Source organism: Sycon ciliatum, chromosome 3 (assembly GCF_964019385.1).
Source record: "Sycon ciliatum chromosome 3, ocSycCili1.1, whole genome shotgun sequence".
NCBI classification, from domain to species: Eukaryota; Metazoa; Porifera; class Calcarea; order Leucosolenida; family Sycettidae; genus Sycon; species Sycon ciliatum.
Window position 1 is genome coordinate 13,802,426 of NC_088645.1, and position 60,668 is coordinate 13,863,093.

The 60,668-nt window shown below is 45.6% G+C and overlaps 2 protein-coding genes and 1 long non-coding RNA gene across 3 annotated transcripts; all 3 read left to right on the forward strand.

Moving 5' to 3' along the window:
* Positions 1-4,094: 4,094 nt before the first annotated feature.
* LOC135812874 (uncharacterized) lies at positions 4,095-5,213 on the forward strand. The gene is made up of 2 exons (XM_065326092.1): positions 4,095-4,218; positions 4,270-5,213. The coding sequence occupies exons 1-2, from the start codon at positions 4,095-4,097 to the stop codon at positions 5,211-5,213; spliced, it is 1,068 nt and encodes a 355-aa protein (XP_065182164.1).
* Positions 5,214-21,857: 16,644 nt separating this feature from the next.
* Positions 21,858-23,653, forward strand: LOC135812492 (uncharacterized). Its single transcript, XR_010552821.1, has 3 exons — positions 21,858-22,086; positions 22,383-22,414; positions 23,567-23,653. It is a non-coding gene; the product is annotated as an uncharacterized LOC135812492 (long non-coding RNA).
* Positions 23,654-36,659: 13,006 nt separating this feature from the next.
* On the forward strand, positions 36,660-37,867 carry LOC135811489 (uncharacterized). Its single transcript, XM_065324727.1, has 3 exons — positions 36,660-36,798; positions 37,063-37,353; positions 37,501-37,867. The coding sequence occupies exons 1-3, from the start codon at positions 36,681-36,683 to the stop codon at positions 37,824-37,826; spliced, it is 735 nt and encodes a 244-aa protein (XP_065180799.1). The 5' UTR covers positions 36,660-36,680; the 3' UTR covers positions 37,827-37,867.
* Positions 37,868-60,668: the final 22,801 nt, after the last annotated feature.

Below are 60,668 nucleotides of genomic sequence, written 5' to 3' on the forward strand. Positions count from 1 at the left end.
CGCGTGGGGCCCCACGCAAGCATTTGCAACCGCGACGCGCGTACGGCATGCCGTATAAGCCACCTAGTACCTATCAGCCTTGGGTGCAAGCTCACCCAAGGCCACCCTCGCAAGGCAGGAACAAGTACTGTAAAAGCAGAAATTTTCGGTGGTGTAATATTTTCGGTATTCTCCAAAATCGGCGGTTCGGTGGAGGGAAATTTTCGGTAAACCCGCGTTCCAGGTAAGTGTACTAGTACTATACCGACATTTTCGGTGCGTTTTATTTTCGGTGAAAATTTCGGCACCGAAGTTACCGAAAATAAAACACCACCGAAAATTTCTACTTTTAAAGGTAAAGACACCAGTTGTTTGTTGTGCCTGCCCGCCGCAGAAATTGTTTGAAATTGTCTCCTTCTAAGCTTTCGCTCTCAGCGATAGTCTTTACACCCACCATGGCTTTCTCGGATTCACAAATGGAGTCTATCCAGCAGATCATGGCAGCCAGCGTGGCGGCAGCCCTCAGTGGCAACGCACCGGAGAACGTCACGGAGCACCAAGAAGACGGTATGTGTGCTGATCAATTAATGCACCATACGAACATGGGTTACCCCTCCTGCATTTCGCACGTCGCGTTGGAGACAGTGGATCGGATCAGACGAGTCGAGTATATAGATCTGGCAATACTGCTCCCGCCCAAATCTATTTCTACCGGGGAGCCAGCCCCTAAGAGGTTCCGCATAGACGAGGAAGGGGCACTTTCGGTGACAAGCGCACCGAAAGGGAAAATTGAGAACCTTGCCACGTGGACCGAGGCATGGTCTATTTTTAGCCTGATCACCATCCGCGATCAACCTCGCTGCGCCGCTGCACTGATGCAGCACCAAATACGCATGGTACAGGCAGCCGAGAAGTACCGCTTCTCGGCAGTCGTGGACTTTGACACGCGGGCACGCCAGGCCCTGTCAAAGGACCCAAGCCGATCCCTGGCGGAGCTCGACACGGAGCTTTTCGCGACGTGTTTCACGGGTCAGGCCCTCCCCAATTGCAGCATTTGCTAGAAGGTGGGGCACTTGGCCGGAGCGTGCACCTCGGCCTTTCGCGGCAAGCAGGCGAAAGAGAGTGCAAGCACTAAATCAACCGAAATCTGCCGCCGCTACAATCACGGCGCCTGCAGCGGCCCATGTCGCTTTCGACACGCCTGCCTCTTCTGCTCAGGCTCGCACGCCGTGTCAGCCTGTCCAGCCAAGAAATAAGAACAAACAGCAATCAGCCCCGGCACCACTTTCTTGCATTCACCCACCCCCTAACACCCCTATGAACATTGCTGCATTACACCCCAACACCCCTATCAATATTGATGCATTACACACTGAATTGCTGGCGCACCCTAATCCTGCATTTGTTCATTCTCTAATTAGCAATTTACGTGCCGGCTGTCGTATTGGGTTCACCGGACCCCGTGATGTGTCCGTACGCAGCCCGAACTTGTCTTCAGCGGCAGCACACCCCGAGGTCGTCGACCAGTACCTGGCCACAGAATGCAGTCCCGGCCACACCGCTGGCCCCTTCAACGCGCCGCCATTCGTCCATCTGCGCACCTCTGGCGTAGATGTGGTCCCCAAGAAGTCGGGCGGCCACCGGCTCATCATGCACCTGTCCGCCCCCGATGGGAACAGCGTCAATTCGTTCATTGACAAGCAGGCCTATCGTTTCCCCCTAATTACGATTGACACGATAGCAGACCACGTGCGCAGGACGGGCCCCGGAGCCCTCCCTTCAAAGGTGGACCTGAAGCACGCTTTCCGACTCTGCCCCGTGCACCCTGACGACTGGCCGCTCCTCGGCATGTTATGGAAGGGCAACTACTATTTCGACACTGTCCTGCCATTTGGCCTACGCTCCGCTCCCGGTCTGTTTAACTGCCTGGCTACCGCCCTAGAATGGATCCTCCGTAATAACTACAGTATCCCTGCCCTGGAGCACTATTTGGATGACTTCGTATCATTGTCTCCAGCAGCAGAGTCTGTCACGTCCTCTGCGGCCGCGACCCACAAAGCCACTATTCTGCAGGTCTTCGCAAAACTTGGTGTCCCAACAGCAGACGGCCCGGACAAAGTTGTTGGCCCCGCCACCTGCCTCACAGTGCTTGGCATCGACATTGATTCAGCGGCAGGGGAGCTGCGGCTCCCAGCCGAGAAGCTCCGTACATTGCGGCAACTCCTAGCAGCCTGGGCCATCCGGCCATCAGCGTCCAAACACGAACTCCAGTCCCTCGTTGGCCACCTGGCGTTTGCCGCCAAGGTCGTGCCAGCCGGTCGTACGTTCACTCGCCGCCTCATCGACCTGTGTTCCTCAGTCACCAGCCCTGCCGCGGCCGTTCGCCTCACCAGCGAGGCTCTTGCCGACATCAAATGGTGGCAGGAGTTCCTCCCACTATGGAACGGAAAGGCCTTCCTACGCGACCCCGTATGGTCAAAGTCCCCGGACCTGGAATTGTTCACCGACGCGTCTGGCAGCGGTTTCGGCGGCTTTTACCAGGGTCGTTGGTTCGCGGGCACATGGTCAGCGGCGCAGCAGGCCCCACCATACATGTCCATAATGTGGAGAGAGATGTGGCCCATCGCCATTGCCTGCCAACTCTGGGGCCCCCACTGGGCACAGAAGAAGATCCTCCTGCACTGCGATAATTCAGCAGTGTGCACTGCCTGGGAGTCCGGCACATGCCGACACGCCGGGGTCATGGCACTGATACGCAGCACCATGCAACTCACCGCTCGCCACAACTTCTGCCTGCTCGTCCGTCACATCGCCGGCGTCGACAACAGCATCGCAGACGCACTCTCCCGGGCCCAGTTCCAGCGCTTCCGCTGTCTGGTTCCCGACGCGGAGACTGCCCCATCGTCACTCGCCAGTGCCCAATCCGACAACAGATAGTCGCATCCGTCTGCAGCTGGCCAGGCGCCCCAGCCGCCAATTCAAGCTCCCAGCAATCCCAGCTACCACTGCGCAGGCTCGCCGTACGGTCGTAGTCCCCCCAGCCCAGCATCTGGCATCTCTGCTCCTTTTCTTGTTGTTTTGTTTCCCCTACCCTACTAACCCACCTACAATTTCCGCTGGCAATGATCCATGCCCTCGCCGAGGCGAACCCTTCTTGGTCTATCTTACCACTCTGTGTGCTTAATGGGCTAATCCGGCCCCTTAGAACCCCCCTTTTTCTTTTTGGGAGGAAGGGGGGGGGGGGGGCGACACCCGGCAGGCCCCGAGCCGGCGACCGCTGTACTCGGGGGCGCTCCATATGTACGCTATACCGTAGTATACGTGTGGCCCGCATGGCGCAAACAAAATATGGGCCAGGCACCGTGTTGCCATGCTACCGAGGCAAATTGTAGAGGGCGGTAAGCCTACCTAGCAGGTGTAGGTTTGCCTGTATACTAGGGGCACGGCTCCGTGAACTTGACCTACTCGCTGTCTTGTGCTCTGCGTGTATATCCAGGCTCGCAAGCCGCGCGCATAACATCCCGCCGGATGTCCACCTCCCGCCGGAGGATCGCCTACAGACACCACCGCCGCAAGCAACGGCTCCGCGAGCCAACGCTTCGCCGCCCGCTGTCTTTTAGTGTTGTTCTGTGTGCCTATCCAGGGTCGCTAGCCCCGCTCGGATTACATCCCGCCGAACACATAACTCCCGCCGGAGAATTGCTTACAGACACTGCCGCTGCAAGCTGCGGCTCTGCCGAACCAAGGCTGCGCCGCCCGCTGTCTGTTGTTCTGTGTGTCTGTCCAGGGTCGCCAGCCCCGCTTGCATAACATCCCGCCGGATGTCCACCTCCCGCCGGAGGATCGTTTACCGCCACAAGCCACGGCTACGCAAGCCAACGCTTACGTGCCACCCCCATGCGTCCACCCGCAAAGCTAAGTACCTATGGGTTAGGCCAATAGCAGAGGCTCCCACCCCGCGGGGCTGGGGGAGGGGGCTCTCGGGTCGTATTTGCATTAGCCCCACAGCATGGGGGCGAACCTCGGCCAAACCAGTACCGGAACGCCCCGCCGAGGTCAGGGGGGAGATCTTCCACTAGCATAACCCACGGGTCCCCTGCTTACAATCCGCAGCCATGCCGCTGGGCCAGTGCGTTCCGGGAAGCGGGCCGCTGTTCGGCGACCCGGCGCAGCACGCATACACCGCAGCTTGGCCGCCGTGCCACCCTGCCTGTTTAGGGAACATGCTCGTGTGCGGAGGTATGCGTGTGTGCGTTTGTGTTGCATGCGCCTGTGCCTGTGTCCTCCTAGGCTCGCTAGCCACCGCTCTCTCAGCGCGAGCAGAGCACCTGATTGCCAACTCAGTAGCCACTGGCACACAGCGCACGTACGCCCCAGGCTGGCGTGCATTCTTGGAGTTCATGGGTCGCATGCGCCGCGACGCACATCACCCAGATCAGAACGACGTCCTGCTGTTCGCTGCCGCAATGTCTCACTCAGTCAGCGCCAGCACTCTGAGAGTCTACCTGGCCGCGATCAAATACCACCTCCTCCGCATGGGAGGCCCGGTCGGGGTTACATCCTCTAACCGCGTCACAGCCCTGCTCAAGGGCTTGGAGAGGGAGAGAGCGTCACTTCCCAGGCATCCGTCAGCACGCCCTCAGCGCCAAGCGATCACCGTCCACCAGTTGAAGGCTCTCCGCCAGTTCTTGGATCGGACCTTGTACTCCCCGGCAGACAGACTAATGCTATGGGCTGCTCTGACGACAGCCTTCCACGGCCTGCTGCGTGTGAGTGAGTACACGTCGCCGTCACCACACGGTCCCGGCGGCCTCAAGACACTGAGGTGCGAACACCTCCGCCTAGCCCAGCAGGAGGCCTCTCTGCAGCTCCAGAGGACGAAGACGTCTCAATTAACAACAGGCGGGGAGGTAGCGCTGCATCGCTACGCTGACCCCGCACTATGTCCCGTCCGAGCCCTGCAGGCTTACGTTCGGTCCAGCAAATGGAGCAATGACAAGCAACCCCTATTCAAGTTTCAGGATGGTCGCCAGCTCACGCCGAACGACATCAATGCTGTCCCACTTAAAGTGCTAGGTCCAAGCATCAGCAGCCATTCCTTACGCGCCGGGGGAGCCACACACATGGCGGATCGAGGCGCACCGGAGTATGCCCTGATGGCTGCAGGCCGCTGGTCCAGCGGGGCATATCGCACGTACATTCGCAGGCCCGCAGGCATGCCACAGCACTACTAGAGCCTGCGTGTCGCAAGCAACTCGGTACCTTTATTGGAGGCACGGGTGCTGCCAATGGGCGCCGCATAGTGCACGCACATCGGCACCATTGAACTTTTCAAGTGTACTAAGATTTAGTGTTCCGCTGCCATAGCAACCTAGTAGTACACGTAGCCGTTCCGACAGCGCAGGACCCCGCGGGTCGCTTCTGCTGTCCTTGCCTCTCTGATGCGTGATATATGTACATCATTTATAATCATGACCTCATACTGAGTACATGTACGTCATACTTGATTACCGATCACAGGCTCATGATTATTCATGCTGGAATAAACGCTTTCGACACCCCACAAACTCGTCTCTCTTGTGTGGCATGAGGGTTAAATGTTGGTTTGCGTTGCGCAAACCGTAGTTAACCTACATGTCACAGAGCCGCATCTCCTGCATGGAGATGCCGTCTGCGGACACGCCAAAACCGGCTAAGTCTCATACGAGCTCCGCTAAAGTCGTACGCACTGCCGGGCTCCCGCGTGGGGCCCCACGCAAGCATTTGCAACCGCGACGCGCGTACGGCATGCCGTATAAGCCACCTATCAGCCTTGGGTGCAAGCTCACCCAAGGCCACCCTCGCAAGGCAGGAACAAGTAAAGACATTCACCAGTTGTTTGTTGTGCCTGCCCGCCGCAGAAATTGTTTCCCACCAGGGAGTCGTAAAATACCGGTATTTTACGACTCCCTGTTTCCCACCCTCCCGCACCATTTAAAAGGCAGGAGGCACGGGTGCTGCCAATGGGCGCCGCATAGTGCACGCACATCGGCACCATTGAACTATTCATGTGTACTAAGATTTAGTGTTCCGCTGCCATAGCAACCTAGTAGTACATGTAGCCGTTCCGACGGCGCAGGACCCCGCGGGTCGCTTCTGCTGTCCTTGCCTTTCTGATGCGTGATATGTGTACATCATTTATATTATAATCATGACCTCATACTGAGTACATGTACGTCATACTTGATTACCGATCACAGGCTCATGATTATTCATGCTGGAATAAACGCTTGCGACACCCCACAGGCTCGTCTCTCTTGTGTGGCATGAGGGTTAATTCCAATTTTATGCGATTCGTATGCAATTTGCCTCGAATTATGCGATTATTCGATTTTGGTAGGAATTATGCGAAAAAATATGCTAGCGTAATCTGTCAAGGCCTAGGAATACTCATGTAACATTTTGTTGTACTTATGGCCACTTGCAAGTACGATAAAGGCACAAATTTCCGAACTTTGAGGCGTCATAAGTACAACAAAGTGAATAAGTATCCCGGCATCCCAAAGCATAATATGAGGATTTTTGCGAGCATAATGCGAGAATCCATGAAAGCATAATTCCATGATTTCGCGAGCATAATCCGCTGGAGCCTAACCCAGGACACTTGCTTACCGGTTTGTTACCCCATGCAATGTACCCAGGACACTTGCCGGTATGTTACCTCCATGCAATGTACCCAGAACACTTGCTTACCGGTATGTTACCCCTCCCATGCAATGTACCCAAGACACTTGCTTACCGGTATGTTACCCCCATGCAATGTACCCAGGACACTTGCTTACCGGTATATTACCCCTATGCAATGTACCCAGGACACTTGCTTACCGGTATGTTACCCCATGAAATGTACCCAGTCAAAGTTACTCTCATCAACAGACTGAACAAACAGTGTCACAACACTGTGTTGCTATCCAAATACATAAAGTCGCAAAATGACATGATTTTGGGATGTGCCACAATTCCCGTATTGGTAGTTCAGCCCCCACCCTACAGAAGTCACTGACGTCTCTGGTTGAACAGCAAGGTGACGAGATGATTATTCTTGTCAGTTGTGTGTGCACTGTCTACCTGTACAACATCTCGTCACCTTTGGTGGACTGTCAGTCATAACTCGTAGTTTATTGGCCCTTGCCCATTCTTTTGTTATATCCTGGTTTCCGATTCACTGTGGTTTTCTGTATTTCCCAGACGCTGGAACGCCTGTGCAGGTGGTCTCGCCATCAGCATTCAAAAACAAGATAAACGAACACTAAATAGAACGTGAGTGACGGGTATACATGTAGAGGTGTGAGACTGAACAAGAATACATTTCAAAAGGCATACCTGTTCCACAAACAACTAACAGATCGGTACCCAGCCAGCAGAGACATTCCGGCAAAAGCTCTTAATTGCAAGTGATCAGATAAAGATAGCAATACTGCTTGTATCTATGATAATGTTTGAAGGGTAGGTTTAACCAACATGCATGCATCAGCAGATAGTTCATAACGCGCATATCTAACATTAATAATATCCACCAGGAAGGCAAGAGCAAGAACCAACACCCGTAGCCACCGCCACTTCACGCATATCTGCAAATAAAAGCTTGGTGAAAGAAGATCCTATTGGGACACATTTCGCATAAGATGCAACTCCAGCAAAGAAACTGTCGTCGTAGGAGCTTCGGTTTGCTATTTCCTTTTCACTGCAAATGTGAGGAGCAACTGTGTAGCAATACTCGAGTTTGACTGTAGGTGGTGAAATGATCATTGCTCCTACAGCATTCGAAAGTTCATCTATAGGGAAAACTTTGGAAAATTTTCTACAAAGATCGAAAGGATCCGATGCACGACGGTGACGCCTCCTGCTCAGACGGTCTCTCAAACTTTGTATCCCCAATTCCAACCTTCGCGCGAGTTCCTCAGTCTTGGAAGCGTTGCGTTGCGATCCATGGCCATATACACCTTGCATAGAATGATCCTTAGCGACGGCCTTGAGTTTGTGGTTGTCGGCGTAGACAATGACTGCACAGCAGAATGCCATCAATATGATGGCAGACACGGGCACCTTCATCTCGTAAACCACGGTGACTATAGCATACAAGAACAAAAAGACATAAGATAGGGTTGAAGTATTGTACCTGTCACATAACGCCTCGGATTGTGTAGGCAGGACAAGAAAATCCGATAATTCAGTGAAGTGGTGTAAATTGAATTTAAATACAAGCTCACACAATCACCAAATCCATACGTGGGCAATTTCCACGCTCTTGGGAAGCCTGGTCTTGAGAAAGGGAACTCAATGAGCCACCACTCGCCGCCATGGAATACACTGACCCAGCGCTCCAAGCCAGGTAAAGCGCACCAGCGCTGGGCCAACGATCAACATCGATCTCCATCCACCATTTCACTCCTGTTGAGGGTAACGAACTCAAAAAATCGTAGAGACTCCCGGGAACCTACTGATACGCCAATGATGGTGCAACTACTTTTTGTAGACTTGAGAGGGCACTGAGTAGTTGCATACAAAGTTCAAAGTTGTACAGTTACCTGTGACTTGTATTCCTGCAGAGCGCAGGCCTCAGGGCCAACAATGTACACATTGAAGTATAATTTGTATGCAACTTGTGTGCGATGCCCTACCAAGTCTAGTGGCGCGTTATTTGGCATAGGCTGTGTTTACATGAGAAATTTCAACCCGGGTCGAGTTCAGCCCTGGTTGAAAGTCTGTACGATAGACAAAAGAGGTGAGCGTTTACATGAAGACAGTTGATCCGGGTCCAATACTGATATGCCGCCAAAAGTCCACTTCTACAGTTCCGTATAGTCACGTGAATCCTTTCGCGCGAAATTTGCATGTACAGTACTGTTCAAACCTGGCGCGAGATACGCACAGAAGTACGTTTGTACGATTTTCTTGACCCGGGTTGATTTCAACCCTCCCCCCTTTTTTTTTTTTTTTTTACGGGCAAAATAACACATTTTGTGAAGAATCAACACATATATAAAAACGAATCAGCATATACAGTATTTACAGAGTCTGTCACTCAGTAGGATCACTGCACTGTGCAGGTTCACTGGATGCGTGCCTCCGCCGCCACTAGCACAGCAGGGGACTCAGGCATGGCAGGAGCAAACATGCTCCTTGAGCCACGCAGGCACATAGCACCACAACGCACCAGGGCAAACCCAAGGCGGCAGCGCAGCAAGGAGATAACCTGCCCGTATGGCTCCTTACTCTTCTCAGCCAGGAGAGAGGCGATCCGCGTGAAAAGAGCATTGGCATGCTTGCCATAGCCACCAGAGGCAGAGAGCACAACGGGCACGAAGGAGGCATGCTCAACTTCACGTACTCGCTCCTCGTACTTCCGGCGCTTTTCCTGTTCATGGCGTCTGTAGCTAGCAGCGAGGGAGGTGGCACGATTCGAAGACGCAAAAGGGTTGAACACCCGTACATCAATAAAGATGCGCTCGAATCGGCCACCCCACACACCACTAGCCGCAACGTCCAGCCGAGCTTGCTCCTCCGTGACAGCTGTGCGATGGCGGAAGGCCTCTCCGGTGACGGGCTGGAGGTGGGGTTCCACTGTCACGTTGTGAGCGACCTGCCTCAGAGCTCTGGCGGTGATGTCCCTCACCTCGTTGTGTCGCAGCGTCGGGAAGCCACCAAACGGGCACGACAGGGCGTGACTCACATTCAGCGGCTTACTGCACACGCAGAGGCTTGGGAGCCGAGGAGGTGTCCAGCCGTACCGGAGGCACAGGCCATCCCGGAAATCTCCCTTGCTGAGTGTGAAACCATGGCGGCTGAGGGGGCGGCAGGTCAGCCAGCTGGATGCACCCTTTTCTGAGGCCAGGTCGAGAACAGGGGCCAGCTCCCGGTGATCCGAGCGAAGAGCGTCAGCCATAGACTTGAACGCGCTCCGCTTCTCGGCCCGAACCGTCGCCTTGACCGTCCGGAGCTGAGTCAGAGAGTCGCCAAGAGACGACTCCTGCTCCAGCAGGCGAGACACGAGGCTAGCCGTGATCCTTCGGGATGAGGTGTACTGTTCAGCCACTGAACAAGGGTCTGCCATATCCAGTCCCCCAAGCCGGCAAGGCAGAGAGAGTAGGGAGCGAACAGTTGTCCCAGGTGGAGCCTGACCCGTGATGGCCGGGATGAGCCGACCGCTGATTGCGTGTTCCAGCGGTTCAAGCAAGGATGGCGGGATGGAGGAGGTCCGGCAGAGGAAGGACCACTTGTTTTGCAGGCCCTGTGTGAAGGCGGAGTAGGCGGCCTGTGGCTGCGATGCAGCGATGGTCGTGAGCTGCGCAACTTCCTCACACCAGGTGGCGACCTTGGACTGGACAAATTGTTCTATAAACTCATCCGTGCCCAAAGGTGCACCAAGGTGGCGGCAACCATCACACGTGACCTGCACACCGGTCCCCTCGAACATCTCGATAGCAGCTGCGTACCTGGAGGGCTTGACCAGGAGGAGTGACTTCTGGGCATTGCAGTGGTAGCCATACCCAGGACCGTGGCTGACGAGATTGTCCCACCATTGGCGAACAGGCGTTAGCTTGCCACCGGCTGCAGCATCGTCCGCATACCAGCCCTGTTTCGCACCAGGCACTGCAACTTTTTTGATGAGCGGGAGGACTCCAAGCGCATATACGGGCATGGCCAGAGGGTCACCCTGAGTGGTACCCTCGCACGATAGCAAGCACTCTCCATCAACGAATAGGCGGGATGGTTGGCGGTAGGTGTTGATTACAACCCTCTCCTTGGGGGGAGGGTTGAAATCAACCCGGGGCGAAATTTCGACCCGGGTCAAGCCCAATGCGTCATGTAAACGCGCCATTCATTTTGTGCACATGGCGGGTTGAAATCTGACCCGGGTCGAACTCAACCCGGGTTCAAACGCTTCCTGTAAACACAGCCATATAGTCTATTTGAACCTGATTAGCCTTGCCAACAGGTGACGTAAACAGGGACAATCTCTGAGCGCAGATTTCCCGGAACCAACAGTTCGTGTGCTATAACTCCGGAACCGCTTTTACTGTCCGTTTGGTTCAAGGCGACAGCCGAGAGTTTGTCAACCTACGTTATTGCATTATACATGTAATGATCTGCTTTGATAGTAGTGACTGCTAATAATTGCCGGGGTTTGACTTTGGATTTTTCTTCAATCATTTTTCCGATCACATTATCATGGATTTTCAACGAGAGAGCTTGGAAGCTCAGGGCCCTACGCTATGCTTTTTTGCCTTGATGACCTAGACAAAAAAAAGCAAAGGGATGTTATAAATTCTTTAAAAAATTCCTTTTTTTTTAAGACATAACCTGGGATTCGAACCCGCACTATCGCGCGCCCTGCATGCATCCCCCGATACACTTCGCATACATACTAATTCTTCCAAGTTTCACATTGTGATCTTGCATTTGAAAGTCCTATTTGAATATGCATTGTGGCCAGCCGTCTTTGATGGCACGGTACGGTAGGGGATAGGTACGGGACAGGTACGATCGAGGGTAATACGACACCGACTCCCGTACCGTACCGTACCATCAAACACAGCTGGCCACACACAGCTGCCTGAAATATTTAGAAAAGCGATCCTGTCAGCTTTTCTATTATTGTGTTCACATGGCAAGAAAAACGACATCGCTATGCTACGTAAGTTTCTACGTAAGGTGCTCGGTATTTCACTTAGGCTACGTAAGTCTCTACGTAAGGTGCTCGGTATTAGATCTACCAACGGGTGGTAGCCGCGTGCTGTGCACGTGCACGGCAGACATTGTGTTGCAGTGCAGTCCGTGTTCGGATGTGCATGCGCGAGGAACTTCCTCCTTTGGAACTGCTTCTTGTATGAGCTGTTTCGGATATTTCGTCTCCTGGCCTGGCTTATTTCGTTTCGTCGCTGCTGAGACTTCCTTTCGCGGAATATTACTCAATGACAGGTGACTTGACCAGTTCCCTTTGATTCTTTTGCTTGTGTTGACTCTTTCATTTACGAAAAGTGTGCTCATTTTGGGCGGAATGCAATAAATATTGGAAAAGCTGACAGGATCTCTTTTCTAATTTAGCTTTTCCGCTGCCGAGGCCTCCTTTTACGGAATACTCGATGACAGGTGATCTCTGAGTTGACCGGTTTCCTTCGATTCATTTGCTTATGCTCACCCTTTCATTTACGGAGACAGGTGCTGATTTTATTCGGATTTAGATCCATTTTTATCTCTTTGCCCTTGTCTACAGTGTGCGAAGAACGAGAGTTCACCTTCTTGACGGTAAGGCTTATGTTAGATGTGTTGTCGAAATACTCATATTCATTGTGCATTGGTACGTTACAAGTAAGGCACTGGTCAGTGGCATACTATCGTTGGCAGTTCCCAATCTGGACGGAAAGGTTCAAGGACCCATTGACCGAAAATCTCCATTGTGGAGAGGTTCAGTAAACTTGTTTGCTTCGTACGAAACAAGTCAACGGGTGCAGTCTCGTCTCGTGAAGATCTCGTACTTGTATGATTGGATTTGTTTACTCCAGTCTGGTCTGTTTTATTTATTATTTGTGAGTTCCGCCGAGATTGCACTGCCCCAAATGAAGTTTCGTGCCGCGAAAGCAAGAATTACGATCTGCAATCTGTTTGTAGTACTGTACCTGCAAGAATGGGCTGTACATGTATCGTACTTTCTCTGTTGCTGTTTCAGTTGCCGTCATGTTGCTAAAGAAACGTTCAGTAGAGAGGTTCTGCAAAACGAAAATTCGAACGAAGTTTCGCGACAGTCCTTGCGAAAGTGTGTACGAATTTTTGCACGAACTTTGCGTTCTGCACATTTTCGTAGTTTGCGCAGGCCAAGTGCACGTACGCCATGACCCAATGATCTCACGAAAGTGTGTACGACTGTTCATTTCGCGTTCCCTGCAAGTTTCGCGTCCAAAGTTAGTTGCGAAAGTTCGTGCGAAGTTTCGCACTTCATGGCGTGGAACGAAAGTTTGTACGCATTTTCGTTTTGCAGAACCTCTCTAGTGACTCATTTGTTTCATACGAGACAAGTCAATGAGTCGCTGTGGCTTAGAATCTTTCGCTGTAGAAGAAATCTATTCGTATGTCTATTAGAAATAATTGTATTCACTGGTTATAAAAATAGGTTAAGACAAACTCACAGAATAAATAACATCGGTCCCTTGGTGTTCGTCCTAAAGAGGTTCGACTGGATATCATTTATACTCACGAAAAGATGTGTAAGATTTTATTATTATGGAGTGCCTTGTTTATCTCTCAGTACCTCCAACCATAGTTTTGCCCCTTTTATCCTCAGGATCAGTGTAGTTGTTGGAACGAGGTGTCGGACTCAGCAATGTATTTGTTTACATTTTAATACATATTTATTGTTCCTCCTTTGCTGTGTTGTTTTAGAAAATCGAGGACTAACAGTTTGAAGTCATTGAACTGCTTCCAAAAGTTGTATCAACATCAACAGGGTTACGATTTCAGTGCAATATGATGCAGGATGACCTTATCACGATAACCCATGATTTTAAACCATTATAAACACAGAATCAACAAAAACGTGACACGCACCTGGTTACATTTCTCAAATAAATCTGATCGAGGGTGGGGAAATCTGAAATATCTGAAAGGCAAGACAATTTTATGACAGAGTCATGAAATTCTGCTACAGCAACATGCACAGAATGACCTCCGTATAAAAAAAAGTATCACCACATTCCACCACTACTCACATGTTTCCCCGCAGAAGAACATGCTAGTGCCATATTCTGCAAGAAAAGGCTTGCACATCAATGCGTATAATACGGTATTGATATGATGTGAAGGCCATCATTTACATATTGATATAGGGCATTCCATTGATTGGGCAATTGGTGACAGAAAAAACAAAAGAAATTATAGCAATAAAAACTGCTTTATGGCAGTTTTCTAAAAAAAAGTTATTGTGTTCTAGTCCGTGGACCCCGTCTAAAAAGTAAGAAATTAACGAAATGTGATAGCTGAAAATTAAAATTTCACACAAAACCTCACAATAATCACACACAGAATGAAAAGCTACATTGTACATGTAGAAGACCTTTTCCCCTCGTGATCCTCTTTCCTATTCATGCATGTTGCCAATTGTTGGTGCAGTACAAGTTTAGTGTTGAAAGCAGCATTTCAAGTGTTGTGATTATTGTGAGGTTTTGTGTGAAATTTTAATTTTCAGCTATCACATTTCGTTAATTTCTTACTTTTTAGACGGGGTCCACGGACTAGAACACAATAACTTTTTTTAGAAAACTGCCATAAAGCAGTTTTTATTGCTATAATTCAAATAGGGCTTTCGCACGCAAGATAATAACGTAAAGCAACTTGGAAGAATGGGTATGAATGCGAAGTGTATGGGGGAATGCATGTAGGGCGATAGTGCGGGTTCGAATCCCAGGATATGCCTTAAAAAAAAGGAGAATTGAAAAATTTATAACATCCTATGCTTTTTTGTCGTCAGATACGGATAGCGCCAGGCGTGACACAAACAAACACACAAACAAACACCAAATTAAAGCTGTGTGGACCCTGGCTAGCGCCAGACGTTACTGAAGTAACGTCTTCTGCATAGCTACGGGAATAAAGTTCTTTGACTAGTAGCAGTAGTAGTAAGTAGCAAGAGTACATAAACCAAAGTGTGCAACTGCGCATATCAGATCTGAAACATCGCAGTTCGTGCACTACGTCACCCTGATGAGGCCAGCCAAGCCGCGACGGCGTGCAGCTCAAATTTTCATGTTTCATAGCCCGGAAATCAGCCAAGTATGCTTGATTTTAGACGTCCAGTTTCAGGATTTCGGTGTTTTGTGTAACTGTGTACGCTGCGTACATCCACCAACAAGTAAAGTCACCAGGCTATCCGTATCAAAAAACCGAAATCAGGACAAACACTCAGTGACCTGCACCACCGCGACTGGATACGCAACTTGTCACCATACTTGTGGCTTACCATGCCGGCAGAAATGACGTACGGCACGAATTCGCTCCCACAGGAACCATCCCGAGTTGCACACTCTGGTTTATGTACTCTTGGTAGTAGTAGTAGTTGTAGCTTTTTTTGAATTCTTCATTCCGACACCCATTATCAACCTGACTGACTTGACTCTACACGCGACCAAAAATTATTTTACTCGAAATGTCCAGAAATAGCAATTTACCACGTAGTACGAGGTGATTTGGCTTTTTTAACATGATTGTAAAATGACATTTTTTCAGTCACTTCTAGACAAGCTACGTCCAAATGATTTGTTGCAAGTGGAAGTGCTATCCTTCATGCCCATTGTGTCCAAAAATGGGAGTGATCCCACTTTGGAAAGTGTCTTCATGTCCTACTTTCATAATATTCTCAGGATTCAAATCATTGGTGCGTCATTTCTTAACAAATTAATTTTGTAAAATGGCATCACAAACTGGGATATTCGGTCATCAATGTTCTGAAGTTGATAGATATCACTTCAAGGATTGCTAGTGGATGAAAATTAATCTGTGAACAGAGGAGTGAACTGCATTGTATGCTGCAAAAGCCGTGTTTTTGGATTTGTAACTAGTGGCTGTATTATACGGTGGAATTGGATAGATAGCATAGCATCGCAGCCATGTTTTTATTTTCACAGAGTGTATTCCGTGACCTTCTGACTACTGTTCTTCATTACTGTCTAAAGCGAGGGCAAGACGGCCTGACGTCGTCCAAAGGCCCTGCGGAAGCAATTCACTGCCCTCCTCGTCCATTCAGGGGCTCATTTTACACATTTTAAACAAAAGGGCAAAGCACCCACCACTAGTTATACCGACGTGGCAGGGAGAATTAAATTATATGCACCAAATTTTCCGGTCGATGTTGATCTACGATAAACTGGCTCTCATTTGCCACCACCCATGTTTCGACATCCGGAGCAGAGAAACAGCCGTAAGAAAAGAATATTTTATACATTTACGAAGTAGTGGTTGCGACTTCGGCGATGATTTGTAAGAAAGGTTTGCTCCCCACACCGGAGCTCGCGCTATTCCGCCGACTTTACTTGACACTTGACTGACTCACGACTGCCATCCAGAGCACACGAGAAGTCCATTGAACGTTCGACTCCGCAAACCTGCAAGAAAGCACCACTCCCTGCTCAATACACAGTGTTTCGGGGAATTCACCCCTCATCAGTTGAGCTTAAGTAGGCTGAGGAAGATTGTGCCTGACGAGCACCACTTATATAGTGCTCTCCAGGCACAAAAATCACCAAGGATACAAACCTACAGAGCGACAAACACCTCGTGACCACCAGATAGTAGCGTGAGTCAGTGTCGCTCCTGGAGCATACAGGACTGTAGAAGTGAACTTTCGGCGGCATATCAGTATTTGACCCGGGTCAACTGTCTTCATGTAAACGCTCACCTCGTTTGTCTATCGTACAGACTTTCAACCCGGGCTGAGCTTGACCCGGGTTGAAATTTCTCATGTAAACACAGCCTCAGAGTTTCATGGCAAAAACCCATCAAACATCATCTCATGATCATGATTGTAGCCGATTGTTGCCAAAACTTGGAATTTTCCGATATTATCCACTACCGAACTCGTTATGCCGCTCAAACCTGACATAATGCTCGTTTTGTTCTTTTCTAATGCTCCATAATGCTCTCCTGCTCTATTGCTGAATATAATGCCTGCATTATCCGCTGGACCCTATTTGTAAGCTGGTTGGCTTTAGTAGTATGTTGCATCTGATAATAGCCTGCGATTGAAATTGATTGTGTTCTTATTTGCGAGCAACCAGGGCCTTGGAAACAACCGTTGATAGAAGCCAATTTTGTCTATGCAATGACCACCAGTCCCGTTATATGGTAGGTATGTTGAATTTCATTTAAATGACACAAATTTAACATGGTAATAACAAAAATATTGGATGTGACTGAAAGACCTCCTCGAAGCTACCAGTGGCGCCTAAGCTTCTTGTTTTAGTTTCTGTTCCTCCAACGAAATCTCCTTACGGTAAGAAGCCTCTGGGTCATCCTAAGGCTGTGTTTACATGAAGCGTTTCAACCCGGGTTGAGTTCGACCCGGGTCAGATTTCAACCCCCCATGTGCACAAAGTGAATGTCGCGTTTACATGACGCATTGCGCTTGACCCGGGTTGAAATTTCGCCCCGGGTTGATTTCAACCCTCCCCCCAAGGGGAGGGTTGAACTCAACCCGGGTCAAGAAAATCGTACAAACGTACTTCTGTGCGTATCTCGCGCCAGGTTTGAACAGCACTTGCACTGCAGATGCAAATTTCGCGCGAACGGATTCACGTGACCATACAGGACTGTTGAAGTGGACTTTTGGCGGCATATCAGTATTTGACCTGGGTCAACTGTCTTCATGTAAACGCTCACCTCTTTTGTTTGTCGTACAGACTTTCAACCCGGGCTGTACTCGACCCGGGTTGAAATTTCTCATGTAAACACAGCCTTATAAAGTTGTTATCATTATTATCAAGACATGAAGCCCCAAGTAGTGAATTTCATTGACACGACCTTTGCCCTGTTTTCATATTACGTTCAGCGTGTTCGGTCATGGAGCTTCTCTGCATATTGCAGATAAATGCACGAGAATTGATAATTCGCATTCTACCAATCTCATTGTTCCATAATCATTACTAATACATGCTGCAATTATTATATTGCAATAGTACCGACTACTTACTTGAACACGAAAGACTCGGATGGGTGACGATCACAAAAGAACCAGTCTTGATGATCGAGAAGAGGTAGTGAACTGGAACAAACAAGCAGCGCAATAACTTGCACTAGAGTTGGGGAACAATGGCAACGCAAGCTTACTCGACAGGCTTGTGGACAACAAAAATGTGCTTTAAATGCAGCACACTTCTTGAAATGCGCTACTGTACCAGCCGGGGTGCACAAGGTTGTGATTACATGAGGCGTTTCAACCCGGGTTGATTTCGGCCCGGGTCAGATTTCAACCCGCCGTATGCACAAAATGAATGGCGCGTTTACATGACGCATTGCGCTTGACCCGGGTTGAAATTTCGCCCCGGAATTCGTACAAACGTACTTCTGTACAATCGTACAAACGTACTTCTGTGGGTATTTCGCGAAAGGTTTGAACAGCACTGCAGATGCAAATTTCGCGCGAACGGATTCAAGTGACTATACAGGACTGTAGAAGTGGACTTTTGGCGGCATATCAGTATTTGACGCGGGTCAACTGTCTTCATGTTAACGCTCACCGCTTTTGTTTGTCGTACAGACTTTCAACCCGGGCTGAACTCGACCCGGGTTGAAATTTCTCATGTAAACACAGCCTCAGGCTGTGTTTACATGAAGCGTTTCAACCCGGGTTGAGTTCGACCCAGGTCAGATTTCAACCCGCCATGTGCACAAAGTGAATGGCGCGTTTACATGACGCATTGCGCTTGACCCGGGTTGATTTTAACCCTCCCCCAGGGGAGGGTTGAAATAAAAAAAAATAAAAAAAGAGGAGGGTTGAAATCAACCCGGGTCAAAAAATCGTACAAACGTACTTCTGTGCGTATCTCGCGCTAGATTTGAATAGCACTGCAGATGCAAATTTCGCGCGAACGGATTCACGTGACTATACAGTGGCGGTTGCTGAGGCGGGCATTCGCATTTGACACCATTTGCCTCTGGTTTTGTCTGTGTTGGCTTCGTCTGTGCTCTTTTCATCCTACTACTAGTAGTTTTCAGTCCGCTATTGGGCGGCTGCACTCCAAAAAAAATACAGGACTGTAGAAGTGGACTTTTGGCGGCATATCAGTATTTGACCCGGGTCAACTGTCTTCATGTAAACGCTCACCTCTTTTGTTTGTCGTACAGACTTTCAACCTGGGCTGAACTCGACCCGGGTTGAAATTTCTCATGTAAACACAGCCTCAGAGTTTCATGGCAAAAACCCATCAAACATCAACTCATGATCATGATTGCAGCCGATTGTTGCCAAAACTTGGAATTTTCCGACATTATCCACTACCGAACTCGTTATGCCGAACTCGTTATGCCGCTCAAACCTGACATAATGCTCGCTTTGTTCTTTTCTAATGCTCCATAATGCTCTCGTGCTCGGATAGTCGTTTAATGCTGAATATAATGCCTGCATTATCCGCTGGACCCTATTTGTAAGCTGGTTGGCTTTAGTAGTATGCTACATCTTATAATAGCCTGCGATTGAAATTGATTGTGTTCTTATTTTGCAAGCAACCAGGGCCTTTGAAACAACCGTTAATAGAAGCCAATTTTGTCCATGCAATGACCACCAGTCCCGTTATATGGTAGGTATGTTGAATTTACACAAATTTAACATGATAATAACAAAAATATTGGATGTGACTGAAAGACCTCCTCGAAGCTACCAGTGGCGCCTAAGCTTCTTGCCTTGGTTTCTGTTCCTCCAACGAAATCTCTTTACGATAAGAAGCCTCTGGGTCATCCTTAAAAATTTGTTATCCTTATTATCAAGACATGAAACCCCAAGTAGTGAATTACATGGACACGACCTTTGCCCTGTTTTCATATTACGTTCAGCGTGTTCGGTCATGGAGCTTCTCTGCATATTGCTGATAAATGCACGAGAATTGATTATTCTCATTCTACCAATCTCATTGTTCCATAATCATTACTACTACATGCTGCAATAATTATATTGCATTAGTACTGACTACTTACTTGAACACGAAAGACTCGGATGGGTGACGATCACAAAAGAACCAGTCTTGATGATCGAGAAGAGGTAGTGAACTGGAACAAACAAGCAGCGCAATAACTTGCACTAGAGGGAGGTTTCGCTCTACGGAATTACGTATGAAAATAACGTATGAACTGCACGGAATCTTCATACGTAAAAATCAGAGCTGTTGGGTTTCGCTCTACGTGATTTCTCCACGACTGCTAAACATGCGTTGTTGCTTTGAAGACGCGTTGGCTGCATGCGCCCACCGTATGCACCATGAACCGAAACCGCGTTTTCCATGATATTATGCACGTGGTGTACGGTGTGTGTACCTTGTGTTTCGCGCGGCTTTAATGTTGCCATGGACAAATGCGGAAAATGCGAAAAAATATTTCAAAAAGTCCTACGGAGGACCCAACGTAGGAAAGAGCTTTCCTACGGAAATCCGTAGAGAGATTTACGTATGAAAGTTGCCCTCGCTCCCCGGCGCGTACGACATACGGATTTTCATACGTAATTACGTAGAGCGAAACCTCCCTAGTAGCTGATTTGGGAATGAACTATTCTGGTTATTTCTCACGTAAAGGGGCTGTGTAATAATTATACTCTGTAGTTTATTTATTAATAACCTACGTGGAGATAATAATTTTAATATAGCTATGAATAGGATGAAGGCCACAGACATCATTCAACTACGTTACTTGTTTGACATGTATTACTACGAAGTAGTGGTTGCGACTTCGGCGATGATTTGTAAGAAAGGTTTGCTCCCCACACCGGAGCTCGCGCTATTCCACCGACTTTACTTGACACTTGACTGACTCACGACTGCCATCCAGAGCCCAGCGCGGGCTTGCGACTAGTTGGTTTGGAGGTGACAGCGTTGCGAATGACCGAGGGTCTTCGACGTCCTCGACGTCTGTCTCACCGTCCAGGAGCGACACTGACTCACGCTACTATCTGGTGTTCACGAGGTGTTTGTCGCGCTGGAAGCGGAGCGTCTCTGTAAGTTTGTATCCCTGGTGATGTTTGTGCCTGGAGAGCACTATATAAGTGGTGCTCTTCAGGCACAATCTTCCTCAGCCTACTCAAGCTCAACTGATGAGGGGTGAATTCCCCGAAACACTGTGTATTGAGCAGGGAGTGGTGCTTTCTTGCAGGTTTGCCGAGTCGAAGGTTCGATGGACTTCTCGTGTGCTCTGGATGGCAGTCGTGAGTCAGTCAAGTGTCAAGTAAAGTCGGCGGAATAGCGCGAGCTCCGGTGTGGGGAGCAAACCTTTCTTACAAATCATCGCCGAAGTCGCAACCACTACTTCGTACTGTTGTGCCCAGCGCGGGCTTGCGACTAGTTGGTTTGGAGGTGAGAGCGTTGCGAATGACCGAGGGTCCTCGACGTCTGTCTCACCGTCCAGGAGCGACACTGACTCACGCTACTATCTGGTGTTCACGAGGTGTTTGTCGCGCTGGAAGCGGAGCGTCTCTGTAAGTTTGTATCCCTGGTGATGTTTGTGCCTGGAGAGCACTATATAAGTGGTGCTCTTCCGGCACAATCTTCCTCAGCCTACTCAAGCTCAACTGATGAGGGGTGAATTCCCCGAAACACTGTGTATTGAGCAGGGAGTGGTGCTTTCTTGCAGGTTTGCCGAGTCGAAGGTTCGATGGACTTCTCGTGTGCTCTGGATGGCAGTCGTGAGTCAGTCAAGTGTCAAGTAAAGTCGGCGGAATAGCGCGAGCTCCGGTGTGGGGAGCAAACCTTTCTTACAAATCATCGCCGAAGTCGCAACCACTACTTCGTACTGTTGTGCCCAGCGCGGGCTTGCGACTACTGTAATTATACAAATTTTCGGCAGCAATTTAATTTCGGCTATATTCGGCACCGACCCAAAACGCCTAAATTAAAACGCCGATGAAATTTTTCACAGCATCTGTCGCACTATCATGCCCTCTACCCCACGCCGAAAATAAATCGCCGCCGAAATGTCAAAAATCGTGAAGTGCCGAAATTTTGCAGCGCCGAAATTTTGTATTTAGAAAAGCGATCCTGTCAGCTTTTCTATTATTGTGTTCACATGGCGCTACCTAACGACACCGCTATTCAGACACGTTGTCTACGTAGCTACGTAAGTTTCTACGTAAGATGCCCGGTACCTGGTCCTGCAGGGAGGCCGGAGCTACTCCATGGCTCCTACCATCGCGCGGCCGGATGGCCGCATGCGTGTGCATTGCAGACTTTTTGTTGTTGCCTTTTCGGATGTGCATGCACGAGGAACTTCCTTCTTTGGAACTGCTTCTTGCATGAGCTGTTTCGGATATTTCGTCTCCTGGCCTGGCTTATTTCGTTTCGGTGCTGCTGAGACCTCCTTTCGCGGAATATTACTCAATGACAGGTGAGTTGACCAGTTCCCTTTGATTCATTTGCTTGTGTTGACTTTTTCATTTACGAAAAGTGTGCTGATTTTGGGCGGAATGCAATAAATAATGGAAAAGCTGACAGGATCTCCTTTCTAAATTTAGCTTTTCCGCTGCCGAGGCCTCCTTTTACGGAATACTCAATGACAGGCGATCTCTGAGTTGACCAGTTTCCTTCGATTCATTTGCTTATGCTCACCCTTTCATTTACGGAAACGTGTGCTGATTTTATTCGGATTTAGATCCATTTTTATCTCTTTGCCCTTGCCTACAGTGTGCGAAGAACGCGAGTTCCCCTTCTCGACGGTAAGGCTTATGTTAGATGTGTTGTCAAAATACTCATATTCATTGCAAGTAAGGCACTGGTCAGTGGCATACTATCGTTGGCAGTTCCCAATCTGGAGGGAAAGGTTCAAGGACTCATTGACCGAGTTTGCCAAATAAATTCGCATATCAGGGAAAATCTCCATTGTGGAGAGGTTCAGTAACTTGTTTGCTTCATACGAAACAAGCCAATGGGTGCAGTGTCGTCTCGTGAAAATCTCGTACTTGTATGATTGCATTTGTTTACTCGAGTCTGGGCTGTTTGAGTGAGTACTGCCGAGATGGCACTGCCCCAAATAAAGTTTCGTGCCGCCAAAGCAAGAATTACGATCTGCAATCTGTTTGTAGTACCAAGAGTACATAACCCCCCGTACTCTTGGTAGTACTTGCAAGAATGTGCAGTACATGTATCGTACTTTCTCTGTTGCTGTTTCAGTTGCCGTCATGTTGCTAAAGAAAGGTTCACTGGAGAGGTTCTGCAAAACAAAAAATTCGAACGAAGTTTCGCGACAGTCCTTGCAAAAGTGTGTACGAATTTTTGCACGAACTTTGCGTTCTGCACATTTTCGTAGTTTGCGCGGGCCAAGTGCACGTACGCCATGACCCGATCTCACGAAATTTCCTACAACAGTTCATTTCGCGTTCCCTGCAAGTTTCGCGTCCAAAGTTGCGAAGTTTCGCACTTCATGATGTAGAGCGAAAGTTTGTACGCATTTTCGTTTTGCAGAACCTCTCTAGTGACTCTTTTGTTTCATACGAGATGAGTCGGTGTGGCTTAGAATCTTTCGCTGTAGAAGAAATCTATTCGTATGTCTATTGGAGAAATAATTGTATTCACTGGTTATACATGTATTATAAAATAGGTTAAGACAAACTCACAGAATAAATACCATCGGTCCCTTGGTGTTCGTCCTAAAGAGGTTCGACTGGATATCATTCATACTCACCAAAAGATGTGTAAGATTTTATTATCATGGAGTGCCTTGTTTATCTCTCAGTATCAGTACCTCCAACCATAGCCTTGACCTTTTTATCCTCAGGATCAGTGTAGTTGTTAGAACGAGGTGTCGGACTCAGCAATGTATTGTTTACATTTTAATACATGTTTATTGTTCCTCCTTTGCTGTGTTTTAGAAAATCGTGGACTAACAGTTTGAAGTCATTGAACTACTTCCAAGAGTTGTATCGACATCAACAGGATTACGATTTCAGTGCAATATGATGCAGGATGACCTTATCACGATAACCCATGATTATAAACCATTATAAACACAGAATCAACAAAAACATCTGCGACACGCACCTGGCGCATGGCTACATTTCTTCTATATAAATCTGATCGAGGGTGGGGAAATCTGAAATATCTGAAAGGCAAGACAAATTTATGGCAGAGTCATGAAATTCTGCAACAGCAACATGCACAGAATGACCCCCGTATAAAAAAAGTATCGCCACCTGACTACTCACATGTTTCCCCGCAGAAGAACATGCATTATGCTAGTGCCATTTTCTGCAAAAAAAGGCTTGCACATCAATGCGTATAATCAAGAGTACATAACCCCCATTATGTACTCTTGGTATACCTCTTGATATGATGTGAAAGCCATCATTTACATATTCATATAGGGCATTCCATTGATTGGCATTGATTGGTGACAGAAAAAATAAAAGAAATTATAGCAATAAAAACTGCTTTATGGCAGTTTTCTAAAAAAAGTTATTGTGTTCTAGTCCATGGAGCCCGTCTAAAAAGTAAGAAATTAACGAAATGTGATAGCTGAAAATTAAAATTTCACACAAAACCTCACAATAATCACACACAGAATTAAAAGCTACATGTAGAAGACCTTTTCCCCTCGTGATCTTCTTTCTTATGCATGCATGTTGCCAATTGTTGGTGCAGTACAAGTTAAAGTTGAAAGCAGCATTTCAAGTGTTGTGATTATTGTGAGGTTTTGTGTGAAATTTTAATTTTCAGCTATCACATTTCGTTAATTTCTTACTTTTTAGACGGGCTCCATGGACTAGAACACAATAACTTTTTTTAGAAAACTGCCATAAAGCAGTTTTTATTGCTATAATATTTACAGTAGTTGGTTTGGAGGTGACAGCGTTGCGAATGACCGAGGGTCCTCGACGTCTGTCTCACCGTCCAGGAGCGACACTGACTCACGCTACTATATGGTGTTCACGAGGTGTTTGTCGCGCTGGAAGCGGAGCGTCTCTGTAAGTTTGTATCCCTGGTGATGTTTGTGCCTGGAGAGCACTATATAAGTGGTGCTCTTCAGGCACAATCTTCCTCAGCCTACTCAAGCTCAACTGATGAGGGGTGAATTCCCCGAAACACTGTGTATTGAGCAGGGAGTGGTGCTTTCTTGCAGGTTTGCCGAGTCGAAGGTTCGATGGACTTCTCGTGTGCTCTGGATGGCAGTCGTGAGTCAGTCAAGTGTCAAGTAAAGTCGGCGGAATAGCGCGAGCTCCGGTGTGGGGAGCAAACCTTTCTTACATGTATTACTGTGTACTTTATAACGAAACTATTATTGAAAACCCAGAATCGATTTTCTCGTTCCTATCATCAGTGGGAAAAAAACGGAACTAAGGATACAACCAAAGAAACTAAAGTTAAGTACTGTAAATAGAAAGTTGTATCCTTAGTTCCGTTTTTTCCCACTGATGATGGGAACGAGAAAATCGATTCTGGGTTTTCAATAATATTTTTGTTATAAAATACACAGTAATACATGTCAAACAAGTAACGTTGTTGAATGATGTCTGCGGCCTTCATCCTATTCATAGCTATATTAGATTATTTATCGAAAATATTCTAGACTTTAGTGCTTTTCGCAACTTTTCCCTAGTGTTCAGGGAACGGTATGAACCAGGGAGTAGTGTAGTATCCATGTTACAGTAGAACAACACCTGGGTTATCCTCGCCCCCCCCCTTCCCCCACACCTCCTCCAAACTATGGTTGAATACGAAATGGACTGCTATGCAGCAAAGAACCTCACTGGGCACATATCTGGAAAGAGCATTGTTTTCCACATTTTGAAAATTGTATCTGTGCAATCCATGTCCGGAGTACGCAGATGCGCACGGTAGAACGTTTCTCTTTGGCAACGGAGTCCATTTCCTGTTCAAGGAAGTGGGGGGGGGGGGGTAGCAGGAGAAAGAAATTGGCGGGTTATAGAGCAGGTTAGTAGCCACTACAAAATTATAAGCACTGCAACCAAGGCTGTATGCGAAATTTCAACCCGGGTCGAGTTCAGCCCGGGTTGAAAGTCTGTACGACAGACAAAAGAGGTGAGCGTTTACATGAAGACAGTTGACCCGGGTCAATAACTGATATGCCACCGAAAGTCCACTTTCACAGTCCTGTATGGTCACGTGAATCCGTTCGCGCGAAATTTGCATCTGCAGTGCTGTTTAAACCTGGCGCGAGATACGCACAGAAGTACGTTTGTACGATTTTCTTGACCCGGGTCAAGCGCAATGCGTCATGTAAACGCGCCATTCATTTTGTGCACATGGCGGGTTGAAATCTGACCCGAGTCGAACTCAATCCGGGTTGAAACGCCTCATGTTAACACAGCCCAAGTCAGTTATGGACTCTTGCTGCAACTATTTTTTTGGATATAGCATTGCCGTACCGTACCGTGACTCCTGAGATAAAACGATTTGTCCATATTATGGTCAATAGCTGACCACTCTCTCTCTCCTTATTTCATATCACTTCAGAGAACAGCAAGTGGAGATTACAGTCCCTTTGGAAATGCCGTGTGACAGGATCATGAAGAGGCCTCGTAACGCCATGATGTTGATCGCGATTTTCTTATATAGTCTTCTTGCCCAGAGTAGTGCTATTGGACAAGGTCTGTACAGCACGTTTCGAGACATTCCTGTAGACCCGGAATTAACTATAGATTTTATCCCAGGTCCTAGTACTCCTCAAGTTCCGACTCTTCCAGCCACAGCTGGCGATGTCGACCCGGATCTCGTGCCCAGTATTGTACGTAACGTGACTGATCAACTGCAAGGAAATGTACAGCAACAAGGTACACAACTGCAAGCGTTTGGTCTGGCTGGTTGCAAGACAATTACAGGTATTCATGTCTTACGACCCCATGCCCCGTCATTGGTCACAGACAAAGTGACTGTCGTTGACATTAGCCGTCGAATCATCAAGACAGGCACTGCAATCAAAACACTGTTGCTGTCAGTCCCGGTTAATTTTTGGTTTCAAGGTAGGGACACTTGTGCTGAGTATTATTGCAAGTTGAACCCGAAGCAGACGGCGGAATTCTCCATCACATTGGACGTAGTGACTTCCAATGGCTCTATCTACTTCAAACAACTTACGTATACGTTCAGTTACTGCGGCATTGTCAGCAATCCACATACAGGGTCCAACAACAACGCTCCAGGTGCTGTCTTTAGTGAGTCATTTATCTTCAATGTTTCCTCAGTTCTTAGCACTTTGAATAGAACATCATCTGTAAACACAAGTTTCGTTGTCAAGGTTGACCCTAGCGTCGGAACCATTCTAAAATCACCGAGATTGTTGGCTCGTGTTGTCGCCGACTCATCTGTCGGGTCCCTAGGTCATATATATGTGCGAGGTGAAGAGAACACCGGTGACTTATCCTGTTTTGAAGGGACAGTCGAACAACAGAGAAAGTATGCTAGATACCCAACCAGTGGTTCAGCCGCTATCAACAGAGCAGCTCAGCTTGGACTGAACATCAGCGATTTGATTGTCAGCGATCCAGCCAATTCGTCTGTACCAGAAGAAACGGCGACGCCCGCGTGTTTGCCGCTGTGCTCGCGCAGAGTGCAGAGGGTCAATATTGAAGGTTATGTTGCCCAATTTATCTCGAAGAGTTATCACTTGGAGGCAGCCGCACTTGACCTTGATGTTGGTTTGTGCTCCGGTCTTTGCTCGCGGCTCGACAAACCTAGCACTTGCCCTCTAGCAGCTGGTTTGCCACGAGAGAAGTATGTATACGAGAGGACCCGTGAAACACTAGTGCTAAGACAGCAGCCCCAGGACGTCTTGAGTATTCTTAAGGGTATCTCGCCACAGTGTGTACGCGCTACCACGGACAAGATTCTGGATAGATGGATTCAGTACTCCATGTTTACTCCAAATAATCAGCCTAGTGTCTATCAGTCTTACTACGTAGAGAGTGGTGTCGTGCTCGTTAAACATCTAATTCTTCCCCCCAAGGGTGGTTGCAGGTGCCTGTAATGTAACCTATTGGTGCCATTTCCTTTTATCTAGTCTCCTGTTTCTCTTATAGACTTTTACTTGGATCATTGTGTAATGTTTTTGTTATATGACCATTGCCTGCCATGCCTTGCTTCTTGATCGTTGATCTTTATCCTATACCATTCTCCGATATTTCACATTTGCTACTGTAACCGCATAAAATGAAGTCTTGCATTTGCTTTAGATTCAAGCCTTCGTGGCATGTCAATTTAGCTGGTTCCCTCTATTGTTATTTTCAAGTTCATCTCCTTCTTTTCATTATGAAAAAATCTTGTGCAACATTCTTGCTGATTGCGATGATGAGTGCTATAACTTTGTCGGCATTCCAAGCCGTGCTTAAAAGAGGGACGTGTTTGGCTTAAATGTGTTCGCCAATAAACATTTAGGGGAGAAGGAGATACAGACAGACTACAGGACTTCCCAGCGCAGCAAAAACACTTACTTATAAACTTTCAAGCTCGGATGTTGAGCCATAAATAATGTAGAAAGGAAAACGACATCATGGATACGAGTTAAGAGCAACCCTCCATTGTCAGCACGTCGAATGTCTCAGTGCTCTGTCAGTTTTGTGCCTAGTTATTGCACTTTCTGACTGTATAAAGTATCATGACTGTTACAGTAAAGAAGACTTACTCTTAACTCGTATCCATAATGTCTTTTTTCTTTCTACATTTTAAACAATATTTTACACTTTTTTCAAACCTTTGAGACAAAAATAATAATAATAATGTGAGTGTGAGTTACGAAGTCTGAAGAAAATGTTGAACAGTCTCTGCTGGGATGACGACTACACCATAGCTCAGTGGTTAGATTATCGCTAGCTACAAGCGAGGGTCCCTGGTTCGAGTCCTGGTGGTGACAGTCAATTGTTTCTTCAGACTTTTCCCGTTTGTCTCTTTCCCTCAAACTAGTGAAAATAATAATAATTTTAGAATTGCGATCAACAGAACGAGCTGAACCGACATTTCACAAAGGCTTTTATTGTATTCAAAAAACGTGGTGGATACGAAGGCAGTGAAGAACATGGAAGAAAGAAAAAATGTGATATGGAGAAAATGATGAACAAAAAATCGTACTTCGAACTTGTTTTCGCACAACACTCCTCTGGAAGCTACGTTGTACTAATGAAAAACAATCCAGAAAAATACTAATAAAGAAAAATGGAGTGAGAAGAAACAACACCTATGAAAATGATAATCCTAGCACTAAGGTAATAACAGGAAAAACTGCGAAAGCACTTAACGAACTTGTAAAGACTACTAGTATACTGTGACACAAGATATGACACCATGGCCAACCAGGGCCAAACAGACAGAACAAGCTGCTACTAGAACAATTTCAAACGAATAATGCTGTCCATCTGGACACACAGATTAGGCTTATGAATACGTTGAGAAACAGCTTCTAACACACTCAACTGCAACTTATAACCATGACGAGCACGGCACAAAACAGAAAAAGAAGAATCAGAATACACCTTGCAGCAATCTGGTTGGCCATGGTGTCATATCTTGTGTCACAGTATACTAGTAGTCTTTACAAGTTCGTTAAGTGCTTTCGCAGTTTTTCCTGTTATTACCTTAGTGCTATGATTATTATTTTCATAGGTGTTGTTTCTTCTCACTCCATTTCTCTTTATTAGTATCTTTCTGGATTGTTTTTCATTAGTACAACGTAGCTTCCTGAGGAGTGTTGTGCGAAAACAAGTTCGAAGTACGATTTTTTGTTCATCATTTTCTCCATATCACATTTTTTCTTTCTTCCATGTTCTTCACTGCCTTCGTATCCACTCGTTTTTTGAATACGATGAAAGCCTTTGTGAAATGCCGGTTCAGCTCGTTCTGTTGATCGCAATTCTAAAACTATTGTCGCCTCGACGCCTATTTAAATAAAATAAAAAATAATAATAGGTTCATTTGACCCGACGAAACCACAAGACGCTTGCAGATCACAGCACAGCACGAACAGTTCACCAGCCACACTCCATGAAAGCAAGTAGTAGTACTCCTGACAGGTCTTGTTTCGTTCCATGGAGATCATAACGGGGAACTCAGGAGAGGAGAAGCAGTTGTTGAATGAAGGGATTTAGCTGAATAATGCTATTTTATAGAAAAAATATTGGCGCACTGAGGTGTAAACACTCAACTAACTCACATATGTGACATACATGTATCAACACAAAAGGAATACTGCAGAATGGAGGTGTTCTGAACCCTTCCAGACACAACTATCACAAGTGCTAAGTCATTCACAATGAGAAGGAGAGGTATACAGGAATAGGTTGCGCTAGGTTACACGTCACAAAGGGTACTGAGGTGGTGACAAAGATAGGTGAGAAGTAGACGCCAAGTGAAAGCCAACAAACCACCACGGACGTCTAACTTCACATCTGATGATTGCTAACTGCACAAGACAAATACTTCACAAACCTCGATAATTGAAATTCAGCCAGCGGTATAGGTGAAAGGAAGGCTGATGAGTGTGACATAGCACTATCGGCTGCTGAGGCAACGTATCTATCTTGATCTTGGCTGCAGGGTTGGCGTCTAACGCTATTATAGCAATAAAAACTGCTTTATGGCAGTTTTCTAAAAAAGGTTATTGTGTTCTAGCCCATGGACCCCGTCTAAAAAGTAAGAAATTAACGAAATGTGATAGCTGAAAATTAAAATTTCACACAAAACCTCACAATAATCACACACAGAATGAAAAGCTACATGCAGAAGACCTTTTCCCCTCGTGATCCTCTTTCCTTTGCATGCATGTTGCCAATTGTTGGTGCAGTACAAGTTTAGTGTTGAAAGCAGCATTTCAAGTGTTGTGATTATTGTGAGGTTTTGTGTTCAGCTATCACATTTCGTTAATTTCTTACTTTTTAGACGGGGTCCATGGACTAGAACACAATAACCTTTTTTAGAAAACTGCCATAAAGCAGTTTTTATTGCTATAATTTCTTTTGTTTTTTCTGTCACCAATCAATGGAATTCCCTATATCAATATGTAAATGATGGCCTTCACATCATATCAATACCATATTATACGCATTGATGTGCAAGCCTTTTCTTGCAGAAAATGGCACTAGAATAATGCATGTTCTTCTGCGGGGAAACATGTGAGCAGTGGTGGTGATACTTTTTTATACGGAGGTCATTCTGTGCATGTTGCTGTTGCAGAATTTCATGACTCTGTCATAAAATTGTCTTGCCTTTCAGATATTTCAGATTTCTCCACCCTCAATCAGATTTATTTGAGAAATGTAGCCATGCGCCAGGTGCGTGTCGCAGATGTTTTTGTTGATTCTGTGTTTATAATGGTTTATAGTCATGGGTTATCGTGATAAGGTCATCCAGCATCATATTGAAACTGAAATCGTAATCCTGTTGATGTCGACACAACTTTTGGAAGTAGTTCAATGACTTCAAACTGTTAGTCCACGATTGTCTAAAACAACACAGCAAAGGAGGAACAATAAACATGTATTAAAATGTAAACGAATACATTGCTGAGTCCAAAACCTCGTTCCAACAACTACACTGATCCTGAGGAGAAAAGGGGCAAGGCTATGGTTGGAGGTACTGAGAGATAAACAAGGCACTCCACAATGATAAAATCTTACATATCTTTTGGTGAGTATGAATGATATCCAGTCGAACCTCTTTAGGACGAACACCAAGGGACCGATGGTATTTATTCTGTGAGTTTGTCTTAACCTATTTTATAACCAGTGAATACAATTATTTCTCCAATAGACATACGAATAGATTTCTTCTACAGCGAAAGATTCTAAGCCACACAGACTCATTGACTCGTCTCGTATGAAACAATTGAGTCACTAGAGAGATTCTGCAAAACGAAAATGCGTACAAACTTTCGCTCTACATCATGAAGTGCGAAACTTCGCACCTTTGGACGCGAAACTTGCAGGGAACGCGAAATGAACTGTCGTAGGAAATTTCGTGAGATCGGGTCATGGCGTACGTGCACTTGGCCCGCGCAAACGAGATTTTCACGAGACGGGACTGCACCCACTGGCTTGTTTCGTATGAAACAAACAAGTTACTGAACCTCTCCACAATAGAGATTTCCCCTGATATGCGAATTTATTTTTCAAACTCGGTCAATTGGTACTTGAACCTTTCCCTCCAGATTGGGAACTGCCAACGATAGTATGCCACTGACCAGTGCCTTACTTGTAACGTAAAAATGTACAATGAATATGAGTATTTCGACAACACATCTAACATAAGCCTTACCGTCAAGAAGTTGAACTCGCGTTCTTCGCACACTGTAGACAAGGGCAAAGAGATAAAAATGGATCTAAATCCGAATAAAATCAGCACACGTTTCCGTAAATGAAAGGTGAGCATAAGCAAATGAATCGAAGGAAACCGGTAAACTTGGAGATCACCTGTCATCGAGTATTCCGTAAAAGGAGGCCTCGCAGCTCGGCAGCAGAAAAGCAAAATTTAGAAAAGAGATCCTGTCAACTTTTCCATTATTTATTGCATTCCGCCCCAAAATCAGCACACTTTTCCTGAATGAAAGAGTCAACACAAGCAAATGAATCAAAGGCAACTGGTCAACTCACCTGTCATTGAGTAATATTCCGCGAAAGGAGGTCTCAGCAGCGCCGAAACGAAATAAGCCAGGCCATGAGACGAAATATCCGAAACAGCTCATGCAAGAAGCAGTTCCAAAGAAGGAAGTTCCTCGCGCATGCACATCCGAACACGGATCCGCGGACTGCATGCATGTGCACTGAACACAATGTCTGCCGTGCACGTGCACAGCACACGGCTACCACGCGTTGGTAGATCTAATACCGAGCACGTTACGTAGAGACTTACGTAGCCTAAGTGAAATACCGAGCACCTTACGTAGAAACTTACGTAGCATAGCGATGTCGTTTTTTCTCCCATGTGAACACAATAATAGAAAAGCTGACAGGATCGCTTTTCTAAATAATCCGAGCAGCAGATCACATAATAAAAATCTTTATTCCCGTAGCTATGCGGAAGACGTTACTTCAGTAACGTCTGGCGCTAGCCAGGGTCCACACAGCTTTAATTATAGCAATAAAAACTGCTTTATGGCAGTTTTCTAAAAAAAGTTATTGTGTTCTAGTCCATGGACCCCGTCTAAAAAGTAAGAAATTAACGAAATGTGATTGCTGAAAATTAAAATTTCACACAAAACCTCACAATAATCACAACACTTGAAATGCTGCTTTCAACTTTAACTTGTACTGCACCAACAATTGGCAACATGCATGCATAGGAAAGAGGATCACGAGGGGAAAAGGTCTTCTACATGTAGCTTTTAATTCTGTGTGTGATTATTGTGAGGTTTTGTGTGAAATTTTAATTTTCAGCAATCACATTTCGTTAATTTCTTACTTTTTAGACGGGGTCCATGGACTAGAACACAATAACTTTTTTTAGAAAACTGCCATAAAGCAGTTTTTATTGCTATAATTTCTTTTGTTTTTTCTGTCACCAATCAATGGAATGCCCTATATCAATATGTAAATGATGGCCTTCACATCATATCAAGAGGTTTATTGAGGGCGCGTTTGGTTGGTACGAACTAGAACAGGATTCAACAGAACAGCGCGGTTGGTTGGGACTGCACCTGTTCTGGGTCGGCCAGAACATGTTCTGCTTGCTCCGGCCTCGAGGCCAGAGCAGACCGAGCAGTTTCACTTTTTCACAGTGAAACCTGGCGGGAATATCGATTTTGGTCCCAAATGATCACGTGCATACGCTTTTGGGTTGGACTCGTCGTACCGTACACAGTGACCATGGTGACCCATAAACATTTTGAAGAATGCACCAAGTTTGGCATATTTTTCACAAAAATATGCTCTGTTTCTGGAGTACCGTTTGGTTGGCATGAGGCTGCTCCGGCCGTGTGCACCAGCTGTTCGATCCTGTTCTAGATCGTAACAACCAAACGCACCCTGACTCTTGATCATATCAAGAGTATATAATAGGTTTATGTACTCTTGATCATATCAATACCGTATTATTTAGAAAAGCGATCCTGTCAGCTTTTCTATTATTGTGTTCACATGGCAGAAAAAACGACACCGCTATGCTACGTAAGTTTCTACGTAAGGTGCTCGGTACTTCACTTAGGCTACGTAAGGTTCTACGTAAGGTGCTCGGTATTAGATCTACTAACGCGTGGTAGCCGCGTGCTGTGCACGTGCACGGCAGACATTGTGTTGCATGCAGTGCAGTCCGTTTTCGGATGTGCATGCGCGAGGAACTTCCTTCTTTGGAACTGCTTCTTGCATGAGCTGTTTCGGATATTTCGTGTCCTGGCTTATTTCGCGAATTCGGCTCTGCTGAGACCTCTTTTCACGGAATATTACTCAATGACAGGTGAGTTGACCAGTTCCCTTTGATTCATTTGCTTGTGTTGACTCTTTCATTTACGAAAAGTGTGCTGATTTTAGGTGGAATACAATAAATCAATAATGGAAAAGCTGACAGGATCTCTTTTCTAAATTTAGCTTTTCTGCTGTCGAGGCCTCCTTTTACGGAATACTCAATGACAGGTGATCTCTGAGTTGACCAGCTTCCTTCGATTCATTTGCTTATGCTCACCCTTTCATTTACGGAAACGTGTGCTGATTTTATTCGGATTTAGATCCATTCGTATCTCTTTGCCCTTGCCGCGAAGAACGCGAGTTCACCTTCTTGACGGTAAGGCTTATGTTGCTGCTGAGGCTTTAAATAGATGTGTTGTCGAAATACTCATGTTCATTGTACATTGCTACGTTACAAGTAAGGCACTGGTCGTGATTGCTTCCGGCATTCCGTGCTCCGATCATAGGGTAGAATCTGAATTTTGCAGTGGCATAGCATCGTTGGCAGTTCCCAATCTGGAGGGAAAGGTTCAAGGATGCATTGGCCGAGTACTAGTATGCAAAATAAATTCGCATATCAGGGAAAATCTCCATTATGGAGAGGTTCATGCATTCAGTGACTTGTTTGCTTCATACGAAACAAGCCAATGGGTGCAGTCTCGTCTCGTGAAAATCTCGTACGATCGGATTTGTTTACTCGAGTCTGGGCTGTTTGATTTGTGAGTAGCGCCGAGATTGCACTGCCCCAAATAAAGTTGCGTGCCGGTAGAGCAAGAATGACGATCTGCAATCTGTTTGTAGTACCTGCAAGAATGTGCTATACATGTATCGTATCTTCTCTGTTGTTGTTTCAGTTGCCGTCATGTTGCTAAAGAAAGGTTCAGTGACTCATTTGTTTCATAAAAGACGAGTCAATGGTTTGGTCTGGCTTAGAATCTTTCGCTGTAGAAGAAATCTATTCGTGTCTCTATTGGAGAAATAATTGTATTCACTCGTTATAAAATAGGGTTAACACAAACTCACAGAGCAAATGCCATCGGTCCCTTGATGCTCGTCCTAAAGAGGTTTGACTGGATATCATTCATACTCCCCCGAAGTCGTGTAACATTATACTATTATGGAGTGCCTTGTTTATCTCTCAGTACCTCCAACCATATATCCTTGCCCCTTATATCCTCAGGATCAGTGTAGTTGTCGGAACGAGGTGTCGGAGTCAGCGATGTATTTGTTTACATTTTAATGCATGTTTATTGTTCCTACTTTGCTGTGTTGTTTTAGACAATCGTGGACACTTTGAAGTCACTAAACTGCTTCCAAAAGTTTTATCGACATCAACAGGATTACGATTTCACTACAATATGATGCCGGATGACCTTATCACGTCAACCCATGACTACAATTATAAACACAGGATCAACAAAAACATCTGCGGCACACACCTGGTTACAATTCTCAAGTAAATGTGATTTAGGGTGTGGACATCTGAATTTTCTGAAAGACAAAACAATTTTATGACAGTCATGAAATTCTGCAACATCCACAGAATGACTTGCGTATAAAAAAAGTATCACCGCCACTACCCATATGATTCCCCTGCAGAAGAACATGAATACATGTATGCAAGACTAGTTCCATTTTCTGCAAGAAAAAGCTTGCACATCAATGCGTATAACACGGTATTGAATTTGATATGATACACATAGGGGCTCCCGTAAGAAGAACATAGGTCTGTGGGAAACACCCTAGGAAAATAGATAAAATCATAATAATAACATGCAGAGGCGCTACATATGTAGGCCATCATTAGGGCATTCCATTGGTTACACAATTATATCCTTTAGCCAAAAAAAACAAAAGAAATTAAAGCAATAAAAACTGCTTTATGGCAGTTTTCTAAAAAAAGTTATTGTGTTCTAGTCCATGGACCCCGTCTCAAAAGTAAGAAATTAACGAAATGTGATAGCCGAAAATTAAAATTTCACACAAAACCTCACAATAATCACACACAGGATGCGAGACGACCTTTTCCCCTCGTGGTCCTCTTTCATATGCAAGCATGTTGGCGCAGTACATGTACTTGTATAAGTACAAGTGTCGGAATAAACAAGTGTTGAAAGCCGTACTATTAGATCTTCAAGTGTCGTGATTATTGTGAGGTTTTGTGTGAAATTTTAATTTTCGGCTATCACATTTCGTTAATTTCTTACTTTTGAGACGGGGTCCATGGACTAGAACACAATAACTTTTTTTAGAAAACTGCCATAAAGCAGTTTTTATTGCTTTAATACGCATTGATGTGCAAGCCTTTTCTTGCAGAAAATGGCACTAACCAGGGAGTCGTAAAATACCGGGAGGCGACACGAGATGCACAACCGCGTCGGATGATTGCCTCAGCTCGGGCACGAGTGCTGAGACCTCACGCGCTGCATGGCGAGGGACTTCCCATGAGGTCAAAGCGGCGCAGGTCATGCCAAAGGACGCGTTCGCTGTTTGGTCCAAAAAATTTGAAAACTCAATAAAATTATCCTGCACACAACGAATCCAGTGTCAGCAGTTCGTTTTGTTTTCTAAGTAATAATACTTTGTGCCTTGGCCTTCGAAGTAAAGGATGATGGAGCTTGACAGAGATGACTGCCAAAGTGATGAGTCCACCGTGGAAGATGTAGATGACGCCACGTATTCACTTGGTGACCTGAGTTGTGGGGATGTTCAGCTGTGGGCTACAGGTGAGATTCTTTCGTTTGCATGTTTTTGTCTCTTCCTTGTGGACACGAATGTATAATCTGTAGCATACCTAAGTGCCCGAACTGACCCGATAAATTAGGTGGTCGACACCATCCTTTTCATCCTAGTCTGCCCACGATGCATTGTCTGTTCACTGTGACAGGATATTTATTGAAGTCCTGAAAATTTACGTGTGTACCTAGTATGTATCATCACCGTAGATGATGTAAACCTCCATCCTCAAACCATACTTTGTCTATGTGCAGATCGATGTAAGAGTGGTAGTGCCATCATGGTGTACAGGCCTATGGAAGGTGCAGTGATCCATGGAATTTGCAAACTGCTGACAATGAGACAGGCGAGTGTTACTGAGGCGACGGAGTCATTCCTGCATGTTATTATGACACGGTTACACAAGGCATCAGGTACTGCAAATCTGCTACGCCAGGAAGTGTGCCAGCTGAAGGCATGCAAGGGTGCTGATATTTCGCAAGCATGGCAACAAATGCTGTCCGTCATCGCAACAGCTATTCCCGAAGTGAAAATCAATTGTGAAGGTCAGTGCGTTTTGCATGCATGTTGGAAAAAAATTGGCTTCTGACTAGGTATGCAGACTAGGTATGCAAACGCTGGCTTTTGAATACTAGTACAGTCTCTGCAACCACCAGTCCTTATATGTTGTCTTTTTCTTTTCTCTTCTTCAGATTTGGAAGTTACATCTGCTGTGCTAGCGAATCTGATAAGCTACCTGCATGCCACGGCTGCCGCTGCTATCAGGAAAGCGTCAATAGCACCATCCAAAGCTGCTGAAGCCATCCCCGAACCGGTGATTGACAATTTGTCTCACCTTGCTGAAAAGTACCATGGTGGTTGGTGCTTGGTGGCCGTGCGGCGTGAGCTGGAAGGAGCAAGGTGTCGCAACGACAACTTGCTGCAGCTTATACCTTTATTTGGCAAGGATGCCGTGACAAGCCTTCAGCCTTGTTTGGAGAATTCAGGTGGCCCGGCGTGGCTCGGAAGCTCTGTATAAGACACCATACGTCACAGATAAAAACAACTGAACCAGTGATATGTGAATTTTGCGCTTGTGTGTGTGTGTGTGTGTGTGTGTGTGTGTGTGTGTGTGTGTGTGTGTGTGTGTGCGTGTGTGTGTGTGTGCTTCTGTGATAAGTGGTATAAGCAGTCCACAGGGTATTCACCTTGAGTGCATTCGCCGATAGTGTGACTTTCGTCGCACAGAACCTTCTTCAGTTGGTCAGGTGACTCGGCGTGGCTCGGAAGCTCTGTATAAGACAAAATACGACACAGATAAAAACAACTGAACCAGTGATATGTGAATTTTGCGCTTGTGTGTGCACGAGCATGCATGTGTGTGTGTGTGTGGTGTGTGTGTGTGTGTGTGTGTGTGTGTGTATGTGTGCTTGTGTGTATGCTACTGTGATAAGCGGTACAAGCAGTATACAGGATATTGACGGGTATTCACCTTGAGTGCATTCGCCGATAGTGTGACTTTCGTCTCAGAGAACTTTGCTCAGTCGGTGAGGCGACTCGGCCTTACGTTTCCTGAAGGCAATGTGTTCAGAACAGTTATGAACAGCTATGAACAGTTAAGAAATGACTAATATTGTTTGCAGTTCATGGGCCATATAGATGTGAAACACTTTGAATGCAGAAGAATGAGGATAGTGGCATCAAATACTGCATGGATTCTGTTTGATATGCTACTTTTTTTCCCTTCCATGGAAAGGTGAGTACATCGTCGAACTTCATCTCGAAACTTCACACAAACCTAGAATGGAACTTGGACAACATGAAGGGGCCATGGGCATGGTGTGTTTAGTGGAGAACTATTCCGAAAACAGGGTGTCATTCGCATTGACTCAATTCAAATTTGAGTACATTTCGTGAATAACTTACCTTGACATTCCGTCGTCTCCAAAGCAGTGAACTTCCAAAAAAAAATTAAAAGCCACGGCTCAACCTAAGGTAATGCGTGGTACGTATCAGAAACAACCAGCTTTCGCTCTGGAGATCCAGAATAGCCTCGAAGCATATAGCAAAAACAATTGAGAAAAAGAAGATGACGACGACGTTTCAATCACGCTTCAAATTTCGCGGGTCGAGTGCGGCAATCCTCGGATCGTGAAATGTGTGGCGTGTCGCCTCCCGGTATTTTACGACTCCCTGGTAATATCAAGAGTACATTATAGCAATAAAAACTGCTTTATGGCAGTTTTCTAAAAAAAGTTATTGTGTTCTAGTCCATGGACCCCGTCTAAAAAGTAAGAAATTAACGAAATGTGATAGCTGAAAATTAAAATTTCACACAAAACCTCACAATAATCACAACACTTGAAATGCTGCTTTCAACACTAAACTTGTACTGCACCAACAATTGGCAACATGCATGCATAGGAAAGAGGATCACGAGGGGAAAATGTCTTCTGCATGTAGCTTTTCATTCTGTGTGTGATTATTGTGAGGTTTTGTGTGAAATTTTAATTTTCAGCTATCACATTTCGTTAATTTCTTACTTTTTAGACGGGGTCCATGGACTAGAACACAATAACTTTTTTTAGAAAACTGCCATAAAGCAGTTTTTATTGCTATAATTTCTTTTGTTTTTTCTGTCACCATGTACCAATCAATGGAATGCCCTATATCAATATGTAAATGATGGCCTTCACATCATATCAATACCATATTATACGCATTGATGTGCAAGCCTTTTCTTGCAGAAAATGGCACTAGCATAATGCATGTTCTTCTGTGGGGAAACATGTGAGCAGTGGTGGTGATACTTTTTTATACGGAGGCCATTCTGTGCATGTTGCTGTTGCAGAATTTCATGAAATTGTCTTGCCTTTCAGATTTCTCCACCCTCAATCTGGCTTTTCTCGGATTGGCTATCTCGCTGCTGACCGGTGGAATATGCTGCCTTCCACTGTTCGTACTTGTACCGATTACCGCTCATTTATTCGCTCATGCATAACCTTCCTAGGGGCTCCCGTAAGAAGACCATAGGTCTGTGGGAAACACCCTAGTAAAATAAAAGTTAATAATAATAATAATAATAAATAATCAGATTTATTTGAGAAATGTAGACATGCGCCAGGTGCGTGTCGCAGATGTTTTTGTTGATTCTGTGTTTATAATGATTTATAGTCATGGGTTATCGTGATAAGGTCATCCAGCATCATATTGAAACTGAAATCGTAACCGTGTCGATGTCGATACAACTTTTCGAAGTAGTTCAATGACTTCAAACTGTTAGTCCACGATTGTCTAAAACAACACAGCAAAGGAGGAACAATAAACATGTATTAAAATGTAAACGAATACATTGCTGAGTCCAAAACCTCGTTCCAACAACTACACTGATCCTGAGGAGAAAAGGGGCAAGGCTATGGTTGGAGGTACTGAGAGATAAACAAGGCACTCCACAATAATAAAGTCTTACACATCTTTTGGTGAGTATGAATGATATCTAGTCCTCTTTAGGACCTCTTTAGGACGAACACCAACGGAACGATGGTATTTATTCTGTGAGCTTAACCTATTTTATAACCAGAGAACACAAATATATCTCCAATAGACATACGAATAGATTTCTTCTACAGCGAAAGATTCTTAGCCACACCGACTCATTGACTCGTCTCGTATGAAACAATTGAGTCACTAGAGAGATTCTGCAAAACGAAATGCGTACAAACTTTCGCTCTACATCATGAAGTGCGAAACTTGCAGGGAACGCGAAATGAACTGTCGTAGGAAATTTCGTGAGATCGGGTCATGGCATACGTGCACTTGGCCCGCGCAAACTACGAAAATGTGCAGAACGCAAAGTTCGTGCAAAAATTCGCACACACTTTCGCAAGGACTGTCGCGAAACTTCGTTCGAATTTTCGTTTTGCAGAACCTCTCTACTGAACCTTTCTTTAGCAACATGACGGCAACTGAAACAGCAACAGAGAAAGTACGATACATGTACTCCACATTCTTACAGGTACTACAAACAGATTGCAGATCGCAATTCTTGCTTTGGCGGCACGAAACTTTATTTGGGGCAGTGCAATCTCGGCGGTACTCACAAATCAAACAGCCCAGACTTGAGTAAACAAATCCAATCATACAAGTTCGAGATTTTCACGAGACTGCGCCCATTGGCTTGTTTCGTATGAAACAAACAAGTTACTGAACCTCTCCACAATAGAGATTTCCCCTGATATGCGAATTTATTTTGCAAACTCGGTCAATTGGTACTTGAACCTTTCCCTCCAGATTGGGAACTGCCAACGATAGTATGCCACTGACCAGTGCCTTACTTGTAACGTACCAATGTACAATGAATATGAGTATTTCGACAACACATCTAACATAAGCCTTACCGTCAAGAAGTTGAACTCGCGTTCTTCGCACACTGTAGACAAGGGCAAAGAGATAAAAATGGATCTAAATCCGAATAAAATCAGCACACGTTTCCGTAAATGAAAGGTGAACATAAGCAAATGAATCGAAGGAAACCGGTCAACTTAGAGATCACCTGTCATCGAGTATTCCGTAAAAGGCGGCCTCGCAGCTCGGCAGCAGAAGAGCAAAATTTAGAAAAGAGATCCTGTCAACTTTTCCATTATTAATTTCCGCCCTAAAATCAGCACACTTTTCCTGAATGAAAGAGTCAACACAAGCAGAATCAAAGGCAACTGGTCAACTCACCTGTCATTGAGTAATATTCCGCGAAAGGAGGTCTCAGCAGCGCCGAAACGAAATAAGCCAGGCCAGGAGACGAAATATCCGAAACAGTTCATGCAAGAAGCAGTTCCAAAGAAGGAAGTAAAGTAGTTCCTCGCGCATGCACATCCGAACACGGATCCGCGGACTGCATGCACTGAACACAATGTCTGCCGTGCACGTGCACAGCACACGGCTACCACGCGTTGGTAGATCTAATACCGAGCACCTTACGTAGAGACTTACGTAGCCTAAGTGAAATACCGAGCACCTTACGTAGAAACTTACGTAGCATAGCGATGTCGTTTTTTCTGCCATGTGAACACAATAATAGAAAAGCTGACAGGATCGCTTTTCTAAATAACCCCCCAGAGTGTGCAACGCCGATCCAGCTCTGTGTAGGGTCTTGGTCGAGCGGAATCGGATCTTCTGATGTCATGCGTACACTTCACACCAGCGCAAGGCCGGTCTCGAGGCAGGGCACCATTGTTTTTGATCCTATTATAGAGTACCCGCGACTCCCCGGGTTCCCCTCAGATGTGTACGGTATTATGACGCAAAGATCCGATTCCGCTCGACCAAGACCCTATGCAGAGCTGGATCAGGCGTTGCACACTCTGGGGGGTTATGTACTCTTGGTGATATGATGTGAAGGCCATCATTTACATATTGATATAGGGCATTCCATTGATTGGTGACAGAAAAAACAAAAGAAATTATAGCAATAAAAACTGCTTTATGGCAGTTTTCTAAAAAAAGTTATTGTGTTCTAGTCCATGGACCCCGTCTAAAAAGTAAGAAATTAACGAAATGTGATAGCTGAAAATTAAAATTTCACACAAAACCTCACAATAATCACACATAGAATGAAAAGCTACATGCAGAAGACCTTTTCCCCTCGTGATCCTCTTTCCTATGCATGCATGTTGCCAATTGTTGGTGCAGTACAAGTTTAGTGTTGAAAGCAGCATTTTAAGTGTTGTGATTATTGTGAGGTTTTGTGTGAAATTTTAATTTTCAGCTATCACATTTCGTTAATTTCTTACTTTTTAGACGGGGTCCATGGACTAGAACACAATAACTTTTTTTAGAAAACTGCCATAAAGCAGTTTTTATTGCTATAATAAACCTTTGAAGGGAGCATGAAAACACGCAAACGCATAGCTGTGTATACATGTACATTGTGCATGCACATGTACTGTATGTGTGTACATTGTAGACCCTAATTTGTGTTCCTCTGTGTGTCTTGGTGTGTCGTCAATGCTGTATTCGACAACCGTAAGCATAAGGAAAAAGTTGCCGTTGTACGCGCTCTTGTGTGTAGTATGTGTGCCGCGTTCAGTTGCTGTCTAGTATGAGATATCGGTACATGTAGCTGGGCTGGTGGTGCGTATTGCCTTGATGCGGATCACCTAACTCGTGGCCTTCTAAAGCCCGTCGAAACGCAGGTCGTTTCAGATGTATGGTCTCGTGGTGTGCGTGTGTGTGTTGTGTGTGTGACTGTGTGTGTGACTGTGTGTGTGTGTGTGTGCATGTGTGCGTGTGTGTGTCAAAATGCATGCCGTTTCAGATTTATGGTCTCGTGGTGTGTGCCTGTGGTAGGGACCGGCGGATTCTACTCGAAAAGGTGGCAGATTCTGCTCGAAAAGCAGTGAAATTGGCAGAACCATACAAACCTTATGGCGGGCAATTCCTCGAATTCTGCTCCATTTCTTTATCCACATACCAAATATGCATGAAACTTACCAGAAAAAGTACCGAATTCTGCCGGCAGAATCCGCCGGACCCTAGTCTGGGGGGGGGGGTGTATGTGTGTGCGTGTGTGTGCGTGCGCGCGCGCGCGCGCCTGTGTGTGTGTGAGTCTGTCTGTCGCGCTCACAATATCTCGTTTTCTGCTTATGAAGCTACATGTACATGTATGTGTTACTTGTAGAAGATTACAATGTAGAGGTGATTGTCTGCTTTGCGTTCCTCTCTGCTTGGCCTGCATTATCAATTTATCAGTACTGGTTTTTGCTCTTCACACGTACACGTACACGTACCCCCCCCCCGCACACAAACAAACACACACACACACACACAAACACACACACACACATACACACGCGCACGCATGCTTATGTATACGGTTTCAGTTTGAAAAATGCAAAGTGTCCTGTACATGTGTGCGTCTGATGCATTCACACGAACTTCAACGGTCTATGCATATACCATGCACGCGTCACTTCTCCTTTGAGGAAAGAAAACCAAAGCATATCAATGCAATCACACATGTACATGTATACAAACTTTTAAAAGTGTGTGAATGTACAACGTACGTTTGTCTTGTTTATGCTGTGTGTCACTTTGCTCTGGGCATGGAAATTATGTCGTAGTTGCGAATTGTCGTTATATACGCAGTGGTTATTAGAGAAGTTGACTGTATGTGAATGTACAAAGTGCGTTTGTCTTGTTTATGCTGTATGTCACTTGCTCGGCCACCCGTGTTGCGTTCTCTCTGTTTCGGCTATTGCTACTGCACTGTTCTAGCCAGATATTAGTGTTGATAGGGAAACCGAGTGCGAACCTGGCTAGGCTTTGTTGGTGAGGTACTCTCATGTGTGCGTATCCATGCTCGTTTGTATTCCTCCGACGGTGTGGCACACACACGTGATGTATGCGAAGTGTATCCGCATGTACGAACAATGTGTGTGCATCCGCGGCACGCATGTTTGGCATGGTTGTGCTCCACGTGTGCATGTAGGATCTAAACGTGTGTAACGCAAGCGTGTGGGGCACACCCATTACGTCTGCGGCACCGTGACATGGCCAGTATGTGATGTCCGACACGGGTATGCAGGAGTGGCGCGTGGGCGTGTTCGCAGTGTGCACGTCTATACTCCAGCGTATTGTCCACTTTCCTGGTCCCAGGAGTGTTTTGGATCTGTGGAAAACACGTGAACTGAATACAGTGGAGTTAGTTTGAACTCTTGCGTGCTTTCTGTGCACAGGTTTATCTACGGAATTGAGTATGGTCAAGAAATGCGTCTGAAAAACCTGGAGCACCATCGATTTTGCCATAACCATTACTCGAATGTCCGAGAGCAGGGTCGAGGCCAACCACATTGTCGAAAATTACACCTGTTCACGCCCTCCTTTCAGGTTACTGGCTCGTTTTCGCCGACTGCTCTGAATCGTACGAAAAATTCAAATGTTCTCCGCCGAATGGCACCATCACAAAGTCTTTCGGATCATTTTCGATATGCACCTCGCGAACATACCACCTTCCTGCACCCATACACCACAAACAATGCATGCTCCATTCGACGAGGTGGGTGTCATGAGTGTTCTTTCACGTCAGTCGCCGAAAGTCATTTCAGGGTGAGAATCGTTCTCAAGAAAAAGATCGCAAAAATCAGTGTAAGTCTCGATGGAACGCTTGAGGATGGACTGACACAGGATGAAAAGCCAGACGACCTCTTCCCCTCGTGGTCCTCTTTCATATGCATGCATGTTGGCGCAGTACGTACAAGTGTCCGAATAAACAAGTGTTGAAAGCAGTACTTTAGCTTAAAACTAAGATCTTCAAGTGTTGTGATTATTGTGAGGTTTTATGTGAAATTTTAATTTTCGGCTATCACATTTCGTTAATTTCTTATTGCGGGCAGCTGTATGTGGCCAGCTGTGTTTGATGGCACGGTACGGTACGGGAGACGGTGTCGTATTACCCTCGATCGTACCTGTCCCGTACCTATCCCCTACCGTTTCCCGTAGCTATGCAGAAGACGTTACTTCAGTAACGTCTGGCGCTAGCCAGGGTCCACACAGCTTTAATTCCCGTAGTTATGCAGAAGACGTTACTTCAGTAACGTCTGGCGCTAGCCAGGGTCCACACAGCTTTAATTTGGTGTTTGTTTGTTTGTTTGTTTGTGTCACGCCTGGCGCTATCCCGTATCTATCCCGTACTGTACCGTACCAGCAAAGACAGCTGGCCACAATATTTTTGTTTGTTTGTGCCATCGACATGCCTGGCGCTATCCTGTACCTGTCCCGTACCATCAAGAGTACGGTACCATCAAGAGAATGAGTATATATGCGAAGTGTATCGGGGGAATGCATTCAGTGCAGTAACATTTTGTGTGGATTTGTGTGCGAGGCCGAGATCCCACTAGCAGGCTTGCTGGGCCGCCTGTCGACCAGCCCGGGAATCGCATGTAGGCCGATAGCATAATAATTATAACGTATATACAGTCATGTAGATGTATAGCAGGGAGTCATATTATGTAAACGACTCCCTGCTGTATGGGAAGATTTTCTGGAAAGAAATACGAAGTAGGGAGACGAGTAAATGCAATCAGAATGGATTTCTAAACTCGTCTTCTGCGCAGGTTCTCGCGCATCCTACGTTCGAGAAAAGTGCATGCGGAGTTGGCGTAGCGAGCTTGTAGCGCACTCCAGTTTCGAAGGGTCCAGCTCGAGCATATGGCCTGAGTACGAAACTCTCGTACTCGAGTCTAGAGTGTGAGCTTTTTTCTTCTTTTTTTCACTCCTTCACTTGGCTACTTTTTTTGAGGTGCATTTTTTACTTGTGGAAATTGTCACCTGTCAGAGAAGTTTTGGGATGTCCCTTGCAGCAGGCACTGCCCATGCCCATGGTCGGCTTCGGAAAAAGAGTAGAATAAAGGCGTTGGAGTCTATGTGGATGTCTTGGAAGGAATGGGGGACGGCACAGACGGGTACGTGAATGTGTAAAACCTGAGTATTTTGTATTTTCGTTGAATTGGTTCAAGTAGTTAGTTACTTGGCGAGTCCCTTCCACAGTAGAACGCCATCCTTCACAAAATTTGTCTGACTATTTTGTCAAGAATGGCCGTTCTATAATGATCAATTGACTCTGAAGCCAGTGGATTGTGGAGGTCGCCCTTGCATATGAATTGAAATGGTCACGAACGAACGAAAGTATTTTTGATTCGAACATGTACTGGGCAACGTGGTTGCATTGTGTCAGTAGAGGGTACTACTGTAGTATCTCACCATTTCTTTATGGTAATCGCTGTCCACCAAGAACTCTCCTATAGTTATTGCCACGGCTTGATCGCAGCGGTACACTGAGTTTTTGTTGAGAAATTCCTTCAATTTATTGTCTTATCACTCAGTGCTCGAGCGTTTTATTTAGGATGCATTTTTTAGAGATTGATATTTACCAGTATGTGTTTCACATCACTCCTGACGAGAATAAGCATTTGAAAGCAACACTGGCTGACAGCAACCATGCTCCCCAGGCTCAAGTGTGTGTGTGTGTGTGTGTTACAAGGGTGTGCATGGCAATTTGGTAGAGTATGTGTGAACACAAAGTACACTATATTCACAAACTCAAGTACATCGCAAAATTGTGCCTTCGTATAGTATATGGTGCCTTCATAACTTTGACTAGCCCTAACCTGCTGTTTGACAGGTGTGTCATTGGTGAATGTACATGTATACTGTCTCTCTTCACAACTACGTGCATGTAACACAATATTTACAGTGCACTTGCAGTGTATATAGCTAGATCAATGCACAGTAATCAGTAAATTTTGGCTGCCTTTGTCACATTATCATATTCACGCGACGTACATTCTAAATCATCGAAAATGCCCAAACCTATTTCTACGTGTGCAGAAGAAGATTGAACACATTCTTTCCTTGCATCTGCGCCTTGATCCTTGAAGGATGACCGTGTTCCTACGGATGCGGAAAACTCGGCCTCTAGCCGAGTCTGACGCGAACCGTGAATTGTTTTCCTTGATATTGGTGGATGGCATCAGTCACATCTAAGAGTGACACTCTATCTCAAACATATTTACGCAAAGAAGTAGTAATCTTATTTTCATTGGAGCGATGGTCTGCAGGCGTGCGATCATGTGTGGGCCTTGTGTGTGTGCGCGTGTGTGTTTAGTCACTGTTTACGCGCACGTTTGTGAATGTGCGTGTGTGTGTGTGTGTGTGTCTGGCCTGGTATGGGGTTGCTCAGGATAGTTCTGCATGGCGGGTGGACGGTACTGTCTTATCTGCCATCGGTCGTTTCGCCAGCCAGGTGACAAACAAGGCACAAATGTGGCGCAGAGCGAAGTCTCCCCATCCAGGATCAGCGTGGTGCTGTGCAGTGTGGTACATGCAGAAGGTGGTTTCTCTCTCGTGGTGGCTTGCGTGTGCATCATTGTTTGCCCCTGGAACCATCGAAAGTGTCCGCGCCGGCATCATCTATTCCGCTCAGCTTCCAAGCTTCTCTCTTGTGTTTGACATGCAATCGGCAATTCAAGTCAGCGCCTGGTTTCAGACGTCACACGTGCGATCGTGGCCATCGGGCAACCAAGTCGGACAGAGCGTCATAATGGTGTCCGCTGTTCTCGCTGCAGCCGTCAGTTCCGTCGACAGAGTGACCTGAGTCGTCATCTTCGTTTCTGCTCCTGACAATGACTCTGGCTTCTTTCGGAATGGTGTGGCCCGTGGGCAACCATGCTACAGTGGCAGTAGTAGTAGTAGTAGTAGTAGTAGTAGTAGTAGTAGTAGTAGTAGTAGTAGTAGTAGTAGTAGTAGTAGTAGTAGTAGTAGTAGTAGTAGTAGTAGTAGTAGTAGTAGTAGTAGTAGTAGTAGTAGTAGTAGTAGTAGTAGTAGTAGTAGTAGTAGTAGTAGTAGTAGTAGTAGTAGTAGTAGTAGTAGTAGTAGTAGTAGTAGTAGTAGTAGTAGTAGTAGTAGTAGTAGTAGTAGTAGTAGTAGTAGTAGTAGTAGTAGTAGTAGTAGTAGTAGTAGTAGTAGTAGTAGTAGTAGTAGTAGTAGTAGTAGTAGTAGTAGTAGTAGTAGTAGTAGTAGTAGTAGTAGTAGTAGTAGTAGTAGTAGTAGTAGTAGTAGTAGTAGTAGTAGTAGTAGTAGTAGTAGTAGTAGTAGTAGTAGTAGTAGTAGTAGTAGTAGTAGTAGTAGTAGTAGTAGTAGTAGTAGTAGTAGTAGTAGTAGTAGTAGTAGTAGTAGTAGTAGTAGTAGTAGTAGTAGTAGTAGTAGTAGTAGTAGTAGTAGTAGTAGTAGTAGTAGTAGTAGTAGTAGTAGTAGTAGTAGTAGTAGTAGTAGTAGTAGTAGTAGTAGTAGTAGTAGTAGTAGTAGTAGTAGTAGTAGTAGTAGTAGTAGTAGTAGTAGTAGTAGTAGTAGTAGTAGTAGTAGTAGTAGTAGTAGTAGTAGTAGTAGTAGTAGTAGTAGTAGTAGTAGTAGTAGTAGTAGTAGTAGTAGTAGTAGTAGTAGTAGTAGTAGTAGTAGTAGTAGTAGTAGTAGTAGTAGTAGTAGTAGTAGTAGTAGTAGTAGTAGTAGTAGTAGTAGTAGTAGTAGTAGTAGTAGTAGTAGTAGTAGTAGTAGTAGTAGTAGTAGTAGTAGTAGTAGTAGTAGTAGTAGTAGTAGTAGTAGTCTCGCCGGAGGTGGAGGGTGTGCTCTTGGTCGATGCCACCAACGCTTTCAACGCTATGAACCGCACAGCAGCCCTACACAACGTGCCACTCGTCTGCCCTGCCCTGGGGCAGGTGTTCAAGAACACCTACAGCAGTCCATGCCGCCTGTTTGTGTCGGGTGGTGGAGAGATAAGGAGTCAGGAGGGTACCTGCCAAGGTGATCCTCTCGCCATGGCGATATACGCGGTCGCCATGATATACGCGGTCGCCATGATGCCATTGATAGACAAGCTGTCAGAGTGCTGCCCCGACGTGGTGCAGCTATGGTATGCTGATGACGATGCTGGTGGCGGACAGCTCCTCAATCTAAGGCAGTACTGGGATGGGATTCTGGAGCATGGCCCTGGGTATGGGTACTACCCTAACGCGAACAAGACAACACTAATTGTCAAGGAGCAGCATTCGGCCCTGGCACTCCAGCTTTTCAGGGACACGGGCATTCGTGTTGTGACCGAGGGTGCTCGTTATCTTGGCGGCGCACTCGGTACAACGGTCTTCTGTGAGGAGTATATCACAGATTTGATCGACAAGTGGACGCTGCAGGTTGATCGCCTGGCGGAGGTGGCCACCACTCAGCCACATGCTGCGTACGAGGTGTTTGTAAAGGGCCTCGTGTCCAAGTGGCGGTACCACTTGCGCGTCCTATCTTGCCCTGCGCATCTTCTGGCCCGTCTCGACGCCGCCATTACGGACAAGCTGCTGCCAGCGCTCAGCGGCCATTCGTGTTCGGAGGAGTCGGCACTGAGAAAGTTGCTATGAAAGTTGCTATCGCTACCAGCGCGGTTTGGTGGCATGGCAATCCCTGTGCCCTCGGTGGAGGCCGAGAAAGAGTTTTCTGCATCCAGACAGATTGTGGCTCCTGTGGCGGCCTGCATAAGACCACCAGAACATCCAACCAGCACCAACGAAACTACTCAAACAGACCAGCTGAACGAGGCAATAGCCCTCAGCCGGCAGGAGGCCGGGCGTATTCGCAGAGAGAAAGCTGCCCAAGCCACGGGTCTCGTTAGCGAATTGCGCCCGGATTTGACAGCAACACAGGCTCTGTTGGTGGAGAATGCCGCGGAAAAGGGCGTATCATCTTGGGTAACGGCGGAACCATCGTCCCAAATGCAGATGGTGCTGAACAAATCGGATTTCCGAGATGCGTTCTGCATCCGCTACGGCCTGCAGCCTGACGGACTCCCCCTGACTTGTGTATGTGGTGCTGCAAACACAATAGACCATGCGATGATGTGTCCGGCAGGGGGCTACCCCATGGCACGCCACAATGAGATCCGGGACTTGTTGGCTGACGTGATGCGTGAGGCGGTCCGGGATGTGGAGGTAGAACCGCCTCTACTACCATATGATGGTGAGCGGCTCCAAGGGAGGACAGCCAACCGCTCGGCAGGTGCCCGCCTGGACATCCGGGCTTGTGGCTTCTGGACGAGACAGCAAGATGCCTTTTTCGACATCCGGGTTACACACCCAAAGGCAAGCTTGCTGTCGCGTCAGGAAGTCATCAGCCAGCTCCGAACGCATGAACGGATGAAGAAGCGCCAGTACGGAGAGCGGGTGACAGCAGTTGACAGAGGTACGTTTACACCGCTAGTTTTTTCTACCTCGGGCATGATTGGCAGAGAATGTTCAATGGCACTGAAGACACTGGCATGCCTGATTGCTGAGAAGAACGTCGACCTACACGTATCGGTAATCATGGGTCAGCTCCGTTGTAAGCTGTCAGTCTGCCTTATGCGATGGGCAGTCACCTGTTTGCGTGGTTCAAGATCGTCATACCGCCGCAACAGGATGAATTTCACGACGATGTGCAGGTTGCGGGCAGCCTGAGCGTGATAGTACCTGACAGACATTTGCCCAACATTGCCCCATGATAATGAATTCTTGAGTTTTTGGACATTGTATTGCATTGCTGCTCCATCTACATGGCTGTATTTGTGTTTCACATCTCCATTTCAAGTTTCCTAATAAAGATTGTGTCAAGTAGTAGTAGTAGTAGTAGTAGTAGTAGTAGTAGTAGTAGTAGTAGTAGTAGTAGTAGTAGTAGTAGTAGTAGTAGTAGTAGTAGTAGTAGTAGTAGTAGTCAAAGAACTTTATTGAAAATCCATGATAATGTGATCGGAAAGATGATTGAAGAAAAAATCCAAACTCGAGTCAAATCCAGGCAAATATTAGCAGTCACTACTATCAAAGCAGATCACTATTCACAATAGCGCAACTTGGAAAGCCGGCCAAAAAGGAAGATATTGAAATTAACCGAAGGCTTCCGTGCACAGCACATGGAGGACCTTATATATATTGTAGTAGTAGTAGTAGTAGTAGTAGTAGTAGTAGTAGTAGTAGTAGTAGTAGTAGTAGTAGTAGTAGTAGTAGTAGTAGTAGTAGTAGTAGTAGTAGTAGTAGTAGTAGTAGTAGTAGTAGTAGTAGTAGTAGTAGTAGTAGTAGTAGTAGTAGTAGTAGTAGTAGTAGTAGTAGTAGTAGTAGTAGTAGTAGTAGTAGTAGTAGTAGTAGTAGTAGTAGTAGTAGTAGTAGTAGTAGTAGTAGTAGTAGTAGTAGTAGTAGTAGTAGTAGTAGTAGTAGTAGTAGTAGTAGTAGTAGTAGTAGTAGTAGTAGTAGTAGTAGTAGTAGTAGTAGTAGTAGTAGTAGTAGTAGTAGTAGTTGTGTGTGTGTGTGTGTGTGTGTGTGTGTGTGTGTGTGTGTGTGTGTGTGTGTGTGTGTGTGTGTGTGTGTGTGTGTGTGTGTGTGTGTGTGTGTGTGTCTGAATAGTGGCGGTCAATTCTTCAGCCTTGCAAGCTGTTGAATGGTGCAATCCCAGCACAAGCTGCTATGGCTTCTGCTGTAGCATTGCTATCATCTACTCCGGCGATGGGCGTCCAATGATGTGTGTCTGGAGCGCCATCGGGTGGCGTGCTCTTTCTCTCTCTCTCTCTGCTGCCCCTCCGGGGCCCACGTGACCCGAGCGGTAGTGGCTCGACAGGACAGGTGTGTGTGTGTGTGTGTGTGTGTGTTTGCACACATGCGTGTGCGTGTGTATGTGTGTATGTGTGCACGTGTGTGTGTGTGTGTGTGTGTGTGTGTGTGTGTGCACGTGTGTGTGTGTGTGTGTGTGTGTATGGTATGTGGGTGGTATGTGTATGGTATGTGTGTGTGTGTGTACACGTGTGTCAATGTGTATTGCAGGGTTGGGTGGGCTAGTAGAGAAGGGTACATGTGTGCGTGCGTGCGTGCGTGCGTGTGTGTGTGTGTGTATGTATGTATGTATGTGTACACATGTGTCAATGTGTATTGCAGGGTTGGGGTGGGGCTAGTAGAGAAGAGTAGATGTATGTGGACATGTACATGAGATATGTAGGTGTGCATGTACATGCACCAAAGCAAACTTATCAAAAAGGCATTCTGCGCCTATATGGCGAAATTGACCATTGAAGCATATGTTTTTTTATTTTCTCATTGGCATGTACACATTTAGTCCATTCAATAACCAAAAATTGAGGAAGATTGTAAATCAGGTTCTTGATGAAATACCCGTCCGCTATACATCACAAATCCTGTACAAATTTGACAATTTAGTGAAATTGTCATCGCCTATATCTCAAAAGTTAGCATTGAGACCCCGTTTTTTTAACTCGCCATTTGCATACACTACCTAAGAGCAACCACCCACCAAATTTTCAGAGCAATCGTTAATTTTTTGGAAATACAGTAAAACCTGTAACTAACGACCACCCCTTGGTGCCCGGAAAAGTGGTCGTTAGTGGCAGGTGGTCTTTAGTTAGAGGTTTGCACCGCGCGACCATATATGGATCCCAGTATATGATATGTATGTCAAAATGCAGATAATACAATCCCCCACCACTTGCGCACTGACATTCTTCTTTCAGATCATACAACACTTGGAGAGAGAGAAAATCAAGTTTTTTATACACCGGAAGCGATAGTACCGTAGCATGCTAGCTAGCCAGCACAGACTGTCAGTGTGACCTGTGTAGTGGTGAGTCTGGTGACTGAGCTGTGTGATTGCACTTCGACAGAGAGCCGCTCAGTCTTAGTTTCTCCTTCGAGTAGTAACATCGATCAAAGAGCGCTTTGGATGCGCTCTCCAAGACGTTTCCTATCACGTTTGTTCTTGACAGCACTTGAAATTATGACAGGTGTAGTGCAATCCACACTGATTCCACAGTAAAAATGAGACTGCGCTCATTTGTCCAGCTGTAGTATCGAAACGACCATGGAAAATCATCAAAATTTCGAGAAGGAGCTTCAAGCAATGCTTGATTTGCTACATCGCGGTCGCTAGTTACGGGTCAAAATTCGACATTGGGACAAGAAAAGGCGGTCGCTGGTCGCGTTCAGCAGGTAGTCGCTAGTCACAGTGCATTTTGAATGTGAGACCGTCCGTGCCTGACAAAGTGGTCGGTAGTACCAGGCCGGTCGCTAGTCACGGTGGTCGTTAGTTACAGGTTTTACTGTAGGCGTGAGCCACCTTTAATTAAAGGGGAACTGTCACCAACAATTTTCTTTGTCTTATCTTGTAGTTCCTTGGCTCCTGATCTCAATGGTGTTATCCGTTTTTCTCTGCGATGGCTGGAAGTGGGTGAAAACTTGAAAAGAAGGTGCCCAAAATTGTCCCGAAGTACCGAGTGACGTCAAGCCGGACTTGACCTCCACGCGTACATTCGTCGTCAAAAACGAAGTCCAGCCCGTGTGCTGGTCGATTGAGCTAGCTGTTCCGATGTACGGTGCACGTGTGCCTTTTGAACTCTAACACAGATGGGTACGTCGTACCGAAGGAGAATGCCAAAGAGGCAGAGACCCACGTAAAGCTACACAGCCAAATCAAAATAAAAAGCAGCTGAGCTCTCACCCTTTTGACTCCTTCCGCGAGGATCTAAGTTTTTTTATTTTGTGAGCACGGAAGTACGTCGTTGTTTTGAACTTTTCGTGTGAGGAACAACACGATGATGAGCGCGTATGCCGAAAACAGTACTCCTCCGGCCGGCGACAACACCAACAACCCGAGCCCCAAAGGAACGCAATGTAGCTACGTGAAGGCGATTCATCTGGCGATGTTGCTGAAGATGCAGATGACAAACTCAGACGTCTTTCATTTCAGAGCCGGGTGGGCAACACCGCCACCTTCAATACAACGACATAATTTTCAAGTACGAGGTATGTGTGTCACACTAACACCAAACACACATCCTTCCACTCCTTCGTAAGGGGCCGTCCGGGGTTACCGATTGTTTTTACAAAACGAAAAGTTTTAGTATTTTTCAGCCCCCGCCCACCCACCCACCTTTTCTGCAGGTTAAACGAATTCCAATAAAATTATAGCAATAAAAACTGCTTTATGGCAGTTTTCTAAAAAACGTTATTGTGTTCTAGTCCATGGACCCCGTCTAAAAAGTAAGAAATTAACGAAATGTGATTGCGGAAAATTACAATTTCACACAAAACCTCACAATTATCACAACACTTGAAATGCTGTTTTCAACACTAAACTTGTACTGCACCAACAATTGGCAACATGCATGTCATGCATGCATAGGAAAGAGGATCACGAGGAGAAAAAGGTCTTCTACATGTAGCTTTTCATTCTGTGTGTGATTATTGTGAGGTTTTGTGTGAAATTTTAATTTTCGGCAATCACATTTCGTTAATTTCTTACTTTTTAGACGGGGTCCATGGACTAGAACACAATAACGTTTTTTAGAAAACTGCCATAAAGCAGTTTTTATTGCTATAATTTCTTTTGTTTTTTCTGTCACCAATCAATGGAATGCCCAATATGTAAATGATGGCCTTCACATCGTATCAATACAGTTTTATACGCATTGATGTGCAAGCCTTTTCTTGCAGAAAATGGCACTAGCATGTTCGTCTGCGGGGCCCGGGGGAAACATGTGAGTAGTGGTGGACCGTGGTGATTAGGCCTCGACCAAATATGCTTGCGCATATTTCCGCATATTTTGTGAGACAGTTCATATATATTATGGCATATTGAGCGAGCATATGATTCAAATATTCTAAAGAAAATGAGGACAAAACATTCATGTTATGGACAAAATGCGTTCAGAAATGCCTTTTATGGATGAATTTGGAATGGTTGAGGCGTTTGCAACATTTCCCCAGGGATGAACACTATCGCTACGGTTGCTGGGGACACACTTCCATACTATTCTGCATGTGTTTTAATTTGCACCATAAGCATGATAGCCGTGAAGCCAATGAATTTTCCAAGGTTTTAATTTTACAGATATGATCTACACTTTCTGCTTATGTCGAGCATATTTTGGCATATCTTTTTGCATATCTTGCTAAGCCTTTGGCATATCATGGCCGTTTTCCCTGATATGCGACGAACATAATATGCTCTTTTTTAAGCATATTTGGTGGAGGCCTAGTGGTGATACTTTTTTATATGGAGGTCATTCTGTGCATGTTGCTGTAGCAGAATTTCATTACTCTGTCATAAAATTGGCTTGCCTTTCAGATATTTCAGATTTCCCCACCCTCGATCAGATTTATTTGAGAAATGTAACCAGGTGCGTGTCGCAGATGTTTTTGTTGATTCTTTGTTTATAATGGTTTATAATCATGGGTTATCGTGATAAGGTCATCCTGCATCACATGGCACTGAAATCGTAATCCTGTTGATGTCGATACAACTTTTGGAAGTAGTTCAATGACGTTAAACTGTTAGTCCACGATTTTCTAAAACAACACAGCAAAGGAGGAACAATAAACATGTATTAAAATGTAAACAAATACATTGAAGAGTCTGACACCTCGTTCCAACAACTACACTGATCCTGAGGATAAAAGGGGCAAGGCTATGGTTGGAGGTACTGAGAGATAAACAAGGCACTCCATAATAATAAAATCTTACACATCTTTTGGTGAGTATGGATGATATCCAGTCGAACCTCTTTAGGACGAACACCAAGGGACCGATGGTATTTATTCTGTGAGTTTGTCTTAACCTATTTTATAACCAGTGAATACAATTATTTCTCCAATAGACATACGAATAGATTTCTTCTACAGCGAAAGATTCTAAGCCACACCAACTCATTGACTACATTGTCGTCTCGTATGAAACAAATGAGTCACTAGAGAGGTTGTGCAAAACGAAAATGCAACTTCGCAAGAACTTTCGCAACTTTGGACGCGAAACTTGCAGGGAACGCGAAATGAACTGTCGTAGGAAATTTCGTGAGATCGGGTCATGGCGTACGTGCACTTGGCCCGCGCAAACTACGAAAATGTGCAGAACGCAAAGTTCGTGCAAAAATTCGTACACACTTTCGCAAGGACTGTAACGAAACTTCGTTCGAATTTTCGTTTTGCAGAACCTCTCTATCTACTGAACCTTTCTTTAGCAACATGACGGCAACTGAAACAGCAACAGAGAAAGTACGATACATGTACAGCACATTCTTGCAGGTACTACAAACAGATTGCAGATCGTAATTCTTGCTTTGGCGGCACGAAACTTTATTTGGGGCAGTGCAATCTCGGCGGTACTCACAAATAATAAATCAAACCGCCCAGACTCGAGTATACAAATCCAATCATACAAGAAGGAGATCTTCACGAGACGAGACTGCGCCCATTGGCTTGTTTCGTATGAAGCAAACAAGTTTACTGAAGCTCTCCACAATGGAGATTTTCCCTGATATGCGAATTTAATTTGCAAACTCGGTCAATGGGTCCTTGAACCTTGAACTGCCAACGATAGTATGCCACTGACCAGTGCCTTACTTGTAACGTACCAATGTACAATGATTATGAGTATTTCGACAACACATCTAACATAAGCCTTACCGCCAAGAATGTGAACTCGCGTTCTTCGCACACTGTAGACAAGGGCAAAGAGATAAAAATTGATCTAAATCCGAATAAAATCAGCACACGTTTCCGTAAATGAAGGGGTGAGCATAAGCAAATGAATCGAAGGAAACCGGTCAACTCAGAGATCACCTGTCAGCGAAAGAGATCCTGTCAGCTTTTCCATTATTTATTACATTCCGCCCAAAATCAGCACACTTTTCGTAAATGAAAGAAAACAAGCAAATGAATCAAAGGGAACTGGTCAACGCACACTTTTCCTGAATGAAAGAGTCAACACAAGCAAATGAATCAAAGGCAACTGGTCAACTCACCTGTCATTGAGCAGCGCCGAAACGAAATAAGCCAGGCCAGGAGACGAAATATCCGAAACAGCTCATACAAGAAGCAGTTCCAAAGAAGGAATCCGGAAGTTCCTCGCGAATGCACATCCGAACACGGACTGCACTGCAACACAATGTCTGCCGTGCAGTGCACAGCACGCGGCTACCACCCGTTGGTAGATCTAATACCGAGCACTTTACGTAGAGACTTACGTAGCCTAAGTGAAATACCGAGCACCTTACGTAGAAACTTACGTAGCATAGCGATGTCGTTTTTTCTGCCATGTGAACACAATAATAGAAAAGCTGACAGGATCGCTTTTCTAAATATTGATGTCAATTTTCGACACCCAGAAGTAACTGGGCATTCTCCATCAGCATTCAATAATTGTTTTCAAAACGAAACTCCATCAAACCCACCCACCCACAAACGAAAACATTTCGTTTTGAAAATATTATTGGTAACCTTGGACGGCCCCTAATCACAAATAAAACAAAGAGCTGGAGCTTCGTGGAGGAAGTACCAGTGTGACAAACTTCTGTCGACTTTTGTTTGTTTTGTCCCTTTTTGGCGTTCTCATTATGTACAACGTACACATCAGTGTCCGAGTTCAGAAGGCAAGCGTGCACCGTACATGAACAGTTGGCTCGATCGACCAGCACACGAGCTGGACTTCGTTTTTGACGATGAATGTACGCGTGGAGGTCAAGTCCGGCGTGACGTCACTCGGTACTTCGGGACAATTTTGGGCACCTTCTTTTCAAGTTTTCACCCACTTCCAGTCATCGCAGAGGAAAACGAATAACACCATCGTGATTAGGAGCCAAAGAACTACAAGATAAGACAAAGAAATATTTTGGTGACAGTTCCCCTTTAATAATAAGAAGAAGAACGCCCGTGATCGGCAGAGTCAGCGCCGGTCAGGACAGACATCCCGTCGACTCCAGAACGCCCGTGATCGGCAGAGTCAGCGCTGGTCCCATAGCTATGCAGAAGACGTTACTTCAGTATCTCATTGAAACGTTTTTGCAATACAATGATGTAGCTAATCAAAGGAAAAAGCATTTCCATCAGTTCTAACAACATGCACGATGAGCTAGGCAACAAAGCATAGCGTAGGGCCCTGAGCTTCCAAGCTCTCTCGTTTACAGGATCTCGCAGATCAGAGGCGATGGCCTGTATACATGTAGTGGATTGATCACGTGATGCAAAGCATGCAATAGAAATAAACAGGGAGGAAAACTATATACATTGTAAATGCTACATAATGAGAAAAAAATCAGGGCTAGGCTGTTCAAAACGAGAGAGCTTGGAAACTCAGGGCCCTACGCTATGCTGTTTTGCCTTGATGACCTAGACAAAAAAGCATAGGGATGCTATCAATTCTGATAAGTAATCTACGTGGAGATATAATTTTTAATATAGCTATGAATAGGATGAAGGCCGCAGACATAACGCAACTACGTTACTTGTTTGACATGTATTTACTGTGTATTTTATAACCAAAATATTATTGAAAACCCATAATCAATTTTCTTGTTCCTATCATCAGTGGGAAAAGATACGGAACTAAGGATACAACCAAAGAAATTGAAGTTTAGTACTGTAAATAGAAAGGTGTTAGAAATAACATCAAGATACAAGTGCAATGAAACCACTAGAGGAAACGCAAAAAGGTAACAAGATTACGTAACCACTGATGATAGGAACAAGAAAATCGATGTTGGGTTTTCAAAAATATGTTTGTTACAAAATGCACAGTAAATACATGTCAAACAAGGTACGTGGTTGCGTGACGTCTGCGGCCTTCATCCTATTCATAGCTATATTTCTGCTTTTTGTTTTTGGACATTACTTGGGATTCGAACCCGCACTATCGCCCTGCATGCATCCCTCGATACACTTTGCATACATACTAATTCTTCCAAGTTGCTTCACGTTATGATCTTGTATTTGAAAGCCCTATATCAATACTATTTGAATATGCATTGTGGCCAGCCGTCTTTGAATGTACGGTACGGTAGGGATAGGTACGGGACAGGTTCGGGACAGACAGGTACGGGACAGGTACGGTCGAGGGTAATACGACACCGTCTACCGCCTTGATGACGGCAAAAAAGAAAAGGGATGTTATAATTTTTTTAATTCTCCTCTTTTTTCAGGCATTACCTGGAATTCGAACCCGCACTATCGCCCCACATGCATTCCCCCATACACTTCGCATTCTTACTCATTCTTCCAAGTTGCTTCACGTTATGATCTTGCGTTTGAGAATGTGGCCAGCTGTGTTTGATATTACGGTACGGTACGGGACAGATACGGATAGCGCCAGGCGTGACACAAACACACAAACAAACACGACAACGATTGAAAACGATTTGCATTTACACGACAATGAAGTACGACCTAAACGGAACGAAATCGTTGCGTTTACTACGATTGTTTACACGACAATGCCCGAAAATGATACCCAAATGGAACGGAATGGAAATGCACTTCAACGTGTTTTGAAACGTTTTCAAAACGTTTTCAAAATGTTTTCGTTCTCGTGTAAACGGTGAAAACAGTGAAAACGATTGGAAACGGAGCGCGTTCATGGAAACCATTTCGCGCGGGACTATATTTCGCGGAAAATCCCCAACCCTTGCGACCACCAGCACGTTCCAACTCCAACTACTGGATATGTGTAAGAAGTTCCTTGTGCATGCACATCCGAGAAGGCTACAATGAAATTTCAACCATGTACACGCACGGGGCGGGCCACCCAATGGTACGAGCCATGGAGTAGCTCCCTGTTCCAGGTATTGAACACCGTACGTAGAAACTTATGTAGACAAAGTGTCTCAATAGTGGTGTCGTTAGTTTTCACATTGTGACTAAACACAATGTTGTCAATACAGGGGATTCACACACACACACACACACGGGTAAAACCATGGTTGTGGGAAAGTTAGAATGAAGTTGAAGACGCCACTGCAGCTGTACTTATGGTTGATAAATATGGTGGTAAAGATACACCTGGCAATATGGCGGTAAACACACGCCTGCCCACACACGTTCTCTAGGCTGCAAAGTTCTGGCACAGAGCTCTCCTTCTCACCACCACCACCATCAGTTCGCGCCTGAACTGATGGACTGAGTGATGGTGGTGGTGGTAAGAAGGAGAGCTCTGTGCCAGAACTTTGCAGCCTAGAGAGCTTGTGTGGGCAGGCGTGTGTTTACCGCCATATTGCCAGGTGTGTCTTTAGTCTTTACCACCATAGACTATGGATTTCGGAAATATACAGTCTGTACGGGTGAGATCAACTAAGGTGTGCAAAATTCCTCCAACAGCCGAAGTTTCAAGCAAGGCGTCAAACCAGCGTCATATTTGCGGCAAACAGATGAAGCGCTGGTCAAGGTACGGTTCTGCATACATTTCGGTTTGACCTCTTGTTCTACAGAAAACCAAACCTCTACCAATTGTAAGGGTAAGACTAGACATGAACGAAAGCATACAAGGCGACGTGAGACAG

Coding starts and splice junctions, on each gene's coding strand:
- LOC135812874 (XM_065326092.1), top strand. CDS start 4,095: ATGCCGCTGGGCCAGTGCGTTCCGGGAAGCGGGCCGCTGTTCGGCGAC. Junction 4,219..4,269: donor GAACATGCTCGTGTGCGGAG/GTATGCGTGTGT, acceptor GTGTCCTCCTAG/GCTCGCTAGCCACCGCTCTC.
- LOC135811489 (XM_065324727.1), top strand. CDS start 36,681: ATGATGGAGCTTGACAGAGATGACTGCCAAAGTGATGAGTCCACCGTG. Junction 36,799..37,062: donor TGTTCAGCTGTGGGCTACAG/GTGAGATTCTTT, acceptor GTCTATGTGCAG/ATCGATGTAAGAGTGGTAGT. Junction 37,354..37,500: donor AGTGAAAATCAATTGTGAAG/GTCAGTGCGTTT, acceptor TCTCTTCTTCAG/ATTTGGAAGTTACATCTGCT.